The sequence below is a fragment of the Panthera uncia genome, chromosome B4, assembly GCF_023721935.1.
Source record: "Panthera uncia isolate 11264 chromosome B4, Puncia_PCG_1.0, whole genome shotgun sequence".
Lineage (NCBI taxonomy): Eukaryota > Metazoa > Chordata > Mammalia > Carnivora > Felidae > Panthera > Panthera uncia.
Genome location: NC_064809.1, coordinates 73,579,516 through 73,649,664, shown reverse-complemented (window position 1 = coordinate 73,649,664; position 70,149 = coordinate 73,579,516). Strand labels below are relative to the sequence as shown.

Genomic DNA, 70,149 nt, shown 5'->3' with positions numbered 1-70,149 from the left:
GCTAGGCCTTTTGTGTGCACTATTTAGATCTTGTCCCTCTTTTACTGATGAGGAAACAGGCCTAGAGTTAAACATCTTGTTCCAGGTCACAGAACTGGTAAGTGGAGGAGCTAGGAGTGGAACCTTCTCATAACCTCTGCTCTTAATGAGTTAATATAAGCACAAGCCCTGGCCCTGTGCCTTATTTTGTGCTATGTGCTCAGTAAATGCAGTTTCTGTCTCCCCTTCCCTGCCCCCACCCAGCAACCCAAGAACTGATGACTTTGTCTCTTGTATCTTCCTGCCAGGGCTTCTTCCAATGAGACTTTCGACGGGCTGGACTGGTAAGTGAGGGCTCTGGGGCAGGGAAGGGCAGGACTGCCACATGTCTCTTGCAGACACTGAGCTTGACTCTGCTTACCCTCAGCCCAGCTGCAGGGAGGGTGGCACTCAAATACATGACCCCCGTGATTCTGCTGGTGTTTGCTCTGGCACTGTATCTGCATGCCCAGCAGGTGGAATCAACTGCTCGTCTGGACTTCCTCTGGAAACTGCAGGTGACTGAGTGGGCCTCTGGGGCAGGGGGAGGATCCTGGGGACAGAATCTGGGTCAAGCCAGAAATGCATCTTGTTAGCTGGCCAAGGCTCAGGCCCACCCTGGCCCCAAGCCTTCTGTGTGCCCATCCCCTATCCCTGCCTCATTCTGTCCCTGCCCCTATCACCCCTTTGCCTGTTCTTCAGGCCTCATCTGTCCATGCCTTTCTTCTTCCCCGTGATTCCTTCTGATGCCCATCTCCAGGCACTGGCCACTGCACCTATCTCTTGTGAATGTTGGGCAGTGGGTGATGGGTGTGGTGTCCACAGGCAACAGGGGAGAAGGAGGAGATGGAGGAGCTGCAGGCATACAACCGAAGGCTGCTCCATAACATTCTGCCCAAGGACGTGGCTGCCCACTTCCTGGCCCGGGAGCGCCGGAACGATGAGCTCTACTATCAGTCGTGTGAGTGTGTGGCCGTCATGTTTGCCTCCATTGCCAACTTTTCTGAGTTCTATGTGGAGCTGGAGGCAAACAATGAGGGCGTCGAGTGCCTGCGGCTGCTCAACGAAATCATCGCTGACTTTGATGAGGTACTTATCAGGTTGGTTGGTGCTGGCAGAGCGCCTAAGGGAGACTAGCCGGACCAGGGCAGTGGAGAGAACTTTGGATAGGAGGGCCAGCATTGGAGGAGGCGTGGCTGGATTGGGAGGAGGAAGGGAGGTTTGATGGGACCCAGAGATGTTAGGGTAGGAGTAAGGGTAGGTACGGCAGAAACAAGGACAAGGACCCTTGGTGTCCGAGGCAGCGAGGTCAGCCCCAGTGGGGCAGGGTCATCACTGCTGGGGAGCAAAGGACATGACGACCTGCGGAGAGGACATGATAGGTACCGGGTGGATGTTACTGAATAAGAAGGCAGTAAACTGGACAGAACCTCATGAGCCCAAGTAAGCAAGATGGGCCCCTCAATAGAGAAAATGGAAGAAAATGTGAGGAAGTATCCTGAGTATCCAGGTCAGGAATGGGTCATTAGTGTTCTGGAGGAAAGTCACTTCCCTCTGGCACTCAGTTTCCCAAAAAGTGAGGGTTAGAATAATTGACGGCTAATATCCCTTCTATAGTTCTGGATTCTGTGAGCGAGCTTTGGAAGTTGGCCTAAAGCTGTATGCTTGAGTCCTGGCCTGAGGTTCTGATGGCTGTCTTGTAAAGGAGGCCTATTTTCCAAGTTCCTCCCTCAGTCCTGCACTAACTGGAAGACGGGACTCACTCACTAAAAGGATGGGAGCTGTTGAAACAGGGAAGGGGGGGATGAGGCCAAGGCATGGCATGAGTGAGCATTGGGCAGGGTGGGTTTGGCCTCTCTGCCTTGACAGCCAGGTCTCCCTGTGCTGTCCAGATCATCAGCGAGGAGCGGTTCCGGCAGCTGGAGAAGATCAAGACGATTGGTAGCACCTACATGGCTGCCTCAGGGCTGAATGCCAGCACCTATGATCAAGCGGGCCGCTCCCATATCACTGCCCTGGCTGACTATGCCATGCGGCTCATGGAACAGATGAAGCACATTAACGAGCACTCCTTCAACAATTTCCAGATGAAGATTGGTGAGATGGCCCGCTTGCCTGGCAGCTTTTTCCCAGGGCTGTTTCTGGGTGAGGCCAAGGAATCAGGCTGGGGATGGCATCACAGATTTCCCATCAGGAATCCTTTGGGATGTCCTTTTCTCTCACCTCCTAGCTCGTCTCATATTAAGAACAGAGACCATTGATTGAGGGCCTACTGTGTGCTAGGCACTGAGACATCGTAATCCTCACATTGTTATCCCCTTTTACAGATAGAGATTGACTCTCAGATTAAATAACTTGGCCAAGGTCAAACAACTAGTAGGTGGCTGAACTAGGATTCAGAACCAGGTTTATTTAAGCTCTAGTACCTGTACCCTCACCTATGGCCAGTCCAATAAGAGGTACTTCCTCTCAGATGTCCTAGGAGCTGATGGGCGGGAGTAATGGTTAACAGACTGGGTTCTGGACTCATAACTGGTTTAAATTCCGGTTGTTCCATCTACTGGCTTGTTTAGCAAGTTGCCCAACTCCTCTACGTTTCACAAGGTTATCTATAAAATGGGATGATACCTACCTTTTAGGGTTGTTGAAGGGATGAAATAATGGAATGCATAAAGCTTACCAGAGTGGTTGGCACAGAGCAAGCACTCAGTTGATTAACTACTGTTATAGCAATAGCTGTTTTAACTCAGGGGAGCTGCTCAGCTGACATACCCAGATCTTCCATTCTTTACAACCAGGACACTTGTCCCTTTGCCACTTTTCTTCTCTGGGTCCTTCTAAAGGTTCCAGGAGGGGGGATGACTCCCTGGGCTGACTCTGGAACATCCACTAGTCTGTTTCTTGCTGCTGTCCCCATCGCAGGGCTGAACATGGGCCCAGTCGTGGCAGGCGTCATTGGGGCTCGGAAACCACAGTATGACATCTGGGGGAACACAGTGAATGTCTCTAGCCGTATGGACAGCACGGGGGTCCCTGACCGAATCCAGGTGAGGGGGATGTGAGCAGAGGCTGGGAAGGGTATGGGTCCGGAGGGCTTCTGCAGGTCAGCTAGGACAGGGGTAGGGTGGCAGTGTTCTGTGGTTGGGGGTGTGTGGGATGGGGGGCTAGCATGACTAGAAACCCCTGGACCCCTGCAAATGCAGCAGGAAGGATCCCAGGCTAAGTGGGTTCCCCTCCCATCCCCCAGGTGACCACGGACTTGTACCAGGTTCTAGCTGCCAAGGGCTACCAGCTGGAGTGTCGAGGGGTGGTCAAGGTGAAGGGCAAGGGGGAGATGACCACCTACTTCCTCAATGGGGGCCCCCCCAGTTAGCAGGACCCAACTACACATTCAGCTGACAGGACCAAGGTGGGCATTTGAGTGGACTCTGTGCTCGCTGGGTGGAGCTGTGGCAGGGGGCACCGAGCCTCCAGACCCTGCTGACCACAAAAGGGAACCTCCCAGCAGGCTGTGCTTGGACCATGCTCGTCTGCCCTCAGGCTGGTGAACAGGGGGATACCAAGAGGATTATGCAAGTGACTTTTACTTTTCTAATTGGGATAGGGCTGTTCCCTCTCCTCTCTTCCAGCTTTTGGGAGCAGGGGAGGGGGCAGGGCAGCGGCAGAGGCAGCAGGGATTAAAATGGCAGCTTGCCATGCCTACCCTTTCCCTGTCTGTCTGGGTAACAGACTCAGGGCTGGGCCCTTCCTTTCCCTCTTTTTCCTGGGAATATTTTGTACAAAGACTGGGGCAGGCATGAGGAGTGCCTATTCCATGCTTGCCTCTGCTATGCCTGCATCCCCAGCACTGGCCTTGGATACCCCACCCCAGTCGGGTCTTCCTCCTAGGCACAGGGCAGACAAGGGAGATGCTCTGGGGACCCTGCTCTGTCCATATTTCAGGGGAATGTTTCCATTTGCCAAATCCCAGTCCCATGATCTGTCCCCAAAGGGGAACAAAGGGACTTCTGACAGCTCAGATTTAGCCCTAGTTCCTGCACAGCTCCAGGAAAAGGGGCATCTAGCCTCCTTTGGTACTGTGAAAACACCCAGCCAGAAAGCAAGCACGTATGTGGGGATGTCAAAAGGTCAGGAGCTGGAAGTTCACCCGTAGATGCCCAAGAGAGCAGGCTGGCCAGGGAGTGGGGTGGTACCAGACTCTTGATCTGAGGGCCCCATTGGGGTCAGGATCAGGTCACTCTGCCCCCATGCTCTCTTGCTGTCTGCTGGCAAGGGGGCACAGAGCATCTCTACCCCTTCTGTTGCCAAATAGAAAAGGGTCAGGGCATGGAGGAGGGTGACCCTGATCTCAAACCTGTCCTCCCAAGTCTTGGCACTGGGGAGGGCCTGTATGTCTGTGTAATGTGTGTGCCTGTCAGCCTTTTTGTGTGTGTATCTGTTTCCAGGTCTGTGTGTGTCCTTATGGTTCTCCTCAGCTCTCCACCCTGGGTTGCCTCTCTCCTGTGGGCCTCTGTCTTCGGGGAATAAGGCAGGGTTTCTGATTTCAAGGGATGGAGAGAGACGCCTAGGTTGTACAGGAGTAGCATGGGGTGTGGCAGCAAGAGGAAGGTGGCCCTGGGGAGAGGAGTCCTTTTTGTGCCAAATCCCTAAGTGCCATTTGGGGGCCGTGTGTGCAGCATGACTGTCTCCCTGCCTGGGGCAGGGACCCAAGCGCCTGCTTGAGCCTCAGTGCTCATGCACTTGAACTGTCTGGGTTTGGCGGGCAGAGCCTCAGGACTTTCCTGGGTTCCCCAGATGGTGGTATACTTTGGGACTGGGGTAGCATGGGATCCCTCTGAGGACCCAGATACTGGTACTAGGGGATGGGGCAAGGGAACCTGAAACTTGGCTTTCCCCAGCCTTCAGTCTCAGTCTAGCATGTTCCTGGCTCCCCAGTCTCCATGAAGCCTTCAAGGGCTGGAAGGAGGGTCAGGAGGTTGGACTCTAGGTTCCCTTCCTATCTCTGCCTTCCTTTTACTCCTTTCCCTGCAACCTCCTTGCCACCTAACTTAGTTGGTGCCTTGGTTTCTCTGTCTGTCTGTACCTATTTAAGCAGAGGCATTAGCCTGAATTTTGCTTGAAGATCATTTTGTGTTAAAGATGATTAGAGAGACAGAGAAGAGGGTTCCAGAGTTGCTAAGTTTGGGGAATGAAAGGGGTGGGTGGCACCCTTGCCCTTCCTCATGCCTTTTCTGACTCGAGCTCCTTGCAGAGGCCTGGTTTCTGGCTTGCACTGCCTGCCTTGGGGGATCTTGATGCATCAGTCAAGTGGGTCATCAGGCACTTCATTAGCTATGGCAGGAGGAGGGGAAAAGACTAGTTGGTCCAGAGAGAAGATCAACTCTCTCTCCCCAGACATATCCCTGGATGGGAAAGGGACTGCTTGGAGCCCTGGGGTGGGGATAGGGGTGTAAGGAGACCAGAGTGGGAAGACCTCAGTCTTGGGTGATTTGTCTTTGCTTCTTGTCAAGTGGGAGGGACTGTCCAACACCCTGACTCCCCATACCACAGTGCCAGCCATGCCCTTTTCCTGGGCTACCATTGCCCCCTTTCTCACCAGTTGGTGGGGGAGTCAGTGGATGGGAGGCCCATGGACTTTGGTTTTATAATGTAACCACTGTGGGGGTGGGGGAGGGTGGTATACCATGTATTTCAGTGAAATATTTAATATATTTAAATATCAATAAAATCAAACTCTTTGTAAAATTCCCAGCTCTCTGAAGATGTTCTGGGCCCTGGGTTGGGTCAGAAGTGGCAGAGCCAGGTATAGGAGGCAGCCTTTCCTCTGTGGCTAGAGGGTTTCCTCTGGTTTTTTCCCTGCCAAGCTGAAGCTGCAGTGTCTTCAGAGAGCATGACTACTCTAGGCCCTTCAGCATCATGAAGACCATTGTGTGTCTTCCCAGACTTGTTACTCGGACACCTGCCGTTCCTGAGGTCAAGGACACCCTCAGTAGTCTTTCCTGTACCTTGGCCCCTCCCAAACCAAACACCAAGTTCTGGCTCCCACACATCTGATCTCATAGGAATTTGGGCATTGGAATAATTTCCCTCCCCCTCACTGCCAGTGCACACAAATGATTTCTAATCCAATGTTTACTCTGTTCTTGAGGTCCCCTCCTCCCATTAGTCCCTCAGTGGAACCAGGACACCTTCTCCGTTTTCTCCTTCTTTGCCCTGCTTCCACAGTCCATCGTGCAAATATATCCTGTTCAATACAGACTGAAGTTTCTGTCACTCAGAACAGAGTGATCCATAAACCTGGAAAAGAAAGAGAGGGTCTCAGATTCAGCCAGGCCAGGCTGGTGTGTGTGTGGTGGTGTCCTTAAACATAGCTCCCAAGACTGCCTCAGGGCAGAAAGGGCAGGGGCAGTAATGAGGAAGTAGGGCTGCTGCCTATGAATGGTGGTTGGAGGGTGGGAGACAGCAAGGAAGGGAGTGGAAACATCCCTGGACCTCACAGGAGAGCTATAGATACTTGTCTTGTGCTTGCTCCAGAAGTCCTATCCACAAGATGAAATACACAGACATAAACAGATCTTTAACTTCTTTGAATGCCACCACTGCCCAGATTCTGGGGCCAGCTTTTCCTGGTAAGATCCAAACTTTGTCTTCTATTCCCTAACTCTTAGTAGAGTGAAGCAGTCTCTAAGGATGGAGTACTTCCCTTTGCCTCCCCACCCTTACCCATCCCAGCCCAACCTGGTCATTGGGCTTTTAATGAGGCAGTGGCGGGGGCTCCGGATCCATGGCATGGTTTCTTCTGGGCGCACTCCTGGATCATGGGACCGCCAGAAGCTGAAGTTCTGAGCATCAGTCAAGGGGACTCTGAAGACCTGATTGGGGACTGAATGTTGGGGAAGGGCAAGTTATCCAATTTTTTCAAGTTCTTTGCTCCCCCATGGCAGTATAAGCCCAGCCTAGCAACTGGGCCTGACCAGGTGCTGAAGAAGTCCTGGGAATCTGGTCACCACACCCATCTTCATTTCCGGATTCCAGCATCTAATACCCTTCATGGTCAGTTGAATCAGTCTTGGTTCTTCCTGCTGTTACTAAGCCCATCTCCAAGAGAGCTTTCCCAAGTGCTAAGATGGTGGAAAAACAAGTGGCCAACCCCTTAGGGAAATGTGCAAGATGGGTCTACTGGCTCTTCCCCCTTGCTCTCAGGCTTAATCATTCTCATTCCCTTCCCTCCTCTCTGAAAAAAATTGCTTCCTTTTCTCATTCCAGGTAATTCTCTGAAACTCAGCAATGAGTACCTCATACTTAGGTACTGCTAATAGAGTCACTTATCAAGTGTCTATTATGTTCTAAATGTATTAGGTGTTCTTAAGATTTTGAATAGTGTATCAGACTTTCCTAGGTTTTTTTTGTATTTTTATTCTTTACTTGGATAAATCTAATTATACCACTGTATAAAATTTGTATATTCTTTAAGCTTAATTATAGCCTAATATCCTGGCTATATGGTCTTTATAATCATTATTTAAAAAAAAAATCCCTAATATACCATTTGAGTAGATGTTACATGTTTTACTTAATTGTTTTCCTCTTGATTAATAGTAAGCTCTTAAAAAGAATTTGCTATTAGGAATAACTCTTAGATACTCCTCTTCACACATATGTCTCTTTAAATTTCTGAAAGTATCTTAGTTTTCTGAGTTAAACTTTAATTTTTAGATAACTATGGATTCATATATAGTTGTAAGAAATGATAACATAAGATCCTGTGTACCCTTTACTCAGTTTCTCCCAATGGGAAAGGTAATTGGCCTTTTATAGTCATGTTCTCCCACCCCTTCATTGGCAATCAATAATGTGTTCTTCATTTCTATAATTTTGTCATGTGAAGAATGTTATATAAATGACATTGGGGGGACTGGCTTTCTTTACATGGCATAACTCTTTGAAGATTCCTAGTTCTCACATGTATCAGTAGTTTGTCCTAGAATCTTTTTTAAATGTACATTTTCTCTAACTTTTATAACAATGCTAGAGTATGATTCCCATTTTCACATGGTTCAGTGAGGTTAAGTGGTTAAAGGAACTTGCCCAAGGTCACACAACCTGTTTGGAGTTTAAACTCCATTCAAATTCCAAAGCTAGTGCTTGGTCTACCACTACTCACAGGCATAGCATATAATATAAAAAGTACTGTCTTATCTCATTTTGTTGTGATCCTCACAGTTCCATAAGTTCGGTAGAGCAGGCATTTTTCCCCCCTTTTTTTCCTTAACAAATGAGCAAGCGTAAGTGACTACCCAAGGTGAGACACTTAAAACTAGGACTCAAATATGGGGCTTCAGCTTCCAGTCTGATTCAATTTTTGTTTTATCTTGCTCACCCCATTCAAGTCTACTTTCTCCCTCCTTTTCTCAGCCCCCCTTCTTGGCTATTTTTTTTTCCCCTTGCCCTAAAATCATGCCCCACCACAGCCCAGCCATTCTTTATGAACTCAGGCATATCTGTTCTGCCCCTAGCATAGTGCCCACTCCAAGATACTTACATGTCTTTAACAACACCTTCTTTATAGCTTCATGATACCTTGTGTGGCTATTCTGGTGTACGGAATAATTCCCATCTTCTGAGATAATACAGGGAAGCCTAGTTGGCACTGGTTCCTTCTGGTCTGAAACAAGAAGCAGACTTGTTATAAATACTTACAAAGTGGGGCTCTTTGGTTTTCTGAGTCTCTGGTCTCCATACCAACCAGGCACATGGCAGGGGTCTCTCCTAGCCACTCAAATCTGATCTCAGATCTCAGAAGTCAATTCACAATGCCTGTGTCAGAAGGGAGGGAGAGGGAACCGATCACAAGACATCCCTCACCCTTCTCTTGCTTCTCTTCAACTCCTGGGTTTTGAATGGCTTCCTGCTGGAATCAGGATATTGACAGACCCTTAGGGTTAGTGCAGGTGAAAAAGGCCCCTTATCTGGATGGACACCTATTTCCTGGGATTGGCATATTTGAAGAGCTTTAACTGGTCTAATAGGGAAAGTTATGTTTGAGCTAAGTCTTGGAGGATAAGAAGGAGTCCATGGGACATAGTGGTATCAAGAAGAGCATTCCAGGCAGCAGGATAGCAAGTGTGTAGAAGATAGAAGTATGAGAGAGGTTTCAGCTTGCTATTGATTTAGAGCCTGATTTGTGCTTGGCAAAATGGAGAGGGGCAGGGAAGGGGCTAGAAAAGTGGTAGAGAGTAGGGTAGGGTAAGGTAAGGTATGGTAGAGTAGGGCAGTATATATTTTATGTTTTTATTTTATTTTTGAGAGAGACAGTGCGAGCGGGGAGGGACAGAGAGCAGGAGACAGAATCTGAAGCAGGCTCCAGGCTCTGAGCTGTCAGCACAGAGACAGACGCAGGGCTTGAACAGACGGACTGCAAGATCATGACCTGAGCCGAAGTTAGACACCCAAGTGACTGAGCCACCGAGACGCCCCTAGAGTAGGGCAGTATAGACCTAGCATTCTTATGGGGGGTTAGGAATCCTCTCTGAGGCAAAACTGGAATCGCACTATGGAGGCTGAAAAGACCAGAACTTCCTTACCCAGGTCTAAATGTTTGTGTCTCCCCTAAACTCCTATATCAAAAACCTAATTCCCAAGGTGATAGTATTTGTAAGTGGGGTCTTTAGGAGGTGATTAGGTCATAAGGGTAGAGCCCTTAAGAATGGAATTGGTGCCCTTCTAAAAAAGGCCTCAGAGAGGTCTCCCCTTCCACCACATGAGGGCACAATGAGAAGGCTGCAAACTGAAAGAAGGCCCTCTTCCTGACCAGGCTGGCACAGTGCTCTTGCACTTCCAGCCTCCAAAACTGTGAGAAATACATTTCTGTTGTTGATAAGCTACCCAGTCTATGGCGTTCTGTGATAGCAGCCCAGATGGACTAAGGTGCAGCCTCTCTTGCAGCTAGGGCATAGGCAAAGAGTTTTAGCTAGGCCAAACACATCTGCCTCAGATTCGGAATCAAAGATGAGGCTGCAAAGAAGCAGGGGCTGTGTAAAGTCTTTTTCTACTAATGGGAAGTTGCAGCAGCGAAGCTACCTCTTCTTTCTAGCAGCAGCATCCAGAGCCCAGTGTCCTTGGTGTCTGCGGTGTCTGCTACAGCACTGAATGCAGCAGTGTCTATGCCAGCCAGGTCTGCAGCATGATTCTGAACATTCTTTCTGGTTATTAGCCACCAAACCTGGTTCTCTGTTCCTTTTACAGCTCTATGCACTTACCGATATTCTTTTTAAAGAAATTACCTTATTGTAAAATTGATGTAAAAGTAGTTGTATATATTTAATATGTATAACTGAATGAGTTTGGAGGTAAGTAGACACCTGTGAAACCATCGCTGCAATCTATGCCGTAAACCTTATCCATCCCCTCCAAAAATTCCCTCCTGCCCTCTTTATTGTAATTTATTTTGTGATAAGAACATTTAACAGGAGATCTATGCTTTTAGGAAAATTTTAGTATATAATACAGTATTAACTGTAGGTTCTATCTGTACAGATCTCTAGGACTTACCTTTTTTAAATAACATCTTTTTTTTAATGTTTATTTATTTTGTGTATGTGTGAGAGAGAAAACATCCCAAGCAGGTTCTACACTCAGTGCTGAGCCCGATCTCACCATCGAGATCATGACCTGAGCCGAAATCATGAGTTGGATACTCAACTGACTGAGCCACCCAGGTGCCCTTAGGACTTATATAACTGAGACTTTGCACCCTTTGACTACTACCCCTCCACTTATCCCTACCCCCAGCCTCTGGCAACCACCATTCTAGTCTCTGCATCTGTAAGTTTGATTATTTTGGATTTTTCACGTAAGTGATATCATATAGTATTTGTCCCTTGTTGGCTTATTTCACCTAGCATGTCTTCCAGGTTCACCCATGTTGTTGCAAATGGCAGGACTTCCTTCTTCTTAAAGGCTGAATAATCGTGCGCCCGTGTGTGTGTGTGTGTGTGTGTGTGTGTGTGTGTGATCATATTTTCTTTATCCATTTGTGTATTGATGGACATTTATGTTGCTTCCATGTCTTGGTTATTGTGAATGATGCTGTAATGAACATCAAAGTGCAGATATCTCTTTGAGACCATAATTTCAATTCCTTTGGGTATATACCCAGAAATAGGATTTACTTTTACTTTTTTAAGGAACCTCTGTACTGTTTTCCACGCACTGCACCAATTTACATTCCCATGAACAGTATACAAAGGTTCCCCCCCTTTTCTCCACATCCTCACCAACATGTTATTTCTTTTTAAAAGTTTACTTATTTAGAGAGAGAGAGCAGGGAAGGTGCAGAGAGAGGGGGAGAGAGAATCCCAAGCAGGATCCACATTGTCAGCATGGAGCCTGGTGTGGGGCTAGAACTCACAAATCAAAATCAAGAGTCAGATGCTTAACCAACTGAGCCACCCAGGCACCACCCGCCCCCCTTTTGAAATAACAGCCACTTTTACAGGTGTGAGGTGATATATCATTGTAATTTTTTAAAATGTTTATTTATTTTTGAGAGAGAGAGGAGAGAGAACAGGGAGGGGCAGAGAGAGGAGACACAAAATCCAAAGCAGGCTCCAGGCTCTGAGCTGTCAGCACAGAGCCTGATGTGGGGTTTAAACCCACAAACCATGAGATCATGACCTGAGCCAAAGTCAGACACTTAAACCGACTGAGCCACTATGCACCCCTCATTGTAATTTTAATTTGCAATTCTCTAAAGATTAGTGATGTTGAGTATCTTTTCATATACCTGTTGGCTATACATGTGTCTTCTTTGGATAAATGTCTACTCCAATCTTATGTCAGTTTTTTAATCAGATTTTTTTTTCTATTGAGTTACAGGAATTTACTTTGAATATTAATCCTTTATCAAATATACAGTTTACAATGGTCTCCTCTCATTCTGTGGGCTGCCTTTTCGTTTTGTTGATTGTTTCCTTTGCTGTGCAGAAGCTTTTTGATATTATCCCACCAATATTTTTTTTAATAAATTCATGTTCTGCTTAAATAGGCTAGATTTGGCTTGCATCTCAGACTCCTGAGCTTGTCAGGAACTGGAAGCCATTCTCTCCAGAAATTGTTGTGATCGCTGACTCACCTCTGGTACAGAGTGGGGATGCTACCTGTCTTCTGGAGTTTTTCCCTGGCTCCTGCTTTCCACTTCATTCTGGCTTGACCCCATTCATTCGTTTCTGTCCTTCCTCCCCAACTTTTGCTCTCTGGTGGAAATCTTCTTTCACATTCTCTCTCATACCACCAGAGTGATGCACTGTTTGAATCCCCTCTTTGCCAATTGAGGATTTGGACAGGTGACGGAATATTGAGTTCTGAATTCCAAGCCTGAATTGAGCCTGGGAGCTGATTTGTACTTCATCACAGATTACCACAATAAGGGGCCAGTTCCTGGAAATAGTGTCATTTGACTTTGGGCAAGGTGGGGGTGGCAGAATGTCTGTGGCCAAGTACCTGTGGACTGAGGAGAAAGAGCAAGACCATATTCCTAGTGGGCAAAGGGACCTTGACTGAGAGTAATTATTGGTCTGGGTGCAGGTAATGGTAGGAGCTCTTTATCTGGTCCTGAGGTCTCTTACTGATTGTCCTTAAGGGTACAGCCAGGTCATGTTCTCTATTTAATCTCAGTTTTCAAGTAGCAGGCTCCCAGCTTTCCATATAAGTGGTTACTGTGTGTTTGGAGGTGTGCTGGACAGTATCTCTCATTTGGATGCCTTCCTCCTGAATCAAGCACCAGCTGGCATACTCTTTGGATGGGGTTTTTGGCAAACTGGAAGATATTTTTGGTAACCCATAATTTCCCCCAGCTGCCAACTTTTGGAAGCCACCTGGGGTGAAGGGTGGTGAGCTGTAGGTAAAAATCATGCCACAGCTACTGTGAATGGGCATGTTGAGGTAGAGGGAGGCAATGAGTTCTTATAAGCAAACTATACTGTGGCAGAGTAGATGAACCCATCATTTTGTTGGTAGTGTAACAGAGGTTCTTCATCCCCCCAGTTAATACTACGCTCCATATAGTTTTTGGTGGTACAAAAGGCCCTGATGGTTTCTTCTAGAACTGGGCCATAAATTGGGAGTTTCCATAAGACCACATCTTATACTTTGAATGTATCATGAAGGACATTGGGGTGGTGCAAAGGTACTTGGATGGATCCTCCACTTACCCAAATTATTGTTGCAGGTTTCTCAATACTACAGGCTGCATAGGGCCACTGTTATCCACTACTTTGCCTATTGCCCCCGGTTAGTTGGAACTAGGAGTGACTGGTCACAATGTTTTCAGGTTGAAGAATTTTTAGAATGGGTCTACCTCAATGGCTGCTAGAATTCTGACTTATAGATTAGGATACTTGCTTGACCATTCCAGATGCTTAGTACATAGTGGTGATAATATCTAACACACATTACTTGCAAGTTGGTATTGCTGTAAGCACAGTAACAGCACCCTGACTAGAAATTCACAGATCAGTTTGAGAGAAAATGTTGTGGTATTTTACATAAAAAATGACTCCTATCTAGGATTTCCTATCAGATTCTGGGCATTAATACCTTGAAGTTGGCTGGAGCAATAACATAGACTGAAATTGGCTGAAGGCAGTTTGAAGTGTTTGGAAGACCATCTTGATTTATTGTCTTCATTGACACAAGAACATCGTCAGTGCATTGGGAGGAAGTAGACAGGAGCATAAGACCAGGGAACCGGGCACATTTTACATATGGGGGCAGTTCCTTTGCCTCCATGTCCAAAAATATCTTCCTCAAAGTCGTGCATTTGTTCAGGATTCTGAACACAGGGGAAGTAGATGGGGTATGGGATAACAGACCTACTGCTGGCTGCAGACTGCTGATATAAAAGGGACTACATGGATCTTCTAGAGATGATAACAATAAACCAAATGAATAACAAATGTGCTCGGCACAACTATAAGAGGTAGGTACTATTATTATCTTATTTTACAAATGGGGGAAAAGAGTCCCGGAGAAGTTTACTAATTTGCCCAAGTTCACTAAATTAGTATATGGCAGAGACATGAATATAACTCAGTATTTTGGATCCAGAGCCCAGGCTGTTAACCACCACACTAACCTGTTCTTGAAATCATCTATTCAGGGCTTCCAGGCAAAACAAAGGACTAAGGGAAAACACAAACTGATAAAACTGGCCTCTTGTTGGGATCCCTTGTGTACAGCTCAGTGGGGGTCCTGTCAAAGGTATCTGCTCACCAGTGTTGAGTTGGGTGTGGCACATGATCTCATTATTTCATTCTAAAGGCAGATCCCCAGGGGCACCTGGGTGGCTCAGTCGGTTGAGCGTCCGACTTCGGCTCAGGTCATGATCTCGTGGTCCGTGAGTTTGAGCCCCGCATCGGGCTCTGGGCTGACAGCTCAGAGCCTGGAGCCTGTTTCAGATTCTGTGTCTCCCTCTCTCTCTGACCCTCCCCGTTCATGCTCTGTCTCTCTCTGTCTCAAAAATAAATAAAAACATTAAAAAAAATTAAAAAAAAATAAAATAAAATAAAGGCAGATCCCTGCCTCCTTGAGCTCCACTGAAATGTGGAGTATCATTTCCTATGACCGGCATTGGGGAAGCAGAGGATTGAACCTGGTTGGCCACTCTGCAGTAGACTGGACCAGTGCCAGTGCAGAAAACCAGTGGGGAAAGGCTGCGGTCCCATAGAAAAAGTGGCCTATCTGCTGCTATACAGACATAGTCACCCACCTTGGAGGTGCCTCCTTCTTAGGCTTTGGCAGATTGTAGTTATGAGTAGCCTGAGTATCTTCTCTAGTTTCAGGTAGATAGGGGATGATGGTCTATAGCAGCTACAAGATGTATGGGTTGTTTCCAAGATACATTTCCTTTTTATTATTTTTAAAAATCTTTTTCAGAGACAGTGCACACATGGTGGGGAGGTTGGGGGCAGGGGAGGAGCAGAGGGAGAGGGAAAGAAAATCTTAAGCAGGCTCCACACCCAGGCCCCGTGCGGAGCCTGACACGGGGCTCGCTCTCACAACTGTGAGATGATGACCTGAGGTGAAATCAAGAGTCAGACACTTAACTGACTGAGCCACCCATGTGCCTCCAAGCAACATTTCTCTAACTTCAGTAAATTTATACATTTCGAAAGGCAGAGGGGTTTATAGAGGCTTTGGGCAATTCATTCTTGGTTGAATTGTGCCATTCAAACTCCCATTTGAAAAGCCAGAACTACAGTGCCCTCTGCTGGAATCTAAGAATGGCATCCCAGCTGTCTCCCAACAGGTGGGTCACCAAACAGGCAGTTGGGAAAGATCAGAAGACCTAGAAGACTGATCAAGAACATTCCAGCCAGGGTGGGGAAAATCATCTAATATCCTCTGACAGGATCCAGAAAATGAGAATGCAAGTGAGAAGTGCTCAGCTTTTACCATGCATTTGAGGCTTACTCTTTCTTTGAAGAGATTATTTAGACGGGAGCCCAGGTGGCTCAGTTGGTTAAGTGTCTGACTCTTGATTTTGGCTCAGGTCATGATCTCTCAGTTCATGGGTTCGAGCCCCACATTGGGCTTTGTACTGACAGCACGGAGCCTGCTTCGAATTGTCTCCCTCTCTCTCCGCCCCTCCCCCACTCAAGTTCTTTCTCTGTCTCCCAAAAATAAACATTAAAAAAAAAAAAAAGAATTGGGAGAGCAGCTCTGAGTACTCAGTGAATTCCTCTGGGAAGAGGAATGATAAAAGCAGCAGTGGAGGAAGATGTGTGGAGCTTGTACGTCACTGTGTCTGGCTAGAGGGCAGTTGCTAAAGTCTGGCAGGGAACTGTCATTTGTCTCAAGACAAAAACAACAATAATCTCTTCCTACCACCCCTCCCATCAACTTGCCTCTGAGACTCCTATCAGTGGGAAATGTCCTGAGTGTAGATTTGTGTTTTGATGAGGTTTAGACTGACATTGGGTTTTCATGCAACAGGACAACGGAGTTGCCTCATCAAAGGGCCAAATAAAAGTTAATTCGTCTGAATTCAAGACAATGAAACTCTGGACTAAGAGGACTCCTCAGGTATGAAGCTTAGACAGGAGAGCAGAGTTCAAAGCAGGTGGTGAGACAGAGTCTGCAAAGCAAAGGGCAGATATAGGGTCATGCTCCCCAGGGAGGGGAGAACAGAGAAGGGAAAACTTAGGCATTCCAAGAGACCAGCACATAAGGTGAACAAATTCTGGAAGCTGGACCGAAACTGCAGGGGCCACCAGTATTAGGATCAGGAAGAATGAATCTGGGAGGGCAGGAATCTACTGATTGGTGGACATGTGAGTTCTGGTCACTGGTGAGGGGTGCTCTTGTGCGGATAGCTGTAACTGGAGGAAAAATCCTTTGAAGCCAGCCAGTAGTTTTTGCTTCTCAAGGAAACTTAATAGTTAAAAATATTGCTTTCCAGATACCCTATCCTGGCAAGTATGTCTCAAGAAGTAAAAGATATTTCGGTCATAGGAAAAGTATGTATTCCACATGTATATACTAACATATATTACGGTTTGTAACTTTTCCTCCAGTCACCTATTGTACAGTTTTGTGTGCTAGGTCTTATGTGTATTACATACATTATTTCATTTCATTTAATCTGCACAACAGATCTATAAGGCATTATTATCTCCATTTACAGGCAAGGAAACTGAGGCACTCTGAATTTGCTTAGTGTGAGTTAGCCCCCTGAACATGAACAACCCTGGATACCTGATAAAACTGAGTTATGAAGTCAAGGATAGACCTAAGTATGCTCCCCACATCCCTTTGGTTTTTCTATTTTAGTTCTTTATCAAGAGGAAAAGAAAGGAAGGAGGCAGAGACTCACAGAATATTTGGTTACATGTGTTGACTCACCTCTATGAGTTTCCATTATGACTATAATAAGGAAAGCTTGAGTGGGCCCTTTTGAGTAGAATGTTAATACAGTCACACCTACAGGAGAAAAAAAAAAACCCTATCTTTCTTTAAAGAAAAATTGTGAATGACTTAAAAATATCCTTATAATAAGAGTATTAGAAGTTTTCATATTAATAGGTTCATTTTTATGGTTGCTGTTAAAGCCCTAGGTGATAGGCAAGGTTAAGAGTGTGGTTAATTTGAGCATGGAGAACAGGCTCAAGTGCTAGTGCAGGTGAACAGAAAAGGGTCAAGCCACTTGAGTGAATGTGTTGACATGGTGAAATCAGCTAGATAATCATTCTAAAGACAAGTGAGGATTACAAATCAGTCCTGCAAGATTGTTTGGATTGTGGAACTAAGGGGGAGCAGAGTCAGGAACTGTGGGTTCTTGAATTAATGGACATATCAGTCGGGATTAGGAAGACTGAGGCAAGCAAGGTAGATGTAGGCTTGCTAACAGCCAAATACAATGTTGTGTCTTATCCATACTCTTCCTGCCCCTTCCTTGTTAATTCCCCAAACCAGTTTTTGAATAATAGAAACAAATGGGGCAAGTTCCCCATTATGGTGGTCTACAGGCTCAAACCTCTCCCAGCGGACCATATACTGCAAGCAGCCTCAGTAGTACCAGGAGTCAGAATGATCTGAGCCCTCTTGCACTCTTCTGTTGATGTGTTAAACAAGATGAGAGCTAAGAGAACAGCAACATGGTAAGTGGATATGAACATTGGTGACTAGATACAAGCAGTTTCAGTGGAATGATTGGGGCAAGAGCCTGACTGGCATGAGTTCAAGAGAATGGAGGGGCGTCTGAGTGGCTCAGTAGGTTAAGCATTGGACTTCAGCTCAGGTCATGATCTCATGGTTCGGGGGTTGAGCCCCGCATCGGGCTCTGTGCTGATAGCTTGGAAACTGCGCATGCTTCAGATTCTGTGTCTCCCTCTCTCTCTCTGCCCCTCCTCTGCTTGAGCTCTCTTTCTCTGTCTCAAAAATAAACAAACATTAAAAAAATTAGAAAAAATAAAAAAGAGAATGGAAGGAGAAGAAATGGAGTCAGCAAGACCAGACAACTCTCTTGAGGAATTTTTCTGTATAGGGAGCAGGGAAATAGGAAATATAGGGCTTTAAGATGGAAGAAATTGTAGCATGCATGTATGCAGATAGGAATGACCAGGGACAGAAAAATTGATGCAATCGAGTGCAAATAGTATTGGAGTAGTGTCCTTGAACAGGCAAAAAGATGGGCTCTGATGCACAAGTGGAGGGATTGGTCTTAATAGGTGTGTGGACCGTTCATTCATTACAAGACAAATATGGACACAGAAGCATGTAGATGGATAGATGTGGTTTGTGTGAGGTTGTAAGAAATAATCTACTTGCTTCTGTTTTCGCAATGAAAACTGTGAAATAGAAAACAAGTCATTATCTGAAAGTGAAGCTAGAGGAGGAAGTGTTGGAAGTCTGAGGAAAGAGAAGGTATGAAGAGGCCTCCAGGAGACAGTACATGGAACAAGGAAATGTAGTCTGACTTCTGGGCAGCCATAAAGGCCCACTTGAGTTTAGTGATTATGAATGTAAAGTGAGGCCTATCAGCATGGTTGTTTTTCTCTAGCTGATGAGTACAAACTACTCTTTCTAGGAGTTGTGGTATAATCAGGGGTGGGAAGGAGGAGAGAATGGTGGAGAAAGAAATGGGAATAATATTTTCAGGGTCAAGGGAGGGTCTTTCCTTCCTTCCCCCCCACCCCCCTGCAAAAGGTTGCAGAATATTTGGATACTTATGGAAATGATTTATTTAGGAGGAGGAAAACTGAAGGAGAGGGAGATAATTTCAGGAGCAAAATCCTTGAGTAGGTGAGAGGGGATGAGATCCAGTGCACAAATGGAGTCATTTCACTCACTGTGCTAGAGGGAAGTTACAGATGCAGTGGAATGTTAGATGTGATGATGGAAAGTCTCTTCTGATTGCTTCTATTTTCTTAGTGAAACAAGGAGCAAAGACGTTATCAGCTCAGAATGAGGATGGGAGAGGGGTTTTAAAGACTTGAGGAGGAAGAGATGTGAAATAATTGCCTTGAGGAGTAGGGGAGTGACTAGAGAAATATAATAGGATTGTCAGGCAGTCCTGAGTGCCCATCTGAGGTTTGCGGTTACAGTACTAATCATTCTAGAAAGACTAAATGTCCTCAGAGGAGAGCCAAATACATGAACCTTTGTCCTGATAGGTTTCCCTGGAGCTCAACACTCCAACTTCCTGGAGTTTCACAGCCTTATACTAAGCTCCTAGTCAGCCTAGTGTGCCCCAGACCTTGGCCACATGGGCCCACACTTCAGCTCTGAGACAGCTCAAAAGGCTTCAAGGAAATACTAGAAATAGAACATATTTTCTACTAAATGGAATTTTAGGTAGAAATCTGAATGACATGGTTGAAGCCATGGCTTCAACCACGTTGCCTGAATGTCATTGTGGAAAGGGTAGTAGTGCCAGAAATATTGTTCTAAGTTTCCTTTTATTATGAGGTCATGAATGATGGGCAGAGTGCATAGATATTTCAGGATGTGCATGATTTATTAAAACGGCTTGTCAGAAGTGGGAGATGGGTTACAGGCTTCTGGCTGGGATGCAGTGAGAGCAGTCTGTGATCAAAGTGGGTGCAGGTGCTTTGCTATAGTTTTGGCCTTGAATTGCTTCTAGATTTTAAAATTTTCTATGAAGATAAAGCAAGGCTGGGTTGTTCTGATTCTTCAGGGTGTTGCTCAGACATTACCTCCTGGATTACTTTGTTTAATAAAGTGGGCCTCTCCAATAAATAAACTTTAAAAATAAAAGGGGCACCTGGGTGGCTCAGTCGGCTGAGCATCCTACTTCAGCTCAGGTCATGATCTCACAGTATGTGAGGTCGAGCCCCACATTGGGCTCCACGTTGACAGTGCAGAACCTGCTTGGGATTTTCTCTCTCTGCCCCCCTTCTCTGCCCCCTTCTCATGCTTTTTCTCTCTCTCAAAATAAATAAACTTATTCTCCATTTTGAGATCTGCAAACTCAGTTGCCTGTAAGAGCCAGACAGATGTTTATGAGTAAAGCAAATTGAATAAGAAACCTGTCCCATCTAACAAGGCAGCTGCTATTTGCTCTGGCTGTTTGTGGTTACATGGGAATTTAAGGCCAGTGTGGCCAGTTCTAATTTTTTAAGAGGCAAGAATGTGGATTTTACATAAAATCTTTTATTTTATTTTCATTTATTTTTTTAAATGTTTATTTATTTTTGAGAGAGAGAGAGAATGCACACTCGAGTTGGGGAGGGGCAGAGAGAGAGGGAGACAGAGGATCCAAAGTGGGCTCTGCACTAAATACAGAGAACCAATATGGAGTTTGAACTCACAAACTGTGAAATCATAACCTGAACTGAAGTGGGAGCCACCCAGGCACCCCTTAATCTCCTAACTTTTAAATGTTGGTCCAAAATTTTTGAAGAAAAGAACAATGCAAGCTGAGCCTGGCCTCTAGTCAGCAGTTTATAACTTCTGATCTATTGCATTACCCTCCCCTTATTTCCTCCCTAGCACTTGTTATAATCTGTGAACATCTTGTTTATTTACTTATTGTCTATTAGTCACTGTTGTATTTCCAGTGTTTAACACAGTACTTGGCACAATCAGTTCCCAATAAATAAATATCTGATGTTAGATGAGAAGGGGAGTCTGGATTGGTGCTTTACTTGGGAGCTTTTTATATATTCTGAATATTATTATGTATATGAGTTATACACATGAGGATATGTATGTATATATGTATATATTCATATATACACACATCTTTGTATGGCCAATATTTTCTCTCAATCTCTTTCTTTTTAACTTTAATGTCTTTTGTTACACAATTTACAATTTTTTGTTTAGTACAAATTTTTGTCAATCTTCTTAGGCTTCTAGGCTTTATGTCCCATGAAAAAAGTTTTCCAAGACCATCCTAAGACTGTAAAAATATTATTTCCTCTAATGTTTCTATACTTTTGTTTTATAGATTTAGCTCTTTAATCCATCTGGAATTTATTTTTATGTATGATGGGATGTGGGAGGTCTTTATTATGCTTTCATTCTTAATTTACAAAGTGTGTTTTTTCAATGTTTATTTTTGAGAAAGAGAGAGAGAGAGAAGGTGCAGAGAAAAGGGGGACAGAGGATCCAAAGCAGGCTCTGTGTTGAGAGCCCAATGTGGGGCTCAAACTCAGGAACCGTGACATACGACCTGAGCCAAAGTCGGACATTTAACCAACTGAGCCACCCAGGCATCCCTACAAAAAGTTTTTTAAAAAATATCAAGGGGCACTTGGGTGGTTCAGTCCGTTGAGTGTCTGACTTCAGCTCAGGTCATGATCTCATAGCTCGTGAATTCAAGCCCTGCATTGGGCCTGTGTTGACAGCTCAGAGTCTGGAGCCTGCTTTGGATTCTGTGTCTCCCTCTCTCTTTGCCCATCCCTGCTCATGCTCTCTCTCTCTCTCTCAAAAATAAACATTAAGCAAAAATTTAAAAATGTCAAATGCCTGGGGCACCTGGGTGGCTCAGGTCATGATCTTACAGTTTGCGGGTTTGACCCTGTGTCAGTTTCTGCACTGACAGTGCAGACCCTGGAGCTTCCTTCAGATTCTGTGTCTCCCTCTGTCCCTCCCCTGCTTGTGCTTTCTCTCCCTCTCTCTCAAAAATAAATAGACATTAAAAAAAAATCTTAAAAAAATATATCAAATGCTTTGGCATGCCTGGGTGGCTCAGTTGGCTAAGTGGCCCACTCTTGATTTTGGCTTAGGTCATGATCTCATGCTGTGTGAGATCAGGTCTGTGTCTGGCTCTGCACTGACTGTGTGGAGCCTGCTTGGGATTCTCTCTCTCCCTCTCTCTGCCTTTCCCCTGCTTATGCACACACAGTACTCTCTCTCTCTCAAAATAAATAAACTTAAAAAAATATCAAATGCCTTTTTAGTTCCTAGTGAGATAGTTGTACATATCTTTTTAATTTGACATAGGTATGATATATCAATCTTTTCCAATATTAAGTCATCATTGTATTACTGGAATAAGCCCTACTTGGTGGTAGATGACTATCTTTAATACATTCTTGAATTTGATCTGTCAGTGGGATTTGTCCATTTATACTTACATTGGTCCATGGGTTCCTCTTTTGTACTATATTCTATAGTATGCTTTATATTATTTTATCAGTTTTGTGTTAGTGTGATAGAATAGTTTTCATTGCTTTTTGTGTTTTAAAAAATGGAATTATAACTTAAACTTTTGAAAAAACTTCCTATCAAAATTGCACTCACAGACTTTTTTTCATGCAACTGTTTAGCAAGTTTTTCTCTTGTGATCATTGACTTAATATAGGTTTATACTTATTTATTTTATATTTGTCTTGTAATCCAAACATTTACCAAAAAAACTCACAAACTTTTCACTTTCTTGATGGCATCCTTTGAAGTACAACATTTTTTTTTTCATTTTGATGAAATCCAATTTATCTATCTTTCTGTCACTTATGCTTTTGGTATCATATCTTAGAAACCACTGCCTAATCTAAGGTCATGAAGATTTTTCTTTCAACAGTTTGAAGTTTTACCTCTTATATTTATGTCTATGATCCATTTTGAGTTAACTTTTGTATATGGTGTGATGTGGAGTCCAATTTCATTCTCTTGCAAGTGAATTTCCAGTTTTTGCTGCATCATTTGTTGAAAAAATAATTCTTTTCCTATTAAATTGTCTTGGCATTCTTGTTGAAAGTCTATTGATCACAAGTGTAAGGGTTTATTTCTAGATCTCAATTCTATTCTATTGATCTATCTATATGTCAATCCTTATGGCAGTATCACATTGTCTTGATTAGTGTGGCTTTGTAGAAGATTTGAAATTGGGAAGTATGTTCTCCAACAATGTTATTTTTCAACGTTGCTTTGATTATTCCGAGTCCTATGAATTTCTATGTGAATTTCAGGGTACTTCGTCAGTTTTTGCTAGGAACCATCATCTTTGGCACAAGGAATTCTAAGAAGCTAAGCTACACCTGGAAAGGGAGCTCTAATCTATCCTTCTCCTACATGCTAGCTCAGCTCACATAGTGAATTTGGCAAACATTCAGGAATCTCCAACTTGGTCCAAGACAAAGTTATCTAAGTGTCTATTAGTAATTAATTCTTTAAGATTCCTTAATTTCTGGGGCACCTGAGTGACTCAGCTGGTTAAGCGTCCAACTTCAGCCCAGGTCATGAGCTCATGGTTTGTGAGTTCGAGCCCCTCAACAGGCTCTCTGCTCTCAGCACAGAGCCCACTTTGGATCCTGTCTCCCTCCCTCTCTGCCTCTCCCCCACTCAGGCTCTCTCTCTCTTAAAAATAAATAAACATTTTCTTCTTTTTTTTTTAATGTTTATTTATTTTGAGAGAGAGTGCACGAGTGAGGGAGGGTGAGAGGGGAAGGGGCAGAAAGAGAGGGGAAGAGAGTCCCAAGCAGGCTCCATACTGTCAGCTCAGAGACTGATGTGGGGCTTAATTTCACCAACCATGAGATCATTGACCTGAACCAAAATCAAGAATTGGACGCTTAATGGACTGAGCCATCCAGGTATCCCATAAGATCCTTGAATGTCTTGATTTTTTTTTCTTGAGGTATTTTAGAACATAAAATGTGAATAACTCAATATTATAAATAGTAGAAGATCCACTGAATAGGACTGCTAGGTAAATTAATGTTCTTCATTTCCTCTGAAAAACATTAAAAGATGCCTGCAACATTTCAGTTGCAGCTGAGAGCTACTCTTCAGCATATCTGCATACTTCTGCTCCCACAAATTAAACTGTATGGTTACTGGTTACCATGAGGCAGTAGTGTGGTCCGCCCCCCCCACCCCCCCGCCAAACAATTTATGCTGGGTTATTTTGTAACTGCAATTTTACAGTTTTAAAAAATATTAAACTAATAGATTATGTGTTAAAAAAGAGTAGTGAATTATACAAAAAGTAAGTTGAATGTTTTAGAAAAACTCAAAACTTAACAAATTACTGTAAGCCTTGAGTTAAAATAGATTTGAGTTAGAAAATTACCATTTTGTAGCTATCACGAAATAGTATCACTCAGAACTGCCAATAGATACTAAAACTAGTGGATGGAAGTTTGATGAAGAATACGGTATTATGCGGAGTTTGGGTGGCTCAGTCCATTAAGTGTCTCACTCTTTATTTTGGCTCAGGTCATGATTTCATGGTTTGTGGGTTCAAGGCTTGTGTCAGGCTCTGTGCTGACAGTGTGGATGCAGCCTGCTTGGGATTTTCCTTCTCTCCCTCTCTCTCTACCCCTCCCCTGTTCACACTCTCTGTCTCTCAAAATAGATAAATAAAGTTAAAAAAAAAAAAAAACTTAAGAAAAAAAGAATAAGGTATTTACATTTTTTTGAGTATCTTCCTGGAAAGTACTACAAATTATAAAACAAAAATAATAATGACAAATTACAACACAAAAATAATAACTTGACAGTGGAGAAAACTGGCAAACACCACCTTAATCAAAAGGTCAGTTAACATCACCTATAAAGGGCAAAATGACATTAGGGACCTCCTGATGTGACCTACTGAAGACATACTGTTGCTTATTCCTGCCAAAAATATTTATACCCAATCTAATCATGAGAAACATCAGCAAACTCACATTAAGGACAATTCTACAAAATATCTTATCTGTACTATTAAAAAAAATAAGTATCAATGTCATGACACACAAAGGAACTGAGCAATTGTTCCAGATTAAAGGGGACTAAAGAGGTATGCCAACTAAATGCAATGCTGATCCTTAATCAGATCTCTGAAGGAAAAATTTTTCTCTAAAGGACATTAATGGGACAACTGGAAAAACTGAAATATAGACTATAGATTAGATAATAGTATTGTATCAATGTTAAAATTTGCTGAGTTTAAAACCTATATTGTGGGTTGTTATCTAAGACAATAAAATACAAACTGAGGGGCGCCTGGGTGGCTCAGTCGGTTAAGCATCTGACTTCAGTTCAGGTCATGATCTCACTGTATGTGAGTTCAAGGCCCACATCAGGCTCTGTGCTGACAGCTCGGAGCCTGGAGCCTGCTTCATATTCTGTGTCTCCCTCTCTCTCTGCCCCTTCCCCACTTGTGCTCTGTCTCTCTCAAAAATAAATAAACATTAAAAAAGATTTTAAAAAATACAAACTGAGATGTCTGGGGATAAAGGAATATAATATGAGCAACTTATTCTCAACTAGCTAAGACAGAGAAAGAGAGGGAGAGGGAAAGAAAATGTGGCCAAATAAAATTGGCTAACTTGGATAAACAGTATAGGGAATGTGTACTAAACTTACAACTTTTATATCATTTTGAAATTATATCACCAAAGAAAGTTTTTAAAAAATAATTAATTGACCATATAAGTTTATTTCCTTTCTCTCTCAAATTTGCTAAAATGACATCAAAATAACAACAACGGCATTAACCTTCAAGGGCAAAGAGAGAGTAAGGATAAAACAGCAGATGATACATTTCAGTGGAAATATCTTTTGGAAAATGGCAAGTGGACAGAGGGGTAGTAACTAACCTTTCAGAATGGGAACAGTTCTAACTTAAGTTTCTACAGTGGAGGATAGAACTAGAATTGGGCCGGGGTGCCTGGGTTGCTTAGTTGGTTGGACATCTGACTTGGTTTTGGCTCAGGTCATGATCTCAGTTTGTGAGTTTGAGCCCTGCATAGAGCTCTGAGCTGGCAGTGAGGAGCCTGTTTGAGATTCTCTCTCCCTCTCTCTCTCTGTCCCTTCCCTGCTCATGCTTGTTCTCTCTCTCGAAATAAACATTTAAAAATTAAAAAAAAAAAAAAAAAGAACTAGAATTGGGTTATTTCATCTGAGAGGTTCAAACTTTATAATGTAACAGCTACCACAGAAGGCAGGAGTAAAGAATAGGTCTGAGAACAGGAAGGTGGTAACTGAAACTTTGTCTACAGAGCATGCACCACAAGCAGAAAAACCACTTAGCCCAACAAGGAGATAGAAGATTTCTCTGCCCAGCAATCTCACTTCTGGGTATATATCCAAAGGAAATGAAAAAAGGATCTCAAAGAGTTATCTTCACTCTCATTTTCATTACAGCATTATTCACAGTAGCCAAGATGTGGATACCTAAGTGTCTGTCAGTGGATGAATGAATAAGGAAGATGTGGTGTGTGTGTATATATGTGTATGGTAGAATATTATTTAGCCATGAGAAAGAAGGAAATCCTGCCATTTGCAACAACAACACGGATAGATCCTGAGGGCATGATGCTAAGGTAAGTTGGACAGAGAAAGAAAAATACTATTATGATCTCATACATGGAATCTAAAAAAGCTGAACTCATAGAAACAGAGTAAAATAGTGGTTACCAAGGGCTGTGGGGTGGGGGAAAGAAATGTTGGTTGAAAGATACAAACTTCCAGTTTTAAGATGAATAAGTTCTGGGGATCTAATGTACAGCATAGTGATTATAGTTAATAATACTGTTTTATATGCTTGAAAGGTGCTAAGAGAGCAGATCTTAAACGTTCTTACCACGAAAAAGAAAGGTAATTATGTAATGAGATGGAGGTGTTAGCTAATATTATTGTAGTAATCACTTTGCAGTATATATAATCAAATCAACATGTTGTACACCTTAAATTTACACAATGTTATATGTCAATTACATCTCAATAAATTGGGGAAAAAAGACTTCTTTGGGGAAAGTGAATCTAAGAGGCACTGCACTCCTAGCCAGGATTCACTGTGAGGGATGGCATATGGTGGAAGACCAAAAATCTGATGATTAAGTGAAAATTCAGATCCTCATAAGTGTGATTCTCAATACTCCCTTCTCCTGTCCTGGTCCTAGCATTATACCCAAGCCCCAGAGAAACAATTATACGATTCTTCCTGGAAAAATTGTAGCTATCCAGAAGAAAGCTCACAGTGAAGGCCACAATAGACAATTCCCGCCCTAGGCTTTTAGTCAGCTTTTAGTTCCTCACTCTTAAATTATAATGGAGAGCCAAGGATCATGAATTGTTTGACAAGAGTCATCAATGAGAAAAAAAAGGTCATAGGAAAAATAACTCAGAGGAGATGGAGCTAATGCAGGGAACAGAATTTCAAATAAAGTATAATATCCATGAAGAAAAGAGAAAAGATATGCACAAGGAAAGCCAGATAACCAAAAATGGCCCTTGGAACTTAAATACAGTAACCAAGATAAAATGTTCTGATACAAAGGTGTGGTGTTTTCCACATATGTCCACAACTTCTTCACTATTTCTTCAAGAAGTAGAGCTTATTTCCCCTCCCCTTAAGCATGGGCTGCATTTAGTGACTTTCTTCTAACAAAAAGAATAAGGTGGAAGTGATAGTCACTTCTGAGACTAGGTCATAAAAAGGCATTGTGGCTTCCTTACTCTCTTGGATCACCTGCTCTGCAGTTACCTCCCACGTGAGAACACTGCAGCAGCTTATGGAGAGGCCCATGTGGTGAGAAACTGAGGTGTCTTGTCAACAGCCAGAGAGGAACTGAGGCCTATAGCCATCAGATGACTGCAGCCCCTGCTGACATCCTGTTTTCAACCACATGAGAAACCCTGAGCTAGAACTACCTAGCTAAGTTGCTCCTTGGATCCCTGAGTCACAGAAACAGTGAGGTAATAAATGTTTGTTAAGCCTCTGTTTTAGGATACTTTGTTACATAGAATAGATAATTAACACAGAAAGTTGGAAGATAAAGTTGGGGAATCTCCCAAGGAATGCATTTTTAAAAACCCAAAGAAAATAAAGAGAATGATTAGTGAGTGAGAGAATCAGCTCAGAAGGTTTTTTGTTTTAATTTTTTAAATTTACTTTTTGGGGGGGGGGGCAGAATCTTAAGCAGGCTCCAGGCTCAGCACAGAGCCCGAAGTGGGGCTCAATCCCATGACCCTGGGATCATGACCTGAGCCAAAATCATGAGTTAGATACTCAACCAACTGGGGCACCCAGGTGCCCCTCAGCTCAGAAGAATTTATAGTTGACAAATGGAAGTTCCAAAAAGAGGGAAGAGAGAAAACAGAGAATAAATTAATAAAAGACAGTTTCCTAGAAATGAAGGGCACAGGAGCACCTGGGTGGCTCAGTCGGTTAAGCATCCGACTTGGGCTCAGGTCATGATCTCGTGGTTTGTGGGTTCAAGCCCCACGTTGGGCTCTGTGCTGACACCTCAGAGCCTGGAGCCTGCTTCAGATTCTGTGTCTCCCCTTCTCTCTGCCCCTCCCCTACTTGTGCTCTGTCTCTCTCTGTTTCTCAATTATAAAGAAACATTAGAAAAATTTTTTAATAAAAAAATTAAAAGAAATGAAGGGCACAAATTTCCAGATTGAAAAGGTTCATGAAGTATCTACTGCAATGAATGAAAAAAGACCTACAGCAAATTGCATCATTATGAAATTTATTACTTTGCAGTCCTAGAAGTCAGAAGTCTGGGCAGGCTTGACTGGGTCCTCTGCTTAGTTTCACCAGGCCAAAATTAAGGTGTTGGCTGGGCTGGGGTCTTATGTGAGGCTCCAAAAAAGAATACACTTTCAGGCTCATTCAGGTTGTTGGCAGAATTCAGTTTCTTGTGGTTATAGGGCTCAGCCTTGCTGACTGTCAGCCAGACCACTCTCAGCTCCTAAATGCCACCCACATTCTTTGGCATGTGGCCCCCTCCATTTTCAAAACCAGCAATGATGTGTCAAATTCCGCTCGTGCTTCTAATCTCTGAATTCCTCTTTTGCTGGTAACTGGAGGAAACACTCTGCTTTGAAAGGGCTTGTATAATTAGGTTAGGCCCACTCAGATAATCTCCCTTTCTCCATATAAAGTAACAATCATGGAGTGTTATCCATCATATTCAGAGGTTCCACCCACACTCAAAGGGGAGGGGATTATACAAAGGTAAGATTCATTGAGGGTCATTCCGAGAATTTTGCCTACGGCAAACCTAAAACTGTGACATAACTATACCGGAAAAACCAGGATGGGAGAAGAGAAGCACGGGGTATATGGTATAAGAAAGCTAAATTCTCAACTATCATAACAGGAAAGCAATATATCATAGCCAAAAATGGATAAATCAATACATACCATAAAAGCATATTCTTTAAAAATAGGAAGGTTAAGTACCAAAGAAACAACTGGAAGAGTTCAAAATTTGTCTCTGGAGACTGGAGGTGAGAGGGTAGAGTAGGGGATTCTTATTTTTCATTGTAAACTTTTAGCACCATTACTTTTTTGTTTTAGTTTTTAATTTTTAGAGAGAGAGCATGCACAAGCAGGGGAGAGGGGCAGAGGGAGAGAGAAAGAATCTTAAGCAGGTTTACACTCAGTGCGGAATCCGATGCAGGGCTTGATCCACGACCCTGGGATCATGACCTGAGCTAAAATCAAGAGTTGGACGCTCAACTGACTGAGCCACCCAGGTGCCCCATAATATTACTCTGAAAAAGAATTACAAAGATAACTTTTAAGTATTTCTGATTACACATGAGGAAGATAACTAAAAGGTTTGAAGAATATCATAAAAATCATAAAATTTGCAAATGCCTGACTCCACTTTAAAAAGACCCAAATGAGGGGCACCTGAGTGGCTCAGTTGGTTAAGCGTCCAACTTCGGCTCAGGTCATGCATGATCTCACCGTTCGTGGGTTCAAGCCCTGCATCAGACTCTCTGCTGACAGCTCGGAGCCTAGAGCCTGCTTCAGATTCTGTGGCTCCCCCTTTCTCTGTTCCTCCCCTGCTCATGCTCTATCTCTCTTTTCTCAAATAGAAATAAAGGTTAAAAAAAAAAAAAGAAAATTATAGATGATGCATTGCAGGGGCAAAGAAAGGCATGACAGTCATCAATGGACACAATTTCAAAGAAATGGAATTGGCACCATGTCAAAAAAATTGGTGAATCTACAGTTACACATATTAAGTGAAACTAAAATGTATAAGGTATGTATCTTTTCTTGATTTCCCAATCTACAATGTAATCTTTGACCAACTATTTGTCCAGAAGAGTCTACTGTACAACTGACCCTTGAACAACACAGGCTTAAACTGCATAGGTCCACTTATATGTGGATTTTTTTTGTCATAAATATACTACAACAAAATATATACAAATATATTTTCTCTTATGATTTTCTTAACATTTCCTCTTTCCTACATTGACTATAAGAACACAGTATATAATAAATTTACAAAATATGTGTTAACTGGACAGTTTATGTTCTTGGTAAAGCTTCTGGTCAACAATAGGCTGTTAGTAGTTAAGTTTTGGGGGAGTCCAAAGTTACATGCAGATTTTTTACTATGTGGGGGATCAGTGGCCCTAACCCCTACATTGTTCAAAGATCAACTGTAATTATATTCAACTTGTATTATATAGTATTTATTAATTGATCTAAGCTTGCTAGCTTGACATATATTGGCAGGTTTATACCAGGGATCTGTAGTTGGTGGTCAGGAGTTTATGGATTAGGTTAGCCACACTCCAGGGTTATATGGACCACAATTAGTTTAACGTGCCTCCTGGAAGGATGGAGTCAGTGGTAACTAGTTACCTTGCCAAATGGTGATTTCACTAAATTCTTGTCACAGAACTGAAACATCCTAGTTTTCTATGGAGTAATAGGAGGTGGATAGACTTATATCACTGGGTTTCATCAATAACTCCAGCAAAGTTTGAGTTTTAAGCACAGGAAACATCAAACTATTGTTTTGATATCTGCATATAAGAGACCACATAATAATGACTCTGTGCGTATGAGAGAGAGACAAAAAGAGAGAAAGAACCCACCCAGTTACTTTTCCCCATGCTTGCAGAACACCACTTTGAGGGTGGAGAACTGTAACTTTTTGGGAAGTTGCCCAGGGGCTATGAGAGAAGGTTATAAGGCATTGACTCCATTGAAGAGTTCCCAAATCAACAATTCTGGACATTAGCTGAGCAAAAAGTTACATTCAGCTCCAGTGAATGGTAGGCTTCTGGCAATCTTGAGAACCACCTGTTAGAGAACAGTGAGCCCACCTGCCATTCAAACTCAGGGTTTAGGAGTTAACAGATTTTCCTAGAAAGGCTGATCATCAATCATTTGTACAGTTGCCTGCTCACAGCAAAAGACCTGTATAATTTTCTGTAATTTTCTTTTGTTGTAGCATATTTGTAAAAAAAAAATCCACATATGAGCAATATGTGTTTGACAATTTGGAATCAAATTTCGGCTCTATCACTGATCTTGGGTAAATAAGTTAATAACCTCTTTGGGCCTGTTTCCTTATTGATAAGAAGAGAATAGTAATACCTACCTCGCAGGCACGTTGAGAGAATTAAATGGAATCATGCATGAGGGTGTAAAATTGAGGGGGGAGGGGGAAACAACTTGTAGGGGTGACAAAGCTGATGTACAGTCTTACTTTTTTTTTAAATTTTTTTAATATTTATTTTTGAGAGAGAGAGAGAGAGAGAGATTGGGGGAGGGGCAGAGAGATGGGGACAGAGGATCCAAAGAAGGCTCTAAGCTGACAGCAGCAAGCCTGATGTGGGGCTCGAACTCATAACTATGAGATCATGACCTGAGATGAAGCTGGATACTCAACTAACTGAGCCACCCAGGCACTCCTGTCCAGTCTTCCTTCTAACCTTACATTTTAAGCCAACAATTTGGCTAAGCCTACAGCCTCTGATAGTCTGCCACTGGAATGAAAAATATTGGGTAAGCAGATGATATCAGAATACATCTCTATTACCCCATAGGGGACTTCAGTTTTATAAAGTGAAGTCTTTTTTTTCTGCCTAGCCTACGATGAAATTAATCAGAAATGAGACTCAGGCCTCTTTGGATTGATACCAGGTCTTATTTACTGGAGTTTAGGTAGCGAACTGGGTAGAAAAACCCTAGGCTTGGGGCTTAGTTCCCTTAATGGTGAGAAGTCCCATCTAGTAGGGGCAGGCAGGGTTGAAGCAGCCAGGAGAGGCCTATTTTTGGCCTGGAACAAAGAAAATTTATGGCTTAAGCCAAATGTGTTTCTCTGAGAGAGGGTGAGGAGCTCCTTATTTGGAGACAATGGCGGCCCCATGGCATAATGCTGGGACACAGCTGGGTGGAGGCCAGTGGGGGAGGGGTGGTGTAGGGGTATTAAGGAATTTCTAGAGTTCACCAGTGGGACCCTTTGTACAAACCATACCTGAAAGGTGGGTATGTAAAAACAGAGCTTTTCTGATATCATTAGAAAGAGGAAAGAGAGTGCCAATAGAGGCCTATACAGGATTAGTCTCTCTCAACCTTAACTTTGTGCTTTATACTTACCCCACCCCCTCCCTTCACCCCAATAAAACTTTGCTTTACTACCTGCCTACACTTAATTTCCTTCACATATGTTCTCCATTTTTCCTGAAATGCCCTGTCCCATCCATTTCTGTGCTTTTAAACAATTCATCTTTTAAGACCTTAACCAATTATCACATTTCCTCCAAAGCCTCCTCTAACTTCTTGTTTTAGAGATGATCAAATATCATTTATTAATTTATTTACCTACAAGTATTTATTAATTGTATTATGTATTCTTGCATAATACATAGTGTATTATGTATTAGGCATTACTAGGCATTGTGAAGATAATACAATTGGGTATTTACTCACTGCCTATTAAAAATCCTTCAATGGTTCCCTATAAAGTTAAAATTCTTAGCATGGCTAACAGCATCCTCCATTTTCTGGCCCCTGACAAGTTTTGAAGGCTTACTTCTCAGCACTTGTCTTCTTTACACTTTATCTATACCCAAGGAGTTCACTTAGTATGGCTCTCTCTCAAGTCTCTGTTCCTTTGTGCAATATTCCCTTCTTGTCTACTTGGTGACCTCCAATCATCTCTTAACTCTTAGTTCTGGGAGCATTTCCTGTGTGAAGTATTCTCTAAAGGATTCTCTTGTGCTCATTCAAATCCAATAGTATCAGGTACTTCCTCTTTTGTAGTTCCAAAGCATTCTATATTTAATTTATTCATACACTATATTGCAAATTTTTTGTTTGCATATTTATCTTTATCCAGCAGCCACTTTATGGCAGAGACCTCCTATCCATCTTTGTTACCCCAGGCACCAATATAAAGCCTGGCACAAAACTGTACTTAGTAAATGTTAACTAAATGAACAAATGAGTGAGAATACATTTATTCTGTTGAACAAACTGAATGTCTCAACATGGATATTAAATGACAGAAGAGGGAAGCTGAATGGATAATCTCCCTACTCCATAATTTTAACTATAGAGTAATTGTTAATTGTGGGGGATAAAGCTCTAACTCAAGGTAGAAAAAGAAACGGCTTAGAAGAAGCTCTTCTATATCTACCACCAGCTCTTCTCCTCCACCCTGTATTCCCCTTACTTGTTTCTTTAGTTGCGTCCCTTTTCTTGTTCCAAAAGGAATTTTGATATCCCAATAGATATAAGTTGAAGAAGGCCATCTTAGCTCCTCCCTGTCCTCTTCTGGAATGTCCAGGCTGGAGCACTGGTCTCTGTGTTTGGTAACCATGGTAATGCCCTGAAGAATTACTATGACTGACACTCCCTTTATCTAAGGAGACAGGATTTATGGGTTCAATGTAGAGCTGGAGTGGGAGTGGGCTAAATAACTTCAGAAAAATGGAGGAATCAAGTGCCAGTTACTCTTTTTCTTGTCCCAGTCTTATGTGTACTGTAAGTTTCAGAAGGCAGCGAGTTGAAAGAGCACAGACCTGGGGTCAAATATTAGTTTTGCCATATTCTTGGGATCTTTGAATAGGTTAAGTCTCTGTTTTATTTTTAAAAATGGTGGGGCGCCTGGGTGGCGCAGTCGGTTAAGCGTCCGACTTCAGCCAGGTCACGATCTCGCGGTCCGTGAGTTCGAGCCCCGCGTCAGGCTCTGGGCTGATGGCTCGGAGCCTGGAGCCTGTTTCCGATTCTGTGTCTCCCTCTCTCTCTGCCCCTCCCCCGTTCATGCTCTGTCTCTCTCTGTCCCAAAAATAAATAAAAAAAAAGTTGAAAAAAAAATGGCAATGGTATCTACTTCATAGATTTAGAATTAAATTGAGATTAGATTCTACTTCATAGATTGAGAATTAAATGAGATAATGCATGCCAATTTCCTCAGTATAGTGTTTAGCATATGATGGAAACGACAGTATTTTAATGTAAATATGGTACTCCTGATGAGTCTTTAAGCTATTTCAAGCAGAGCGCTCAATCAGTTCACACTAGTTTTTAGCTGCCTGTTAAATTTTCAGGAATTTTGCAAGCTCGTTGTTAAACAAGCCACTATTAAAAAGTATCTAAACATACAATTGAATAAACGATATTAAAAATAAAATAGATACTAAAAACTCATCTCTTCCTATACTACATTGTACTATTATATATAGGCTTATTAAGTTATTTATATGTATTGTATCTAGATATTGTTGTTTTTATTCTTTTTTCTCTTTGCTTTTCAGTTTGCGAAGTTTCTATTGACATATCTTTAAACTCACTGATTCTTTACTTGGTTGTGTCCAGTGTATTGATAAGCCCATCAAAGGCATTCATTTCCTTTACAGTGTTCTTCAGTTTTGTTTTGTTTTTTTTTCCCTGAAGTAAGCTCTAGGCCTAACATGGGGCTTTAACTCATGACTCTAAGATCAAAAGTCTACTGACTGTGAGCCAGCCAGGCACCCCTATTACAGTGTTTTTTATGTGATATTTCCTTTTGTAATTTTTTTTTTTTTTTAGAGAAAGAGAGTAGGAGTGGGAGAGAGGGAAAGAGGGAGATAGAGAATCCTATGCTCCATGCTGAGCATGGAGCCTGATGTGGCACTTGAATTCATGACCCTGGGATCATGACCTGAGCCGACATCAAGAGCCGACACTCAACCAACTAAATCACCCAGGCGCCCGTCTAACATTCCCTTTTGATTCTTAGCTTTCATCTCCCTGCTTGCATTACTCATCTTTGTTGCATGTTGTCCACTTCTTCCTTTAGAGTCCTTAGCATATTAGTCAGTTAAATTCCCAGTTTGATAATTCCAAAATTATCAAAAGTCTGGTTCTGATGCTTGCTTTGTCTCTTGAACAGTACTTTTTGCCTTTTGGTATGCCTTATAATCTTTTTGTAGAAAGTTAGATGTGACATATTGGGTAAAAGGAATGGGGGTTTTATATTTATCTGTTTGGGAATTAGGCTGGTATTTCCTGTTTGCTATGGCTATACCTGTCAGAGGCTAAAATTTCCTCTGATGTCTCTGTCTCCCATGTTATCTTTGGGTTTACCTACAGACTCCTTAAATAGGGTCTGAATTTTTAGTTCCTTCCATTGTAATCCTGTTATTATACAGATCTACTGATGTGTTGATAAGAGGGGGAAGCTGGGGAAGTGGTTTTTTTTTTTTTTTTTAAGTTTATTTATTTTGAGAGAGAGAGCATGAGCAGGGGAAGGGCAAAGAGAGAGGGAGAGAAAGAGAATCCAAAGCAGGCTCCACACTGTCAGTGGCGAGCCTGATGCAGGGCTGGAACTCATGAACTGTGAAATCATGACCTGAGCCGAAAACAAGAGTCATCCGCTTAACCCGACTGAGCCACCCAGGTGCCCCGGGGGGAAGCGTTTTATAATCCTATCAGGTCTCAGTATTTTAGTGAGTTTGTGTCCTCCCTGGACTGACCTTCACAAATGCTTATTAACTTATTCCCCTCCCCCACCCCCATCTTAGGTGAAACCAGAAGGCTAGAGGAGGCTGGAGTTGGTTATTTTCCTTCTCCTATGTTGGTTAGGCTCTGTTAAGTAGCTACCATTGAGGACAGGCCTTTGTTAAGGAGAACTGAATGCTCTGGGTCTATTTCCAAGTATTTTTTCTCTCTCCCTGCCAGAAGGATGAGGGGATTTTTCTCCAATCTTCATAGTAAGACCTATGGGGCTCCTGGAGGTAAAACTCATGAAAATGTGGGGGCCCTCAGGAGTTGTTGTTTTTGTTTCAATCTCTCAATCTAGCCTATGTGCAATCTCCAGCAGTTAGTCAACTGCCCAAGTATTCCTATCAGTTTTCTGGTTTCAAAAGTAGTTTTTGCTCCCAGTAAATCATGAGTTTCTGTTCTGCCTCTTCTGATTCTGTCTTTCTAGTTTTTATAGTGGAGGTTTGCCCTGTCATGTCAGTTCTCTGCTGGATCTAACAAGGGTTGTTGATTTTCAGTTTGTTCATGTTTTTTTGTTGTTATGAGAACAGGGGCAATGACTTCCAAGCTCTTTACATATCAGATTGGAAACCAGAAGTCCCTGTCTATTGTTATCTATACGGAGGAAATACTACGTGATGGTGTGTTCATCTCTTCCCAATTTCATGCTCAGTGATGTCATATTTGTAGCCTGAAATTGGCCATAATGGGAGAATTTACAATACAGAATTGGCAAATGCTACAAACAAAAGCTTGATTTATTTATTTTGTTGACTAGACTTAAGAAAGCGATAAGAGAATAAATTAATGTAGATTAAGTTTAAAAGTGTATCATGTTGGGGCACTTTGGTGGCCCAGTTGGTTAAGCCTCTGACTTTGGCTCAGGTCATGATCTCACGGTTTATGAGTTGGAGCCCTACATCAGGTTCTCTCCTGTTGGCATAGACCATACTTCAGATCCTCTGTCTTTCCCTCTCTCTGCCCCTGCCCCACTCTCTCTTTCTCTCTCTAAAATAAACATATTAAAAAAAATAAACATAAAAAAAGTATATCATGTCTATAGCCATTAAATTGTCAATAGCTCAAAAAATTGAAAGATTCTTCAAGTTTTCAAAAACTATTATCCAAGTCAGCAAAAATGTTGCTCAAGTCACTGAAAATAAGTGGAGTTCCAACATTAAGTCTCATTGTTTCACTTTTATTTTATTGATTAACATAAATGAAAATGTCAACCAATAGTCAAAACTATTCTCATTTGTCAAATGAAATCACAGGTTAGTTCTTAAAACAAGAATTTGGCAAAACTGGAGGCGCCTGGGTGGCTCAGTCGGTTGGGTGGCCAACTTTGGCTCAGGTCATAATCTCATGGCTTGTGAGTTGGAGCCCCACATCAGGCTCTGTGCTGATAGCTCAGAGCTTGGAGCCTGTTTCAGATTCTGTGTCTCTCTCTGCCCCTTCCCGCTCATGCTCTGTCTTTCTCTCCTTCAAATATAAATAAACATTAAAAAAAAAAAAGAATTCAGCAAAAGTGGGTTAAAGTATTCTGTGAGAATCAACTGGCTATAAGAAATTTATGATAAAGATTGTAGGCATGCCTGGGTGACTCAGTCGGTTAAACTCAGGTCTTGATGTCATGGTTCCTGAGTTTGAGCCCTGCGTCGGGCTCTGTGCTGACAACTCAGAGCCTGGAGCCTGCTTTGGGTTCTGTGTCTCCCTCTCTTTCTGCCCTTCCCCAACTTGTGCTCTGTTTCTCTCTGTCTCTCTGTCTCAATAAACATTGATTTAATGTTTAAATAAACATTAAAAAAAAAGAAATTTATGATAAAGATTGTATACTCTATTTTTTAGAAATTGTGTGCTACACATCTTTTATGTTGGTAAGTTTATGTATAAACTTATGTACATATATGTACACATATAATTATTTTCTGGATAGCTAGTTGTTAATAATTTACCAGAACACCCACACACCATGGCCAATTTCAAGCTATCAGAGTGACATCAACTGAATGTGGAATTAGGAACAGTTACAAATGGCACACCATCTTTTCATGTTTTAATTTGGAGACTATACAAATGTTAGAAAGAAATTTTTGGGGGGAAATTTCTTTTTTAAATGTTTAAGAGAGGGAGAGAGAGGGGGGGGCAGGGAGAGGCAGAGAGAGAGAGAGAGAGAGAGAGAGAGAGAGAAAGAGAGAATCCCAAGCAGGCTCTGAGCTGTCTGTGCAGAGTCTGATGCAGGGCTCAATCTCATGAACTGTGAGATACTGACCTGAGCCGAAATCAAGAGTCACCTAACTGACTGAGCCACCCAGGGGTCCTGGAAAGAAACTGTTTTAACAGTAGTAGATGGTAATGTTCAACGTGGATGAAATACGACATTTGTAAGCACAATGCAAAATAAGATCAAACCATGCGATATGGTATAATCCTACATTCAGAACAAGATTAATCTAGTTATGAGGAAGAGTAGCTTGATGGGTTTCATTTATAGGAAATAGGGTCCTATTTAAATTAAAAAAAGAAGAGAAAAAAAGGAAAATTCCTCTGGTTTAAGATTTTGTCAATTGTTCTTTCAGAACAACTTATCTGAAGGTTAACATTATTTTTTATTTATTTTTAATTTTAAATGTTTTTACTTATTTTTGAGAGAGAGAGGCAGAGCATGAGTGGGGGAGGGGCAAAGAGAGACAGACACACACACACACACCAACTCTGAAGCAGGCTCCAGGCTCTGATCTGTCAGCTCAGAGTCCAAGGTGGGGCTTGAACTCATGGACCGTGAGATGACGTCCTAGCTGAAGTTGGATGCTTAACTGACTGAGCCACCCAGACGCCCTGAAGGTTAACATTATTTTGACAATAAACATGCAGTGAATACCTACTATGTGCCAGATGGTGTCCTGCCAGGATCCAGAGATAACATTTAAGATCACACAGCTAGTTAAAAGAACAGCTGGGAATTTTAAGGACATTACACTAAGTGAAACAAGCCAGTCACAGAAAGACAAACACTGTATGATTCCACTTATATGAGATAGCTAAAGCAGTCAAACTCATAGAAGCACAATATTGAATGGGGGTTGTCAGAGGTGTGAAGAGAGGGAAATGAGGAGTTGTTCAATAGGTATGGAGTTTCAGTTCTGCTAAATGAAAAAGTTGTAGAGACCAGTTGCATAACAATGTGATTACAGCTGACCCTATGGAATGTACATTTTTAAGTACACTTAAAAATGGCTGAAGGTTAACAACAACAACAACAAAAAAGAGCTGGGATTTGAATCCAGGCCTGATGCAAAACTCATGTTTAGCAATTATTATTATTGCTGCCTACTTTCAAATATTTATCTTCAGTCAAAGAATATTTCCTTTCTCATATTTCCTGTATGCCTGGGTAGCAAGGCATTGATTACCACCTGCATTGCCTAGAGCTTAGCAGATACTGCTAACTTTTTCTTAGAACTTTTTCTTGGAAGACTGGTATACTCAGCCAGGATAGCAAATTCAAAATGGAGTCATTAGTCCAAGGGATCAAATAGAGAACCAAACACAGGTCAGAGAAACAGGCAAGAGGGTTCTGGGAGAAATAATTTTGGCTGTTTAAAAGATTATATAATGACTATATAATTGAAAAAATGCTTATTCTACTAAAAGAAACAAGTCTGTGATATCAGAAGTTTCAAATCATACATTTTTTTAAATGTTATAACCTGAAATAAGTCACTTAAATCTTCCTGAACCTCAGTTTTTCTGTAGTAAAATGTCGCTAATGCTAACTGTAGGTAGTAGATGGCAGAGAAGGGCCTGAAATGGAAGGAAATACTTCTGAGAATGAATTAGAATCCAACTGAGTGAGAACAGCCACGTCTAAAATGGTGAAACTCAAAATATTATAAAAGACAAAGATTCTAAATCTATACCAATTTAATTCAGGCAAATTGAGTGTTTTAGAAAAGCAAGAATACAGTTTACTAGAATGGAAAGAATTATGGCATTAGATTTGATTTAAAAACCTACACTTGTAAGCAGTGTAGTGTAGGGCAAACTACTTAATCTCCCCGAGCCCGTTTCTTTATTGTAGGGTGTTGTGAGCAAATATTTGACAAATATTTATTGACTACGAGGGCCAGGACTGCACTAGGTAAGTGCTATGGACACAAAGATGAAGAAGGCATTGTCCTTGCCCTCAATTTTAATATAATAAACACTATGATAACATCTAATCAATGTTTTCTATGTTCTTATGATCCAGGTACTATTACAAAGGCTTTTAACTAATTATAGCTTCATTTAATCCTTCTCACAACCTGTAGGTACTATTATTACCATTTCCATTTATACGAGAGGCACAAAGAGGCTAAGTATCTTGCCCGTGCGTTCAGCTGGAGTGTATCTCGACGGAGGACAAGGACTTACAAACTTGTGCGTGTGTTATGTGGAGGTGGAAGCTTTCCACAATGAAGGAGTTTTAGTTCATTCGTCCGCCAAACGAGGACTGAAGTACTACTATCTCTTGGTAGTGATATTGGGCCTTTTAAATGTAGAGTCAATAGTGCGCCTGGAACATAGCAATCACTAAATTAAAAAAAAAAAAAATTTGAGAGGGAGGAAGGGCAGAGAGACGAACAGAGGATGGAAGTCGGCTCTGTGCTGAGAGAGCCCCACCCAAGGCTTGAACTCCCGAACTGTGAGATCATGCATGACCTGAGCTGAAGTCCGAAGCTTAACTAACTGAGCCACCCAGGCGCCCCATAATCGCTAAATTCATTAACACTATTCATTTCATTTCATTCCCTTATGTTGAATCACTGTAGCAAGGGATAGGAATTTTTTCAAGGCTTTGGATAAATGTTGTAAAGCGGCTTTGTAAACGGGTAGTTTACACTGTTACCAACAACGTAACAGCTTTCTTGTTGCTTTATATTACGATATATGATAGGGTCACTCTTTTTGATTACTTTCTTCAGTTTTCGACAGTCTCACCTGTTTTCTGTCAAGTTCAGAATCGGCACCATTTTTATACCTCCACCTCCACCACAAACGAAATTCTCTTTAGAACCACCGAGGGGCGCGTGGGCGGGCGCCTACGCCCGCCACAACAGTTACCCTGCCACTTCTTCTACCACGCCAAGGCTAAACCCAGATCTCGCGGGAGGAGATGGGGTTTCAAACGAGAACTTCTAACCCCACCCTACCCCCAGGGGTCACATGACTGGCGCCTGCGTCCTAGACTCAAGGTCTTTCCTGGTTGCCTACTGGCTGTTAATTCGGCTACAGGCTGTCGTGAGGTCCATTCCGGAAGTAGACCCCTGATCTAGTCCTTCTTTGCGGAAGCCTGTCACAACCTAGCCGTCCATCCTCCAGCGGAAGTTCGTCACGTCGCGGTTGCCCCCGCACAGCGGATGTGTGTCGCCGCTTAGGTGACGCTGGGAAGTGCTTGCAGCCTCCGCCGCTGCCTTCTGGTTGAAGCACTATGGAGGGAGAGAGGAAGAACAACAACAAACGGTGGTATTTTACTCGAGAACAGCTGGAAAACAGCCCGTCCCGTCGTTTTGGCCTGGACCCAGATAAAGAACTTTCTTCTCGCCAGCAGGCGGCCAATCTGCTCCAGGACATGGGACAACGTCTTAACGTGTATCCTTGCGGCCTAGGCCTCCGGCCTTGGAGTCAGACCCGCCTAGCTCGGGCGTCCAGGCCTCAGGCTATGTCAGGGACGGAAGAGGGAACAGGGTAGGCAGGGGCTGAATGTCGAGGTGGTAGAACCTGCGTTGGGGCAGCCTCAAATTCAGTGTTTGCGCGAGGGAAGCGAAGCGGAGTTAATTTCCCGCTCGCTCACCAGTGCCATCAGCCTTGCTGGGAATTCGTATCCTTCGCAGTTTTGTGTTTTAACCAGCCTTTCCTAGTCCCTTTTCGTTGTGTTGTGGTCTCTTGGTCTGGTGACTTTCAGATTGTACTTTTCCGCTATGCCCTAAGGGTTTGGTAGAGGTTTCACTGTTGATGGCTGCCTCTTGAACTTAGTGTTTAAAGAGAGTTTTGAGAAATTCAAGACCTGAAGGGCTTATAAAGAAAGGGTGACCTAGAATTAATGCCCCAGCTTAGGTTCAAAATCCGTTCCTCCCAATTATTAGCTGTTTAGGAAACTTGTCAAATTCTTGGTTTTCTCGTCTGTAAAATGGAGTGTTACCCCTTGCATGTAGTTTCTGTGCCCAACACAATGCGTGGTATTTAGATTTTCAAATGGTAGCTACTGTTAAAACTATAGAATTCCAGAGGAAAGAAGGATGTCAGTTTCTGTTCGTAAGGATACAGACCCAAGGATCTAATGTTTTAAAAAAGCATTTAAATAAATAAGCACTTACAAATGTTGGGTTTTTAAATTACTCAGAGTTCTAATGTGTATTTTCTTTGCATTTCAAAGATCAGGTAACTTAATGACTTATTTCACTTGAAGTATTTTTGTTAGAAAATATACTCATTTTGTAACAGACAAAGCGTATATAGTTTTAAAGTCTGAGAGTGGAAAATTATTTCTGGGTGGATTAAGTGTGTTGGGTTAAGTGTGTTTCTGAGTGGATTAAGTGTGTTGCTGGCTGTAATGTTTGTGTCTTAAAGTTGTGCTCCTCTCAAAAGAAGTGTCCTCTTTGTTGCAGATAATCCATTTTGTTTCCTAAGCATCAGTTCAGTACTGAGTTAAGCTTTTTTGTTTTAAATTCTGTTTCCATACATCTAATCCTTTTTTATATGTGTGTTGTTGTTAAGGTTGTTGACGTCATGGGATGACGACCTTTTCTCTGAATAACAACCCACATTGTCTTCTGAGGGCTTTAGAAGTAAAGGCATTTAAGTTTTTTTCTTGTCAGTGAATGAATATAAAATCATTCCATAGTGTTTCTGGTCCAAGGGATCACCATATGAAAAGGCTTATTAGTTGCCAGAGACAAGTGGGAGTGGAAAGTTAATTTCTAGAGGTCAGAAGGTGAGGAGATAGTGGAGTCATACCTAGGGGCCGGATCACGGAAGGTGTAATGTTGTAAGTCATGTGAAGAGATACCCTGAGCTAATGGATCACCACTGCAAGATTTTCAGGAGGCAAGTGACTGGTTTAGGTCTTACGTAAATTTTTTATATCCTTGATCCCCCACGTGCTAAGAAGCTTGCTTGTGTATCAATTTAGCATATTGTTATATTGAATATCTGTATGTATGTAAGGCATTATGTTAGGTGTCAATTGGTGGTTAATAACTTGGTGAAAGAAAACAGATTTGCTCTTTAATTTGGAAAATTATGTATGATTTTCCTTTAGAAGCATGTATTGTGCATGGCTGCATGGTCCTTTTGGGAGGATATACAGGTTGTATTTTCGGGAATCGTGCTGCCAGTCTGTTTTGGGGCCTTAACGAACATTTTAGCTCACAATTGACTATCAACACTGCTATAGTATACATGCATCGATTCTACATGATTCAGTCCTTTACACAGTTCCATCGAAATGTAAGTCTTTTTTTGTATGTGTAATCCTTTCGTGATCGATTCCAACATGTGTGTGTGTTTGTGATCTTTGTTGGTGAACTGGGATTTCAATGGGATCATTATGTGCCACACTGAATCCAGTTCTTCCAATTTTCCTGCTTAGGTAGTTATTTGGTAGGCTTAGTGTATCCTTAGAATAGGTGGATTCTCTATAAAAAGATTATTGAACACTTAAACTTAGCATTTTGGGGATGGGAGAGGAGCATTAAAGGGGAAACAATGCTTAATTTCAGTGTAATTTTTGAAATACTAAATAATAATATAGTCACAGGAAAACAGGTGAACGTAAATGATTCAGTGACCAGTTGGGAAGGGAAGGCACATTATGTGATGACTGGGGGGTGACTTTTAAGACAGGAAAAAGAAAATAATAGTAATAAAGGGATTTTTTTTTTCTGGACAGAATTGTAAATAGTGCTATTTTCAGTTTTGATACCTGAAATGGTCCTATTTAACATTATTATAAGTGACTTGGAAGCGAGTGCATAGTGATTTCCCAGTTGCAGGTAAGACTATATTTGTTTAATAAAATCACAAGGTAATAGGGTTAAACCTGATGAATACTTCGTATGGATTTGTGAGTCAAATATTTCATCTTTTTTTTAAAGAAAAGTTATGTTTTGTGGAAAAGTTTTCAAGACTTGTCCTTAGGATGATAGCTTTGACCTCTTTTTTTTTTTTTTTTTTTTTTTTTAATGCCATAGAAAGAGAATCTGTGAAGCTAGCTATTGCTCCTGTAAGATATTGGCATACTCACAGGAAACCCTTTGGATCTGTGGATTAAGTGTTCCGAATTTTTGCCAATTATCCAGTCAGCTTGGCTTTGTCCTATCAGTAGACCTTTTACCTGCAACCATGCCCTACCTCTGATTGCAAGGAGCAAACTAAGACAGAGAAAAGCATTTATTGAGGGTATCTGATAGTTCTAGAATAGAAGGCAGTGTGGATAAAGAATGAAATTTGAAGACAAAGTCCATAGCTGTCTTGCCAATTCTAAAAGTTTTCTAAATGTCTTCTCTTTTATTATGGTAAAGTATATTTTTTCCTTATTTCCTATGTATTACACGCTTAGCAAGGACAGAGACTCACTTTTCTGTATATCCTCCAAAGCACCTTCAGTAAATTTGAATGAATATGACTTGATACTTATTCAATATAGAGAGACTCTAGTGGATGACACGACCTTTCCCAAAATCCAGTGACTTTAAGTTTGGGATTGTTGTTTCTCTCTAGAGAATTGATTTTAGGCACATTTGAAAATTAACAGATCAAAAATATCACCTTTTAATATCTTAATTTTTAAGAGTTTACTTGTGATAAGTTGAAATTCAAATTATAAAGCACATCATACATTATTGTAGCATTGATATTTGTCCAGTCAAGCTGCCATGCATTTTTCATGTTATTAATTTTTTTTTTTACCATTACAAAGGTAATAAATACTTATGGTAAAAATTAATATAGAAATGTATAATGTAGGGGTGCCTAGGTGACTCAGTCGGTTAAGGGTCTGACTCTTGATTTCAGGTCATGGTCTCACAGTTCATGAGATCAAGCCCCACATTGGGCTCACTGCTGGCAGTGTAGAGTCTGTTGGGATTCTCTCTCCCTGCCTCTTCCCCACTCGCACACTCTCCCTCTCTCTCAAAATAAATGAATAAACTTAAAAAAAAAAAGTAGGAAAGAAAGACATGTATAATGTGGAAAGTGAAAGCTCCTTTGTAATCCCACCCTCCAGAGGTAACCACTGATAAATGTTTTGTCATTTTGGGTCTTGGACATTTTTTTATAAATATACTAGTATTTATTTCTAGTAAAAAAATCATTTCTTACTATACTCTTATGCGAGTTGCTTTTATCAGTTAACTGTATATTCTATCTTTTTGTATTGGCTTTTCATTACAGTTGACTTTTGAACAGGGTGGGGATGGGGCACTGACCCCCACATAGTCAAAAATCCACATATAACTTTTGATTGCCCAAACACTTAACTAATAGCCTGCTATTGACCAGAAGCCTTACCAATAACACAGTCAACACATCGTTTTTTGTGTGTGTTATATATACCATATCCTTACAATAAAATATGCTGGAGAAAAGAAAATACTAAAATCATGAGGAAGAGAAAATACATTTATAGTACTGGACTATATTTATAGAAAAAAACCCACATATAAGTGGACCCACACAGTTCAAACCTGTGGGTTTTTTTTGTTTGTTTGTTTGTTTGTTTGTTTGTTTTTTTTTAGTTTTTTTTTTAATGTTTGTTTATTTTTGAGAAAGAGACAGAGTGTGAATGGGGAGGGGCAGAGAGAGGCAGAGACATAGAATCTGAAACAGGCTCCAGGCTCTGAGCACAGAGCCTGACACAGGGCTCGAAGTCACAAACTGGGAGATCATGACCTGAGCCGAAGTCAGATGCTTAACCCATTGGGCCACCCAGGTGCCCCAAACCCCAAATGTGCCCCCAATGTGTTTTTGAGGGTCACTATACTTTAAATGGTCACATAGTATTTATTTGTGTAGTTACTATAATTTATGTCAGCTCCCTATTGGTAGATATTTGGGTTGTTTCTAGTTTATTAATTACAAATAGTGTTACATAAAATTGGTACATACATAGTATGTGACTTATGTGCTTGTTCTAATATAAATTCCTATAGGTGAATTGCTGTGTCCAGGAGACTGCATTTGAAAAATTTTTATGTCAGTTTGCCCTACTGAGATAATATCAGTATACATTGTTTCATTGTGCCAGTTTGCCCTACTGAAAGATTATATCAGTATGCATTGTTTATAGCACTGTAAGAGAGGATCCTTTTCTCTGCTTCATCACAAATAACTTGTATTCATTACATCAGAACTTCTATTCATTACATCAGGAAATGCCAAGTTTTAACTACTTGTTGAGCACTTGGGATACAGTGGTGAACAAGATAGAGGTAGTCCTAAATTATTTTCTTAATTTACATTTCTTCAGTTAGTGAAGTTGAGTTTCTTACACCTATTGGTCATTGTTCTTATGAAATTGAAGAATTGACTAAAAATTGTTGATTCCCTTTGTCCCGCTTTTATCCTGATTTCCTAATTTATATGAGCTCTTATGTATTACAGCTGTATTTCACATGTTGTGGGTACTTTTCTCATTTTTCAGTGTTTTGGAGCCTAGAGCTCTTGCTTTTTAAACATTTGTTTTTTAAAAAAATTTATTGAAGTTGAACAGTAGAGCATAAAAATCTGAAGTGTGCAACTTGATTAATTTTTGCATTATTGTATTTTGCATCACTTATATCAAGATAAAATATATTTCAAACACCCTGGAAGGTAGAGAGGTTGCCTTTCAATGGAAGTAAGTTTTATTTCTTTAGTGAACATGATTGAATGATTTATTTTTACTTAAATAGATTTGTTTTTACTTAAATACTGGCATTGCATTACTCTCGTTTTGAGAAGAAATTTAACCTCATGAATTGAATTTCTATATGTATTATTTTAAATATTTTCAAATGGGGGAATATAAAATTAGTGGTGAGCAACTTGGTATGTGTGTTTGTGTTGTATTTCATATATTGTAAAATGTGGGTGTTGTATTTTGATACCTAACTGATTTGATTATGTGTATTTTCTTCTGATTAGCTAATCCGTAAGGGGTCAAACTTAGTGGTTAAGAGGATGGGCTCTGGAGTGAGACCTGTCTAGATTTGGATTTTTGTTGCACTGCTTACTAGTTCTATGGCTTTGGGTAAGTTACATAGGCCTCAGTTTTTTCATCTCTTTGGAGTCAGTAACAGTGCCTGTCTCATAGAGTATTAATAAGATTTAAATGAATTAATTTACAAAATGCCTGTAGATAGCAAACAAATATTAAGTGGCATTTTTATTCTTTTATTTTTTAATTTTTATTTTTTTTAATGTTTTTTAATGTTTATTCATTTTTGAGAGACAGAGACAGAGTACGAGCAGGAGGAGGAGCAGAGAGAGGGGGAGACACAGAATCGGAAGCAGGCTCCAGGCTCTGAGCTGTCAGCATGGAGCCTGAGGTGGGGCTGGAACTCACTGACTGCGAGATCGTGACCTGAGCCGAAGTCGGACGCTTAACTGACTGAGCCACCCAGGCGCCCCAGCGTTTTTATTCTTTTAAAATGTAGGAGCGCCTGGGTGGCTCAGTCAGTTAAGCGTCTGACTTAGGCTCAGGTCATGATCTCACGGTTCATGGGTTCGAGCCCCGCATCCGGCTCTGCGCTGGCAGTGCGGAGCCTGCTTGGGATTCTCACTCTCTCCTCTTGCTCAGCCCTTCTCCCACTCACTCTTTGTCTCTTTCAAATAAATAAACTTAAGTAAAACAAAATGGAGAAAATCTTAAACTCTTACCTGGTATAAGAATTCCTCTTAGAAACTGCCTTTAATGGGAAAATGTTTTGCTAAACTGGCTTGGTAAGTGATTCCATGAGGAACAATGAGTATTTACATGGTTGACTGCACAAAAGTTAGATTAAAGTTTATCTCTTGTAGTCACTTCATTATTATCTTGCATTCTTAGTTATTGTTAGTATACTATGTTTTAGTTTCTGCCTTTCAAATATATTTTTAGCTCTTTGAAGGCAAAGTTGTAGGCTTAGAATCTTAGTATTGTCATTAAGTAGTTCTTTTCCATTTTTTCAAATCCGTTATAAAGTCCTGTTAATTTTTATAGTGTTAACTGTTTTTATGTCTCTATTGGTGCGCAGTCATCATCATAAAATTAAAAGAAGACAGAGAGTAAAGGAGGAAATGATGATATTCTTACACTGTTTGGAGATAACCCTGTTACCATTTTAGGATTTTTTTTTTCTGCGTGCAAATACATACATTTAGTGAAACCCTATTAATTTTCTAAAATCATGTCTGTGTTTTTTTTCCCCTCCTTATTTGTATTGCTAGTTCCTACTCTAAACTTTATTTTTTAATACCTGGATTATTAATTTTTTTTTTAAATTACCTTTTAATGCATTTCATTCTTTCTTCCTTTCGGTCCCTCCTGGGACCAAAGATATCTTTCTAAATGTTTCTTAAACTATACATTTTTTTCCCTAAAATCTTTAGCGTCACTCTTTTGTGTGTTGTTTTTTTAATGTTCATTTTATTTATTTTTGAGAGAGAGAGAGAAAGCGTGCGCACATGCATGTGAAGGGGGCGGGGCAGAGAGAGAGAGAGAGACCGAGAATTCCAAGCAGGCTCCCCACTGCCAGCGCAGATCCCGACACTGGACTTGATGCCACAAACCATGAGATCATGACCTGAGCCCGAAATTGGACCTTAACCAACTGAACCATCCAGGCGCCCCTAGTGTCACTCTCTTGTTAAAGATCTTTTGTGTTCCATATCCTGTTATCTGTGTCACCTACTCAGTTTAGTGTGCTTCCTGCTCTGATTCCCCACATCTTGTTCATGACAATTTTCCTCTGGTTCTGCTGTGCTTATCCTAAGGTCTAGGAATGTATGTATATGGAGCTTGCTGCATACAAATAGGGCTCCATACAAATATGAAGGAAATATGCAGCCAATATGAAGGAAGAGAATTGTTACTGTGAATTGAATTTGTGGATAAAAATCTCTTCCAGCAAAGTAGCAGATAGCAGGGATACAAATAAGTATTAGAATGCTTGTCAGTTCTACTCAGTAAAGTGGATATTTAAGTTGTATAAAAAATTATTTACTGTATTTCTTTGACTCCTGCCTCTTGCCATTTCCATCTTTGATTCATTGAAGTATTCTTGTTAAGATTCAAAAGAATTCTTCCTGAGGTTTTCTAGATCACTACCAAGCTACACTTATGTCCTATTGCTCTAATCTCTTATATTGTTTAGTGACTGAATTTGTTGTCTACTTGTGTGTTGGCTTGAGATTCTTTCCCTCCCTAAGTGCTTTCTTTGTATAGCCTCTTGAATGTAATAATATTCTTTGAATTCCCTTGAGATTTGTGCTCCCTCATATGTAAGTGTACTTGAGATAATTCACATAAAATAAAATTTATCCTTTAAAGTGTATGATTAGCTGGTTTTAAAGTGTACAGTTAACACACAAAGGTGTGCAACTTCACCATGATCTAATTCCACAACATTTATATTACCCCAGAAAGAAACTTCTTAAGCATTAGTGGTCGCTCCCATTCTTCTCTTCTAGCTCCTGGCGACCACTAATTACTTTCAGTGTACTCCTTTAAAAAAAAGTATACAGAGGGCTATGATATAAACTTAAAGAAAGAATTTCATTTTAAATGAAAAGCCAACTATTTACACCTAGTAGTTTCTTGCATTAGGTATTTAGTTTGTTGAAGGATTGGTTTTCAGGAGTGGATGTGAATTAATGGGTAGGAGAGGGGAGGATATTTTAAGTAGAAGAAAAGGCATTAACAAGAAGTGATGAAGTTGAGGCAGGCCAAGAACTTGGTTTGAGACTTAGTTCTTTTTTAGATCTCCTTCGATCTAGGAATAAATACAATTTATTTTCTCTCCATCCAGTCTGTGGCTCCAGCGGCCTTATTTCTAGCAGCTAAAGTAGAGGAGCAACCAAAAAAATTGGAACACGTCATCAAGGTAGCACATGCTTGTCTCCATCCACAGGAATCACTTCCTGATACTAGGAGTGAGGTAAGGGATTAATTACACATATCTGTTTTTTTTTATTTTGATGATGATTTAATTTTGTAACTTTGATTTGCTGAAGTCTAAATGGGGGCTGTTAAACTTTCAGTGTTTTCCTTTACAAAAAATCAGAAACGTTATGGCAAAAGTTAATTGTATACATTATAGTAGAATTGGAAAACACAGGAAAACAGAAAGAAAATATATTATTTAGATATAATTTGAACCACGGATATGTAGGTGAATCATTATTTCCAGCTGCTTTTCTATGAATAGCCACACACGTACATATTTTGTATGTCTTTTTCACTTATTATTATCCCAGATATTTTCTTTTTTTAATATATATTTTTTAAGTTTATTTATTTATTTTGAGAGAGTGAGAGATTGGGGCAGAGGGAGAAAGAGAATCCCAAGCAGGTTCTACACGGTCAGCATAAGGACTGGCACGACGCTCAAATTTCCAAACCATGAGATCATGACCTAAACCGAAACAAGAGGTGGTCACTTAACCGACTGACCCACCCAGGTGCCCCCCAAATATTTTCCCATCTTATTCTCCATTTTCTTTAAATGTTGAGATAATTTATTTCCTTATGTACATACATAATCATTCATTCTCTGCTAACATAATTTCCAACTTTTTACCAGTATAATATTGTGAATAGTACTCTTACAAATATATTTTTGTTGTGAATTCTTAAAAAAATGAGTCCTGTTACTTTTTTTTTTTCAACTTTTAAAGAAATTACAAAAGATTTATATGCTTGTTATGAAAGAACCCAAACATTTGGGGCGCCCATGTGGCTCAGTTGGTTAAACGACTGGCTTCCGCTCAGGTCATGACCTTGCAGTTCTTAATTCAAGCCCTTGCATCAGGCTCTCTGCTGTCACTGCAGAGCCTGCTTCGGATCTTCCGGCTCCCTCTCTCTGTGTCCCTCCCCTGATGGTGCACTTTCTCAAAAATAAACATGGAAAAAAAAAAAGAATCCAAACATTTAAGAATCATTTGAAGTAAAAGTTAAAGCTCATCTTCCTTCCTCTTAGCAAGATATTACTGATTATAATTCCAGTATATATTCATCAGACCTTTGTCCTATGCATGTGCACATAGCTTTTTTTTACCCTCCATTTTTTAAAGAGGGGAAACTCTGTCCTGGCTTTAGTAGTCTGTTTGGGGTGCAGGGGGTGCCTGGGTGGCCAGATGGTTGAGTGTCCAACTCTTGGTTTTGGCTTAGGTTATGATCTCACAGTTTGTGAGTTCAAGCCCCATGTTGGGCTCTGCACTGGCAGCACGGAACCTATCTAGAAACTTCTCTCTTCTTCTTTCCCTGCCCCTCCCCTTCTTGTGTGCTCTCTCTAGAGTGTGTTCTCTCGCTTTCTCAAAATAAATAAACTTAAAGTCTTGTTGGAGAGTGATGAGTTGTGAGAAATTTTGAGGTCTGACCATTTGTAAGTATTTAAACTATGGGTTTCTGTTACTAGATTACTTCCGTCTCTTACAATGGATGCATGAGTCATCCTTTATCAAATAAATTTGCGTGTTTTGCTCATATTGGAGAAAGTAATTTTTGAGAGGGTTCTTTTTATTTTGATAATAGCCCCTAATTATGTGAATTGTTTTGCAGTGTCTTGACATCATTTTCTCTGGGTACAGCAGTAGCTCTTCTTGAAAGACTTATATTGCCCTGGACATTTTTTTTTTTTTTTTTTTTTTTTTTGGCTTTAGACTAGTAAATAACACTGGTCCATAGAACTGACCAAATAAAACAAAATTTTATTTTAACAAAGTAAAACAAAAAATAATTCTCACTTTTTTCCCTTTAAAGTGTATTTATATAACTTCTCACCTGAGTTTCTTTTTTTTTTTTTTTAATTTTTTTAATGTTTATTTATTTTTGAGAGACAGAGAGAGACTGCATATGAGCAGAGGAGGGGCGGAGGGGCAGAGAGGGAGAGGGAGGCACAGAATCCAAAGCCGTTTCCAGGCTCTGAGCTGTCAGCACAGAGCCCAATGTGGGGCTCAAACTCAGGAACCGTGACATCATGACCTGAGCCAAAATCAGATGCGTAACTGACTGAACCATCCAGGTGCCCCTCACTTGAGTTTCTATTCCTCATGAGATGATGAATCTTTTTTTTTCTTTTCTTTTTTTTTTTTTTTTGTAAGTATAATTTATTGTCAAATTGGTTTCCATACAACACCCAGTGCTCACATGAGATGATGAATCTTAGAAGATATTTTCTTCACTATATGGAGAGGAGAACTGGCATAGTTTAAGTCCTTACTGGACTTCCTCAGGATCATAAAGTGGAAACTTCACTACAGTATATAGATCTAACTCCTCCCTCAGTCTCATTTTCCTAGAGGTCTAGACCATTTCTTTCCAATAGAAATATAATGGGAGTCATGTGTAATTAAAAATTTTTGACATTTCATTGAATTTGATTTAAAATCTTCATTTAAAAAATGGAATGTTCATTTAAAAGAAGAAATTTTAATGATTTTATATAATTTAACACCAAATATAATATCAGCATAAAATCAATATTAAAACATTATTGAGGTAATTTGCATCATTTTTTTAAATTAAGTCTTCAAAATTTGGTGTATATTCTATTACACATTTAAATTTAGCTACATTTTAAGTGCTCAGTAGCCATGTGTGGATAGTGGCTATAGTATTGGCTGGTACAAATCTGAGAGAGTTTTTTTCTGTTAGTTTATTCCCTTTTCCTTTGAACTCTTCTTATAATTTTTAGAAATCTACCTCAAAGGTTTATCAGTAGTCAAATGTTTGATATTGCCTATAGTACTATAGGAAGGATCTACAGATGTATTTTGGTGATGTTGAAAAAGATGTATTTTTAATTATCTGTGTCTACATCACAAATATTATTCTTGAAAGTGAGCCAAATCTCTGGTGCCTTTTCTGTAGCCAGTTATCAATAAAGTGTTATATCTCAGTATACTACTTTTTTTCTTCTTTTAAGAGGAGAATTTGTGCTGAATAGATACAAGGATTCTATTTTAGTTCCTACTCTACCTCCTAACTCCATTCCTGCCTTTTATTGCTTTGGTTTCCCTGGAAGGGGTGTTAGAATTGTTTACACTTCATATATTGTGCCTTTTTGGGGAATAATTTATCTATCTTCTCACCTGCAGGCTTACCTGCAACAAGTTCAAGATCTGGTGATATTAGAAAGCATAATTCTGCAGACTTTAGGTAAGTTTATTTTTCTTTAAAACATTAAAAAATGAATGTAATATAATATTTTAAAATTTGCAAAATAGGAAACAGGAAGAAAATTTCTACTGAAGGTTTTGCAAATTATAGAGGTTTTGCAAATTGTATAGTGTGGAGAGTGCAGGTATAGCCAACCTATAGAGTAGCAGTTAGCAGGGTGTTTAAATTTTGGGTTCATGATTTGCTTTTTAAGGTTGGTCAATTTTTAAAAAAGTTTTTTTTAAGTGTTTGTTTATTTTTGAGAGAGACTCACACATACACTGAGTGTGAGCGGGGGAGGGGCAGAGAGAGAGGGAGACACAGATTCTGAAGCAGGCTCCAGGCTCTGAGCTGTCAGCAGGGCTCAGACCTCATGAACTGTGAGGTCATGACCTGAGCTGAAGTCTGATGCTTAACCAAATGAGCCACCCAGGCACCCCCGTTTTTAACTCTCTGATAAATAATGGCAGAAACTAAAGAACTTTTTTCCTTTATGGATTTTTATGATCTGTTTGTCATTATATTTATTTTATTACTATTATTATTATTATAATATATTTTTAATTTTATTTTTTATTTTTAAAAATTTACATCCAAATTAGCATATAGTGAAACAATGATTTCAGGACTAGATTCTTTAATGGCCCTTACCCATTTAGCCCATCCCCCCTCCTGCAAGCCCTCCAGTAACCCTCAGTTTGTTCTCCATATTTATGAGTCTTTTCTGTTTTGTCCCCCTCCCTGTTTTTATATTAATTTTGTTTCCCTTCCCTTAGGTTCATCTGTTTTGTCTCTTAAAGTCCTCATATGAGTGAAGTCCTATGATTTTTGTCTTTCTCTGACTAATTTCACTTAGCATAATACCCTCCAGTTCCATCCATGTAGTTGCAAATGGCAAGATTTCATTCTTTTTGATTGCCGAATAATACTCCATTGTATATATATACCACATTTTCTTTATCCATTCATCCATCAGTGGACATTTGGGCTCTTTCCACACTTTGGCTATTGTTGATAGTGCTGCTGTAAACATGGGGGTGCATGTGTCCCTTCGAAACAGCACACCTGTATCCCTTGGATAAATGCCTAGTAGTGCAATTGCTGGGTTATAGGGTAGTTCTATTTTTAGTTTTTTGAGGAACCTCCATACTATTTTCCAGAGTGGCTGCACCACCTTGCATTCCCATGTTTGTCATTATATTTAGATATAGCATTTATTTTTAAAATTGGTGGTCAGTGTTTAGCAAAGTGGAGGTGGAGAAATTCAAGCTATCATGGTTGATGGGCAATGCTGATGATGCTATTATCTATTATTATTTTTATCAGAGACACTGCTTTTAAAAGCTTACCAAATATGGAAAACAAAGATTTTTTTCTTAGTTCTATTGGGCTGTTTTTCTCTTCTCTGGGTAAGGGAAGATTTCCTGAGTCGTGTTGGAAAGTTACTGGTATAGCTGTATTTTATTGCATGTCTGTACACACAGTTCTGCAAAGCTTATCTCTGAAGTTTATGTTAATTAGCTTTTTACTTTAAATTATCTTCAAAGTAACATATTTTAGGGGACAATGATATTTTTCTGGTGGAATAAATTTTTATTAATATTTTAATGTGGAAGCCACTAAGATTTAATTTGCCTGAGTCATCCATTTAGAATAATTTACATCATGTAAATTTCTCAGTAGAATTTTTTAATTGTATCTAGAAAATTTTATTTACATATGCAAAAGAAAAGAAACTTACTAAAAATTTTTTATAGACCAATTTCTCCTTAAGTATTTTTTTGGTAAACACCATTTGGGGTTAAATAAATGATTACTACTTACTATTATAAGTTAGAATGTTGAAAAGAAACAAAACTGAGATAAAAGTAGTAGTTTTTTTTAAATTTATTCTTATTTTATTAAAATTTTTTTTTAAGGAGTATTTTTTTTGGTTTGTTTATTTTGAGAGAAAGAGAGCATGAGCAGGGGAGGGGCAGAGACGGAGGGAGAGAGAGGATCTTAAGCAGGCCCCACACTGTCAGCGCAGAGCCCAACGTGGGGCTCCAACTGTGAGACCATGACCCGAACCAAGATGCTTAACTGACTGAGCCACCCAGGTGCCCCAAGAGGAATAGGTTTTAAAATGTTTTCTCAAGGTTAAGCTTTAGAAGTTATACTTGAATGACTGTTTATTCTAACCTTATATTCTATTGTCCCTAGAAAAAGTGTTTTCTATTTAGAGATTATTGGTTCCTCAGGAGTCTTAAAAGTGCATTAGCTTTATTATCTAGCTCAAGATATAAGTGTCATTGAAGATCATATGTCTTAGAGAAGAGCATGCTGTGTATGTTGTGTGACCCTCTTAGCCTCTGAACAGCACTTTTGGGAGAGGAAAATGAGAGAGGCCATTAATGATGACTCAGATAGAAGTATAAAATGACTCTAGTATCTTTAGCTTTTTAACTAGTTATTTTATTTTTTTAAAAGGATTTGAACTAACAATTGATCATCCACATACACATGTGGTAAAGTGCACTCAACTGGTTCGAGGTAAGGAATCCCAACTTGAAACGGTTGTCTTAAATTGTTTTACCATTTAATGGCTATGATTTATTTATGGTGGACAGATATATAACAGCTAATTTAGCTAGAAGTTAAATTGAAAGGACTACCTGGTTTAAATCAAAACGAGTGTTTCTAACTTGGGATTTTATTTTATTAAAAAAATTTTTTTAATGTTTATATTTGGGAGGGAAAGAGCGCGAGCGAGCACAAGTCGGGGAGGGCCAGAGAGAGAGGGAGACAAAGAATCTGAAGCAGGCTCCAGGCTCTGAGCTGTCAGCACAGAGCCCAACGCAGGGCTCAAACTCATGAACCATGAGATCATGACCTGAGTTGAAGTCAGACACTTAACTGACTGAGCCACCCAGGCACCCCTCTAACTTGGGATTTTAAAGTTGAGTTGGTGGGACTCAAACCCACCAATGGTGGGATCATGACCTGAGCTGAAGTCAGACGCTTAACTGACTGAGTCACCCAGGTGCCCCGAGGATTTTTTTTTTTTTTTTAATGTTTATTTTTGAGAGACAATGAGAAAGAACATGCGTGTGGGAGAGGGGCAGAGAGAGAGGGAGACAGAGAATCTGAACTAGGCTCTGTGCTGTCAGTGCAGAGCCTGATTTGGGGCTTGAACTCACGAACCATAAGATTATGATGAACCCAAGTTGGACGCTTAACCCACTGAGTTACCTAGGTGCCCTGGGTTCTTGGTTCTTAAATTTTTTAAGAAAAATTCTCCGGTTAAAGAGAATTAGCTTCTTGAGGATGTTTCTCAGAGCCTGGAGCAGATTTTATAAAGTCAAATCATGAGTATCTAATAGCAGTTTAAGGTTATCTTGGGAGTGGTGATCTTAATTTGATTTTAGGGTTGATTGTCCTAGGCCACTCAGAGGATCATGTAGAATTTATTTGACTTATTTCCATGATTGACAAACCCTTGGCAGGACTTCCTTTTTTTTTCTAATTTAACCTAGTAGCTATAATTGCATGAAACCTTGTTCCTTTTACTTAGTTTAATAGTAGTAGCAATATCTAGACACTTGTGCATTGGAGTGCCTTTTCATTTTGTAGATGAAACTAACATTTGGCTTTATTTTATATTTTGCTAATGTGTGCTTCATCTGTAAATTCCCAAAGTTTTCCCAACTTTTTGTGCAGCATTGGTGGTATAGTGGTGAGCATAGCTGCCTTCCAAAGTTTCCCCAAGTTCTTTATATTTTGAAAGCATAAGAAGGTTTATTTTGAACAAGGATAAGGTTAAAGAGAGGTAGATACATGCTAATATTGAAAAGACTAAGTTTTAAGAAAGATTAAAATTGGCTTTATTTTACCCAGAGAAGTTTTTTGGGGAAAGAGGGATGTGTCATTGTTTTTTTTTTTTCCCCCTTGATTATGATATGTCAGTAATTCATGTTATTTGATGATTTGGGGTATGAATCACAGGATACTCCATTAAAAACCTTTTTTTTTTTTTTTTTTTTTAAAGCACAAATCACTTTTACCAAATATATCAAGGTCTTCTGGGTTCTGATCTTGCCTCTAAATTAGTTCATCTTCCAGTTCAGTATTTCTCAGTGAACTCTTGCATCAGAATTTCTGGGTTACCTGTTAAAAATGCTTGTATCCTTCTCCAGACATACTGAGTCACACTGTAGGGAGGATGTCCAGGAATTGCATTTTAAACAAGTACCCCAAATATTTGGTGTGTAAAAAGCTTGAGTTCCTAGGTCTGGAAGCAGCATAGTTACTGTAATTACAAAAACTAATTTGTCACTTTTGGTATAATGTTAAATAGCAGGTGATCAAGGACCCTGTCTGCCTTATTCGTTATGATATTCTCTACGTGGAAATATTAAATGTTCACTAAATGATTGTTGAGAATGAAAGGAACTAATAATTTTTCCTCTCTCCCCCCCCCTTTTTTTTTTTAGCAAGCAAGGACTTAGCACAGACTTCTTACTTCATGGCAACCAACAGGTTTATATTTTAATATTTTTCCCTTATATTTTGGGATAGGACTTTACTTGGGTTGGAATTGTCACCTTTTGAGGGGTATGTGGAAAGATACCAGGTCTGGCACTTAGTAAACTAGAACCCAAGGACCCAGGATGGATCTTTGATAACAATGTGTTAACAGACAATTCTCTGGTAAATGTTGATTTTTCTATACAGTTTTCATACTGTACCTTAAATTTCCATGCTGTTTAACTTGCTAAGGTAATATAATTATGTAGTACTGATTGTTTGGTAGCCTACTCAATTCTGCATGTCTTACCTTTCTTTAAAATATCCAAGAGCATAGTTCTGTAAGTTTAGGTAAACTTGGGGTTCATTGACAGTGACTGAGAATCTAATTTGGAGGATTCTGCAATAATTATGATAATGAAAAGACTTCCTTTTTCTTCCTCCATTCCAGATAAATGGGCATATATATGTGTAAAGAGTTATAATAATTTTCTTTTTTCTTGCTTTAAAATAATTAATATATAACTTGTATTACCAAATTATTTGCTCATTCTCATCTCTAATTGATTGTTCATGAAAACCAAAGATAACTTCTGTTGACTGCCGGGACTAAGAAGTTCACTTTTATAGCCTGATAGGAGACATTTTTGAAGTAAACCATCAATCAGCCACATTCACAATTAAGAGAGTGATTGTCTATTCGTTATTTTAAGTGGACCAGACCTGTGATTGGCAAGAGACCAGATAATTTTAAGGGGGTTTTAAGTATTTGGTTTAGGGGTTACACATAGCCAAAATCTTACAATTTTCCTTAAGTTCTAAGCTTCTTCTCAGAAGAAGCTTATTTTAATAGATCCTTATTTTAAATAACAGAGTTCCTTGTCTGTTTGGTTTTGGTCCTGGTCCTGAGGTTCTTGTCCTTCGTCAGTATGTGGATTGAGTGATGTGTAGCCAAAATGTTTAGAAATGTTACCTGAGTGGGCAGGTGGGTTAATGGAAAGTCATGTTGAGTGCTGGATCAGAGCACTGGATATTTCTTGCCCTTTTTACTCCCCAGTGGTTTTTTTTTTTTTTTTTTTTTAACTTTTTTTTTTCTTTTTAAATAATGGAGAGTTTTAACTTTGGGTTCAGAATTGAGAGCTCATGACACTCTCTTGTTTCCTTCCCTCTGATGTCAGCCTGCATTTGACCACATTTAGCCTGCAGTACACACCTCCTGTGGTGGCCTGTGTCTGCATTCATCTGGCTTGCAAGTGGTCCAACTGGGAGATCCCAGTCTCAACTGATGGGAAGCACTGGTGGGAGTATGTTGACGCCACTGTGACCTTGGAACTTTTAGATGGTAAGTTTTAGAGTAAGGGACCTTTGAAAGCACTTGCTCTTGATCTGTCACATATCTGGCCCAAAGTGACTTGATTCAGAAGAAAATAGTTAGTTGAGGTTATTCTTGGTTTTTACTTGTGCTTTAAGTTTTTCTCAAATGTTCTATTTCATTTGTAGAACTGACACATGAATTTCTACAGATTCTGGAGAAAACTCCCAACAGGCTCAAACGAATTCGGAATTGGAGGGTAAGAATTTTTGCTGTCAGCTTGCGGTACAAAACTATTTTTTTTTCTTTTGACTGCACGGTGAATATAGCAGAATTGGATACGTACCCCATGTTTGGAATTTTCCTTTTCTTAGTTATATACTGATAGCTTCATAGCTTGGATACTGGCCCAGAAGTCCATGGTGGTAGGTAATAGCAGGATTTATTTTGTGTTGTGCAACTCCTGTGATATAGTCAGTTAGCAACATTGGTTGAGTGTTTTCTGTGTGGAGACTTTTGGGAAAAGTATGGCTTCTCTGAGTCATAAAAGTGTTGACTTCTGGTACAGGAAAGATGGAGTTGCAGGGTTAGAGCTGGTATCATGCTGTCTTTGACATTATTTGCTTTTTAAGTTTGTTTTTTTTTAATGTTTATTTATTTTTGAGAGAGAGACAGAGCATGAACAGGGAGGGGTAGGGAGAGAGGGAGACACAGAGGATGAGGCAGGTTCCAGGCTCTGAGCTGTCAGCACAGAGCCCGATGGATGTGGGGCTCGAATTCACGAACTGTGAGATCATGACCTGAGCCAAAGGTGGACACTTAACCAACTGAGCCACCCAGGCACCCTGACATTATTTGCTTTTTAAATGGATTTTAGAACTTTGTTTTTATTTAGATTGTAGGCTAAAGTTGTATTTCAAATATTTTTCAAAGTTTTACTTATGCATAATGGAATCTTTTTTCCCCCTAGTGTCAGATAGAAAGTTTGTTTTAAGATGTTCCCTGCATTCTCAGAAATCCAGATTGATAAACTTAATTTCATTCTTCTGAGCTCAGTGAATTGTAGAAAATGAGTTTGCCTAGGATTCAAAGGAGGCTTATGAGTACATAGGTCACCATGGTAATCACATCACACCTCACCAATATTTCTGGAATTTGCTTTTGGACTAACTGCTGTCCTATGCAGTCATAAGGCATAGACGTTCACAAATGGATTTTAGATATGCACAGATTCACTTTTTTAATTGCCTGTAGCATTGGTATAGATTAATGTAACTTTTTTGGCAGGTGATAGAACACCTAACGAGATTGACCCCTTTAGCAAATTTTCGCATATACAGTACTATATTGTTAAACTACAGACATTATGTTGTATAGTGGGTCTCTAGGACTTACCTTGTATAACTGGCACTTTGTACCCTTTGACTAACATGTCCTTGTTTTCCTCCTCCCCCCAGGCCACTATCTGTTTTGTCTATATGAGTTTAACTATTTTAGATTTCTCATATAAGTGAGATCATGCAGTGTTTTTGTCTTTCTGTGTCTAGCATATTTCACAGCAAAAGGCCTTCCAGGTTTGTTCATATTATGGCAGATGGCTGGATTTCCATCTTTTTTTCTTTTTAATTTTGGTAAAATACATATAACATTAAAGTTACCATCTTAACTATTTTTTTTAATTATTTTAATGTTTCATTTATTTTTGAGGGAGAAAGAGAGAGAGACAGAGACAGCAGGAGCAGGGGAGGGACAGAGAGAGGGAGACCCAGAATCTGAAGACAGGCTCCAGACTCTGAGCTAGCTGTCAGCACAGAGGCCGATGTGGGGCTTGAACTCACGAACCATGAAATCATGACCTGAGCCAAAGTCAGACGCTTAACTGACTGAGCCCCCAGGGGACCCCATCTTAAATATTTTTAAGTGTATAGCTCGGTAGTGTTAAATATATTCATATCGTTGTGCACCCATCATTACCGTTCACCTCCATAATTCTTTTCATCTTGTAAAACTGGAACTTTATACCCATTAAATAACTACCTATTCCCCCTCCCCCAACTCCAGCCATTGATAACTACAATTATGCTCTCTGTCTTTATGATTTGACTACTGTAAGTACCTCATAGAAGTGGAATCATACAGTATTTATCTTTTTTTTTTTTTAATGTTTATTTCTGAGACAGAGAGAGAGAGAGAGAGAATGAGTGGGGGAGGGGCAGAAAGAGAGAGGGAGACACAGAATCTGAAGCAGGCTCCAGGTTTCAAGCTGTCAGCACAGGCCCCGATGCGGGGCTCGAACTCACAAACCGTGAGACCATGACCTGAGCTGAAGTCAGTCGCTCAACTGACTGAGCCACCCAGGCACCCACAGTATTTATCTTTTTGTGGCTTATTTCATTTACAATAATGTTCTCAAGGCTCATCCATGTTGTAGCTTACTGAGTTTTGTTTCTTTTAAAGGCTGAATTATATTCCATTGTGTGTATGTACCACATTTTCCTTAACTATTCATCTGTTGATGGACACTTGGGTGGCTTCCATATTTTAGCTATTGTAAATAATGCTGCTGTGAACATGGGTGTACAAGTATTTATTTCTTCAAGACCTTGCTTTTGATTCTTTTGGTTATGTACCCAGAAGTGGAATTGCTGTTTTTAATTTTAATTTTTTGAAGTGATTCTTAAATTTTTTTAATTAGAAAAATAAAAAAAATTTTTAAAGTTCAGATTGTTCTTTTTGTTGTTATCTGTGCCATTGATATTATATCCAGGAAGTTGCCAAATCCACTGTTGTGAAGCTTTTGTTCTGTGTTTTCTTCTAAGAGTTTTAAGTTCTGTATCCATTTTTGAGTTAATTTTGTATGTAGTATTAGGCAAGGGTATAATTTCATTTTTTTGCATGTGGATATCTAGTATTCCTAGCACTGTTTATTGAAATGACTATCCTGTAGCACCTGGATGGCTCAGTTGGTTAAGAGTCTGACTTTGGCTCAGGTCATGATCTCGTGGTTCGTGGGTTTGAGCCCTGCATTGGGCTCTGCTGACAGCTCAGAGCCTGGAGCCTGCTTTGGATTCTGTCCCTCTCTGTCCCTCCCCTGCTCATGCTCTGTCTGTCTCTCAAAATAAACATTAAAAAAAAAAAAGTATCCTTTTGCCGTTAAATGGTCTTGGCACCTTTGGCAGAAATCATTTGGCCATATATTGCATGGATTTATTTCTGGGCTTTCTATTCTGTTCATTTGTCTGTATGTCTCTTTATGCCAGTACCACACTGTATTACTGTACAGTGATTACTGTAGCTTTGTAGTAAGTTTTGAAATCAAGAAGTGTGAATTCTCCAGTTTTGTTACTCATTTTCAAATTGTTTTAGCTATTTGGGGTCTTTAGAGATCCCATATGAATTTTAGGGTAGCCTTTTCTATTTTGCCAAAAAACATCATTGGGATTTTGGTGGGGATTGCATTGAATTTGTAAATTACTTAGGGTAATAATATTCACATTTTAACAATATTAAATCTTTGAATCTAGAACATGGGACGAGTTTTCATTTATGTCTTAATTTCTTTCAACAGTGTTTTGCAGTTTTAATTGTACAAGTTGTTATGTTAGTCATTCGTTTTTGTTTTTGTTTTTGTTTTTTTTGATGCTATTGTAAATAGAATTATTTCATTATTTCCTTTACAGATTCTTCATGTATAGAAGTGCAACTGAATTTTATGTGTTGACTTTGTATCCTGCTATTTTGCTGAATTCATTTTTTTGTGTGTGTGTGTGTTTTCTATGCAAGATTATATCATCTGCAAACAGATAATTTTACTTTTTTGCCAATTTGAATACTTCTTTTTCTTGCCTAGTTCTTTTATTTTTATTTTTTTAAATTTGAGTGTGAGAGAGAAAGTGTGAGTGTATGCGAGCAGGGGAGAGGGGCAGAGGGAGAGAGAGAATCTTAAGCAGGCTCCACACTCAGTGCTGAGACTGATGCAGGTGTGGATCCCATGACACTGGAATCATGACCTGAACTGAAATCAAGAGTCACATGCTCAACTCACTGAGCCACCCATGTACTTCTTGCCTAGTTGTTGTGATGAGAACTTCTAGTACTTTGTTGAATAGGAGTGGGCATCCTTGACTTTTTCTGTATCTTAGCAGAAAGGCTTTCAGTTTTTCACTGTTGAATGTGATATTTGCTGTGGGTTTTTTGTATATGGCTTTTTTTTTGAGGTAGTTTCCTTCTAGTCCTAGTTTGTTAGGTGTTTTTATCATGGAAGGGTATTGAATTTTGTCAGATGCTTTTTCTGTATCTAGACGATCATGTGGTTTTTTCCTTTATTGTGTTTGATGTATTGCATGGTTGATTTTTGTATGTTGAACCATTCATGCATTTCAGAAATGAATCCCTTTGGTCATAGTGTGTATAATCCTTTTAATATGCTGCTGATAAATTCTGTTTGTTAGGTTTTTTTTTTAATGTTTATTTTTGAGAGACCGAGACAGAGAGAGACAGAGTGTGAGTGGGGGAGGGGCAGAGAGAGAGAGAAAGACACAGAATCTGAAGAGGCTCCAGGCTCTGAGCTGTCAGCACAGAGCCTGATGCGGGGCTCAAACTCACAAGCCGTGAGATCATGACCTGAGCTGAAGTCGGACGCTTAACCGACTGAGCCACTCAGGCGCTCTGAGTTTGTTGTATTTTGTTGAGAATTATTACATCAATGGTCATAAGGGATATTAGTCTATAATTTTCTTTCTTTCCTTTTAATGTTTATTTACTTTTGTGAGAGAGAGAGAGAGTAGGGAAGGGTCAGAGAGAGACAGAGATACAGAATCTGAAGCAGGCTCCAGGTTCTGAGCTGTCAGCACAGAGCCCAACACGGGGCTCAAACTCATGAACCGTGAGGTCATGATCTGAGCCAAAGTCAGACGCTTAACTGACTGAGCCACCTAGGCGCTCTAGTTTTCTTGTAGTGTCTTTGTCTGGCTTTGATATCAGGGTAATGCTGGCCTTATAGAATGAGTTGAGAGGTGTTCCTTCCTCTTCAAATTTTTGGGAAAATTTAAAAAAGATTGGTGTTACTCTAAACGTTTTGTTGAGATTCACTAGTGAAGCCATCAGGTCCAGGGCTGTTCTTTGTTGGGAGTTTTTTTTTTTTTTTTAATTGATTCAGTCTCCTGACTAGACAGATCTGTTCAGATTTTCTACACTTTATGGTTTATTCTTGGTAGGTTTTGTGTTTCTAGAAATTTGTCCATTTCATCTAGATTATCTAATTTGTTGGCATATGATTGTTCAAAGTACTCTTATAATCCTTTTTATTTCTGTAGAATTGGTAGCAATGTCTCCACTTTTATTTCTGATTTTAGTGGTTTGAGTCTTCTGTTTTTTTCTCAGACCATTTAGCTAAATAAAGGTTTAACTTTTTTGATCTTCTCAAAGAGCCAACTTCTAGTTTTATTAATTTTTCTCTATTATGTTTTCTGTTTTGTTTATCTCTGCTCTAATCTTTGGTATTTCCTTTCTTCTTGCTTTGGCTTTAGTTTGTTCTTTTTTCTAGTTGCTCAAGTTATAAGGTTAGTTTGTTAATTTGAGATCTTTATTGTTTTTTAAATGTCAGTGCTCATAGCTATAAATTTCTCCTTTAGCACTGCTTTCGCTACATCCCATAAATTTAAAAATTATTTTTTTAATGTTTTATTTTATTTTTGAGAGGGAGAGACAGAGTGCGAGCAGGGGAGGGGCAGAGAGAGAGGGAGACACAGAATCGAAAGTAGGCTCCAGGCTCCGAGCGGTCGGCATGGAGCCCAGTGTGGGGCCCGAATTCACGAGCCATGAGATCATGATCTTAAGTCGGACGCTTAACCAACTGAGCCAGCCAGGCGCCCCCATCCCATAATTTTTGATAGTTGTGTTTTTGTTTTCATTCATCCCTAAGTATTTTCCAGTTTCCCCTTTGATTTCTTCTTTGATCCATTGGTTGTTTAAAAGTGCTGTTTAGAGGCGCCTGGGTGGCACAGGCAGTTAAGCATCTGACTCTTGGTTTTGGCTCAGGTCATGATCTCACGGTTTGTGGGTTTGAGCCCCCCATTGGGCTACGTGCTGGCAGGGCGGAGCCTGCTTGGGATTCTGTTCCCCTCTCTCTTTGCCCCTCCCCTGCTTGAGCTCTCTTTTTCTCTCTTAAATAAATAAATATTTTTAAAAAGTGCTGTTTAATTTCCACAATTTTGTGAATTTTCCAGTTTTCCTTTTGTTACTGATTTCTAACTTTACCCTGTTGTGGTCAAAAAAGTTAATTTGTATGGTATCTGTCTTTTAAAAATCTATTGAGACTTAATTTGTGGCCTCACATATGGTCTATCCTGGTAATTGCCCTATGTGTACTTGAGAAGAATGTTTATAGTGTTGTTGGGTAGAGTGTTTGTTCATATATGTCTGTTAGAGCTAGTTGGTTTATTTTTTAAATTCTGTTTATCTTTTGTTGGTTTGTTCTGTCCATTGTTGTGGGTAGGTATTGAAGTCTGCACCTATTAGTGTAAAACTGTCTTATTTCTTCCTTCAATTCTGTGGGTTTTGCTTCCTGTATTTTGATGGTCTTTTATTGGGTATGTAAATGTTTATAATAGTTATAGTTGTTGTATTGAGCCTAGTATTAATATATAATGCTCTTTTCTCTTGAAACCTTTTTTATTTTTTTTTTGAAAACTTTTTTGGTTTTAAAGTGTATTTGTTTTATATTAGTGTAGCCACCCTTGGGGGGTGCCTGGGTAGCTCAGTTAGTTAAATGTCCTACTCTCAGTTCTGGCTCAGGTCATGATATCACAGTTTGTGAGTTCGAGCTCTGTGTTGGGCTCCAAGCTGGTAGTATGGAGCCTGCTTGGGATTCTCTGTTTGCTCTTCCCCCACTCACACACCCATGCAGTCTCTCTCTCTCTTTCTCTAAATAAATAAATAAACTTAAAAAATTTAGAACCTTAAAAAAAAAAAAGTATACCACTAGCCACCCTTGCTGTCTCTTGGGTACTGTTTGCATGGTGTATTTTTTTCCCTCCTCCTATTTTCAAGTTTGGGTCTTAGGATCTCAGTTGCTTGTAGAGAGCGTATATATAGTTGGACATATGTTTTTATGCATTTTGACAATTTAATCTATTTACACTTAAAAGTAATTATAAATGATATCATTATGCTTATGCTATTTGTTTTCTATATGCCTTATAGTTTTTTGTCCCTCATTTCTTGCATTACTGTCTTCTTTTAGGTGATTTTTCCATAGTGAAAATTTTAAATTCTTTTCTCATTTCCTTTTGTGTGTATTTTATGGCTATTTTCTTTGTGGTTCTCATGAGGATTACATTTAACATCATAAAGTTATACTAATTTGAATTTATATTGGTTTAACTTCAGTAACATACATACAAAACTCCTCCTTTTAGCTGTGTCCCCACATCTTTTGATTGTTGGCTGTCACAAAGTTGTATCTTTAAACATTGCATGCCCCCAGAACATAAACTAATAATCCTTTTAGATGCATTAGGCTCTTAAATTATATAGAAACTAAGATTTGAATTACAAACCAAAGTTACAGTAATAACTAGCTTTTACACTAATAATTGTGTTTTTTCCCTTAAAATGTATTAAGTCTCTTAAATCATGTAGGAAACAAAGGCACAGTTATAGACTATTTTTTTTGAATTTTTTACTATGTTATTTTGAGAGAGAGAGAGAGAGTGAGCCCCCTTCATGGGGCTCAAACTCATGAACCGTGAGATCATGACCTGAGCTGAAATTAAGAGTCGGGAGCTCACCCAACTGAGCCACCCAGACTCCCCTAAGGGAGTTATTTTAAAGTCTTTGTGTAGTAGATCTGCCATCAGGTCTTTTCCAGGGGCATTTTTTTGTTGATTTATTTTTTTTCCTTATGGGCCATACTTTCCTGTTTCTTTAAATGCTTTGTGATTTTTTTGTTGAATGCTGGCCATTTGAATCTAATAATGTGGTAACTCTAGAAATCAGATTCCCAGGGTTTTCTGTTTTTGTTATTGTTTTTGGATGTGGAGTGGATTTGATTTTGTATGGTGTCGCTGATGAGGATCAGCCTGAGGTGTAAACTTAAGGTATTGTCACTTCTTTTCTGATCCTTTCCCTGGGAATGTGTGGTCCAAGTTTTCTAATGTCTGGCTCCCCAAAGGGGAAAAAAGCAAAAAATGAAGAGGAGAAAGGATGCACGTGCTTCAGATCCCCTGGAAGTTACTTTAGCCAGAAGGGGAGGAGCTTGCAACAGTGGAGGGAGGCACAACAACAGTGGCTGCCTGCCTCTTGGTCTGTACCTCTGTGATCAGAAGCTGCAATCAGGGGTCAAAGCACAGAGCTTGATATTTGTAGGATAGTCTTTTGCTGGTACTGGCTTCCCCAAAGTGTGTGCAGGCTATTCCAGGAGCAGGTGCACAACTGCCTTCATTGTGGCTGGGGTAGGAGATGGGTAGTTGCTGATGTGCTGAGAGATGAAACTGATATAAATTAACCTCAATTTACTGTCCAAGGCTTGCCCCAAAAGTTGCAAGCCTTCAACGGACTCCAGAATAGTTACATCAGACAGATTCTGCCAGTCCAATTGTTTTCTAGGTGGGGAGACAGATTCCTGGTGCTTTCTACTCTTGACATTTTCCCAGAATCCTCCTCTTTTTTTTTTTTTTTTTTTTTTATGGCTAAGCACAATTTCATTGTATGTAAGTACCACATTTTGCTTATCCATTCACCCATCGATGGATGGACACTTGGGCTGCTTCCCTATCTTGGCAGTTGTGAATAGTGCTGCAGTGAACATGGGAGTAAAGAGATCTCTTTGAGATCTGTTTGTATGACTCTTGATTGAAGGTTTTTAAAATCTGACTTCTAGTGGTTATAATTATTGATCTCAGAGTAGCCAACTGCCTGTTCAGTATCTGAAACTTCCAGTGTTTCAGCAAGCAGTCTTCTTATTTTAGGTTGTGCTTATTTGTTTTTGTTTTCCATTTTATAAATTTCCTGAAGTAAAGAGATGTCATCTGCTTCATTCTAGGCATGCCAGGCTCCCAAGAAAACAAAAGCAGATGATCGAGGAACAGATGAAAACACTTCGGAGCAGACAATTCTCAGTATGATTTCCCAGAGCTCTTCAGACACAACTATCGCAGGTTTAATGAGCATGTCAACTTCTACCACAAGTGCAGTGCCTTCCCTTCCAGCCACTGAAGAGTCATCCAGCAACTTAAGCAATGTGGAGATGTTGCAGGGCGAACGTTGGCTGTCCTCCCAACCCCCTTTTAAACTGGAACCTGCTCAGGGTCATCGGACTAGTGAGAATTTAGCACTTATAGGAGTTGATCATTCTTTGCAACAGGATGGTTCGAATACATTTATTTCCCAGAAGCAAAATAGTAAGAGTGTGCCATCAGCTAAAGTGTCTCTGAAAGAATACCGTGCAAAGCATGCAGAAGAGTTGGCTGCCCAAAAGAGGCAATTAGAGAACATGGAGGCCAATGTGAAGTCACAATATGCATATGCTGCCCAGAATCTTCTGTCACACCATGATAGCCATTCTTCGGTCATTCTGAAAATGCCCGTAGAGGGCTCAGAAAACCCTGAGCGGCCTTTTCTGGAAAAACCTGACAAAGCAGCTCTCAAAATGAGAATCCCAGTGGCAAGTGGAGATAAAGCTGCCTCTTCAAAACCAGAGGAGATAAAAATGCGCATTAAAGTCCATGCTGCAGCTGACAAGCACAATTCTGTAGAGGACAGTGTCACAAAGAGCCGAGAGCACAAAGAAAAGCACAAGACCCACCCATCTAATCATCATCATCATCATAATCACCACTCACACAAGCACTCTCACTCACAGCTTCCAGCTGGTCCTGGGAACAAACGTCCAGGTGATCCAAAACATAGTAGCCAGACAAGCACCTTAGCACACAAACCCTATAGCTTGTCTAGTTCTTTCTCCTCTTCCAGTTCTACTCGTAAAAGGGGCCCCTCTGAAGAGACTGGAGGGGCAGTGTTTGATCATCCAGCCAAGATTGCCAAGAGTACTAAATCCTCTTCCATAAATTTCCCCTTCCCTCCTCTTCCTACAATGGCCCAGTTGCCTGGGCATAGCTCAGACACAAGTGGCCTTCCCTTTACACAGCCTAGCTGTAAAACTCGAGTTCCTCATATGAAACTGGACAAAGGGCCCACTGGGGCCAATGGTCACAACACAACCCAGACAATAGACTATCAAGATACTGTGAATATGCTTCACTCCCTTCTCAGTGCCCAAGGTGTGCAGCCCACTCAGCCCCCTGCATTTGAATTTGTTCATTCTTATGGTGAATATCTGAATCCACGGGGTGGTGGAATGTCCTCCAGGTCTGGCAATACAGACAAACCCCGGCTCCCACCTCTACCATCAGAACCTCCTCCACCACTTCCACCCCTTCCTAAGTAAAGAAAAAGAAGAGGAGAAAAAAAACTTCCATAAAAACAACTTTTTTTTTTTTTTTTAACTACTGATTCTGGACTAAGGAAATTACTTCCCTCATGAAATACGTCACCCTTCTTGGACTAGGGAATAAATGAATATTGACATGCAGGTGGGAGGGTGGTAGAGGGGCTTGGTTATATCTACTGCCTCAGAAATTTAACTATTTTATTATAGTTTTTACTGGTATTAGAGAGGTGAGAATGTGTTAAGCTGTGAAGGATTAAGAGTACTTTCTCTGTTCTTGGCCTCTCCACCTCCTAATTAGATCGATTAGAGCTGATGTCTTCCCTCTTCTTGCCAGGACTGAAATACGGAGGGTTGGTTTTATCAAACAGTTGTGGATCCTTTTGGTGTTTAATATTATCAGAAGAGAGGAAGTATTTAAACGTCAAAATCTTTTAAGAGACTTTTAAAAATAATTTAAAGAAAGTAAGTTATCTGTTTAGTTTTTTTTATATCATTGGGGAGGGGATAGGGATTTTGCTGTGTGTATGAGATACATAGCAATGACTCCTGGGGGGTGGGATTGGAGGGTGGGGGGTGTGTAGGGGGGATGGGAGGGTAGGCTTTGGCCTTGAGTTCTGATAGGCTCCGGCCACTTGAAGTGTTGAGACCTTTAAGTGTGTATGTAAGTGTGGGTATGTGCGTTTTTAAGTATGTGTGTTTAAAAATCATGTTTTATCTTTCCCTCCCTGTCCCTCACCATTTTCACTTCCCAACAGTCTACTAGAGAGAACACGGTGTGGCCTTTAGAACAT

The 70,149-nt window shown here is 40.3% G+C and overlaps 3 protein-coding genes across 8 annotated transcripts in view; 2 read left to right on the top strand and 1 right to left on the bottom strand.

Moving 5' to 3' along the window:
• The window catches only part of ADCY6 (adenylate cyclase 6), a 16,911-nt gene extending 11,268 nt beyond the window's left edge, over positions 1-5,643 (top strand). For all 4 annotated transcript variants that reach the window (XM_049625357.1, XM_049625354.1, XM_049625355.1 and 1 more), the window contains 6 exons: positions 288-323; positions 407-536; positions 844-1,107; positions 1,911-2,115; positions 2,941-3,065; positions 3,266-5,643. In XM_049625357.1, coding sequence (XP_049481314.1) covers positions 288-323; positions 407-536; positions 844-1,107; positions 1,911-2,115; positions 2,941-3,065; positions 3,266-3,391 — 886 coding nt within the window. In that variant the 3' untranslated portion in view covers positions 3,392-5,643. The remainder of the gene's footprint in view (positions 1-287; positions 324-406; positions 537-843; positions 1,108-1,910; positions 2,116-2,940; positions 3,066-3,265) is intronic.
• A 489-nt stretch (positions 5,644-6,132) lies between these two features.
• On the bottom strand, positions 6,133-33,546 carry TEX49 (testis expressed 49). Of its 2 annotated transcripts, XM_049625360.1 has the most exons (5): positions 33,420-33,546; positions 16,921-16,998; positions 8,561-8,683; positions 6,757-6,901; positions 6,133-6,315 (listed from the first exon to the last, which is right to left on the bottom strand). In XM_049625360.1, exons 1-5 carry the CDS (start codon positions 33,496-33,498, stop codon positions 6,267-6,269), a joined length of 474 nt encoding a protein of 157 aa, XP_049481317.1. In that variant the 5' UTR covers positions 33,499-33,546; the 3' UTR covers positions 6,133-6,266. The 2 variants fall into 2 exon arrangements, with proteins under 2 accessions (XP_049481317.1, XP_049481318.1); XM_049625361.1 differs by lacking the exon at positions 16,921-16,998 and having other exon boundaries at positions 33,420-33,541.
• Positions 33,547-40,896: 7,350 nt separating this feature from the next.
• On the top strand, positions 40,897-69,894 carry CCNT1 (cyclin T1). 2 transcript variants are annotated; one of them, XM_049625358.1, is made up of 9 exons: positions 40,897-41,344; positions 43,120-43,201; positions 49,741-49,869; positions 53,030-53,090; positions 55,560-55,622; positions 57,563-57,608; positions 58,775-58,938; positions 59,097-59,167; positions 67,952-69,894. In XM_049625358.1, exons 1-9 carry the CDS (start codon positions 41,184-41,186, stop codon positions 69,353-69,355), a joined length of 2,181 nt encoding a protein of 726 aa, XP_049481315.1. In that variant the 5' UTR covers positions 40,897-41,183; the 3' UTR covers positions 69,356-69,894. The 2 variants fall into 2 exon arrangements, with proteins under 2 accessions (XP_049481315.1, XP_049481316.1); XM_049625359.1 differs by lacking the exons at positions 58,775-58,938; positions 67,952-69,894.
• Positions 69,895-70,149: the final 255 nt, after the last annotated feature.

Excerpts from the sequence above, each read along its gene's own strand:
- TEX49 (XM_049625360.1), bottom strand. The coding sequence starts at position 33,498 with ATGGCCTTCTTCAACTTATATCTATTGGGATATCAAAATTCCTTTTGG. Across the intron at positions 8,684-16,920 it reads CATAATGGAAACTCATAGAG|ACCAGAAGGAACCAGTGCCA; the intron begins GTGAGTCAACAC and ends TTCTTGTTTCAG. Across the intron at positions 6,902-8,560 it reads GAAGGTGTTGTTAAAGACAT|TCCCCAATCAGGTCTTCAGA; the intron begins GTAAGTATCTTG and ends CCCAACATTCAG.
- CCNT1 (XM_049625358.1), top strand. The coding sequence starts at position 41,184 with ATGGAGGGAGAGAGGAAGAACAACAACAAACGGTGGTATTTTACTCGA. Across the intron at positions 41,345-43,119 it reads ATGGGACAACGTCTTAACGT|CTCACAATTGACTATCAACA; the intron begins GTATCCTTGCGG and ends CGAACATTTTAG. Across the intron at positions 57,609-58,774 it reads TACTTCATGGCAACCAACAG|CCTGCATTTGACCACATTTA; the intron begins GTTTATATTTTA and ends CTCTGATGTCAG.